Raw genomic sequence first — 72,089 nt, forward strand, 5'->3', positions numbered from 1 at the left:
CTGCATGTCATTCTCATACTGCCTTTCCACTATCAAGTAAAAGGCTTATATACTCCAAAAGGAATTAATTTAAAAATCATATTTAACAAATATTTGGTTGATGTCCATATCTGGTTGTGGACTGGGAACTTATCATTCTCCATCTTTCTCTTTCACCTCATAATAACTGAGAACATGAAATGACATTTTTTTTCCTTTTCAAAAGAAAAACTCGTAGCAGTTGGCATATATTAATCTCATTCTAATATATTGTGTTCTATAAATCGTGCTCCATTCAAACACTGAATGCCTTCAATGCTTGTTCAACAACGTTGGTTTGCAGTACTGCAGAAAAGAAGTTCCCCGCACGATTTAAGTTTGGAATTGTCACATGCGTTTGACCATTAAAGTGACCCTACGTTCTCCAGTTTGCCAAGTGAACTTGATGATGTGTTTGACAAGCTGAGTGTATCACAGAGGAGCCTTGTCCTTTTGGTTCCACATCATCTGTAAACTCCCTCTATCTCCCGTCCCGCCCTTTTCATCCCCATCCGTGCTTTATGTGACTCTGTCCGTTCCTAATCAGAATGACAGACAGACGCTCCGCAGAGAAAGACAGAGAGAATGAAAGGGAGAGCAAAGACTTTGTCACCAGAGTGTTTGTGTGTATGTGAATGATCACAGTTGGGTGGGTGTGGGTGTGATCATCCCCAGATATCTTCCCTTAGTTTATACCCACCCCCCATCATCCCCATCTCTCCTATCCTTAATGATGTTTCATCCAAAGTTTGACAGATCTGTCTCAGACTATCACAACTGATAAACAAGGGCACCGACAGTGACTCAAGAAAGTCAAACACACTTTCTTCCAGTGTAATGCCATCCATCCCTTCAGGTTCCTCTGGTCTCTGCCTCAACAACACAGATGGCTCAAGTCAGTGTAATTACCGTGGACAATGGGTGTGGTAGCTCACTAACCAGTGCCTCCACAGGCAGCACACACACACACATACATTAACAAATATTCTCTCTCTCTCTCTCTCTCTCTCTCTCTCTCTCTCTCTCACACACACACACACACACACACACACACACACTTACACACACACACACAACATCCATGTACATGCAGAACCTGATTTCAGTAACTGGCAGATGCCAGGCTGGATTATAATTCCTGGATGGGGCGTTAGAGAGCCAACAGTGGTGTAATATGTACATAGGGTAAGATGATTCATACAAACCAAACATGTTAGTGTGTGTGTGTGTGTGTGTGTGTGTGTGTGTGTGTCAAACACTTTTTCCTTTTACCTGACTTGATTTCCTGCAAATGATCTTATATAATCAACCTCAGACATTATTGTTGACGTGCATTCAAAACTGAAGCTTTGTTCAGTCCTATTCTTCATGTGGAGGGCCTTGACTGAATGAAAAAAAAGGTTTAACTTCTTGTGCGATGGTGAAAGGAGAAGGGAAGATGGGTCGCTAAAATAAAAGGCCTGGAGGGTGAGAACAGACTGGGTGAAAGCAAAAGCCGGCAGCTGAGGGGACAACAAGTGCACCAGGGTGGCGGTTAATGCCTCCCTCCACACCCACCCTCCAACCTCACCCCTTCGAAACGGCAAGAGCAAAAAAGGACGGAGGAAAAGAGAGCAAAGCTGTAGAGAATAAGGAGTGGGAGAGTAAGAGAGTCAATGGGTTCTTTGTCATCAAAGAACTTGTTTATTTTCAAGCTTGCCAGTCCAACCGTCAGGAGACACAGCCAGATATCACTCTCTCTCTCTCTCTCTCTCTCTCTCTCTCTGTCTCCCCTTTTTTCTCTCCTCACCCCTCATAGTTTGAACACTTTTAAATTGCAGGAAGACGTGCAACGTCAGTCTCTGTTTTTTTTTACTCATTCCTGTTTGAATAAATGTCTTCAATGTCCAACTGCCTAGTGGAGACCTGAGGCCTCTGCACAGTTATCCTCTGTCCACATTCTCCCTCCCGCCCTGCCTCCCTCTCCTCCCCAGCTGGTATTCACACATGAGTAATGGGATTACCACAGCGAGTGGTGTGGTGGTGGTGGTGGTGGTGGTGGTGGTAGTGGTGGAGCAGCAGAGTAAGGGGGTGGGAAGGGGAACATTGGAGGACAAGTGAGACAGAGGAAGAGGGGGATGAATGGGAAGGCAGCAAGAGATCCACCTGGAAGATGAGAAAAGTGTGAAAGTTGATAAACTTTCATCTACCTGATTCAAATTTGCACTCACAAATAACTTCTCGCTTCTTTATGACAGCTGCAAATTTATGTGAACAGATTTTTGAGATTCAGGGCCACTTAAAGAAACCCATCGTGACTTACTATTTTCATCCATGAGCCCCTAGACAGAAAAACCGCACTCTCTTTCTGTTGGATTACCATGGCAATGAGGGAGCTATTCAAGAACAAAAAGCTCCTTTTGCGGTGGGTAAAGTATGGAAAAAGCAAGCGGCCAGTGCCAATATGAAAGCAGGGTGGTGGGAGTTGGAAAGAGCGGGTAATGTGAGAGCGGGTGGAAGGCAAAGAGAGTGTGTGTTATATTAAACCAATGTCTGGCAGGGTGTCAAGCCAGTAATATATACAAAGAGCGAGGGGAGAGGGAAGGGGAGACAGCAAAGGAAGGGAGATCAGTTAATTTAGTTGTGGGGACATGACATTGATGGACGGGTCGTGGGGGTGGATCGAGGGGAGGTAAAGGAAAAACATAACCTGTTCAGATGGAAGAAGAATAAGGAAGGTGCAAGTGTCAGGCTGGGAAAGAGGGAGAGTTATGCCTGGCCGTGTGACAGTTGCTATATTGAGCACAGCGTGTGTGTTGACACTGTCTCCTGTATCTCACCGAGGAACAAACTCTTCCTATTGGCACAGCACAGTGCTTCCTCTTCCCATCTTTACTCATCCTAACCCTCCGACCAAAGTGGATGCACCCCCCTCCCCTGCACTCCACCCCATCCACTCCCTCTATTTCTGGAAAGTGGAAGACGTATTCACATCCTTTACTCAAGTAAAAGATAAAGAAATGTAGCAATATTCCAAGAGTAAAAAATCTGCATGGAAAAGTAAAAGCATTAAGCAGCGTGTTGTAGCTGCTGTAGGTGAAGCTTGTTAAACTGCAACTAATATGCAGTTTTATAGACAAAGACAGCAGATAAATCAAACGTAGTCGTAAGATGAGTGATACGAGAGGAAAGAAGAAAAAAATAAATACATCTGTTTTCAGGTCTTTAATTTTTGGTAAGATATTCTATCATTTTATTGAAAAGTAGCCATGCAGGAAGTTAGAGGGAAAAATCAATGGAGCTGCTAACAAGTCATGTGAAATGTGATCCTGTCTACACGCCTGAGAAGCCAAAAAGGCTTTGAATCCACTGTGTGTTGTATAATAACAGCTTGTTATGGTGTCCGCTGTGTGAAATCTTCCTCGCTAACAGGTAACGAGACCGGTGAAGTGTGTGTATTACTTAGAAAGCTGAAACTGTCAAATGCAAACACTCAAGTTGAACTTAAAGGCAGTAAGTGCACTTTGTACTTCGCTTTCAGCCGTCTGTACATTTGTCTCATCTTTCTTGTTCTCTGTCAGTTGAATTCAGTTGTGCCTTATTTGCATGAATGAGTGTAGAATCACTCAGAAGATAAGAGAGTTTTGCCAGAACAGCTATTCTCTCAGCTTGCCATTAATCAAAGTCACAAGAGGACTTGACGAGAAAACATAATTAGATAGATAGATAGATTGATAGATAGATGATAGATAGATAGATAGATAGATAGATAGATAGATAGATAGATAGATAGATAGATAGATAGATAGATTATTATTATTATTATTATTATTATCATTATAAATAGTACTAATTTGGGTCTGTGAATATGGCTGCATCTAAATGACCTTGTGTTGTTGTGCAAAGTTTAACTACGAGGAAACTCTGTCCCTTTTGGTGAATAAACACAATGTGGTCGAAAGTGGAAGAACTTGTACTGAAAATTTTGTCGGTTCAGAAGGAGGGTCAGTCGGTTCTAACGGACCAGAAGGGTTGATGTTATGCTCAAGACGGTATTTCAACTTTAATCTCGATATTCTGACTTTTTCTTAAAATGGTACAGTATGTGTACCATTAAATGTAGTAAATATAAAGTGTCAACAATGTAATCATGCACTTTAAAACAACAGAAAAAAAATCAGATTCATTGGGTTTAGGATTTCTGTTGCTGCGTTTTGTACCACTGTTTGATTTTTTTCAAATGCTTAACAAGTCAGATGTCAAAATAACTAAGTCGTCATTAACTGCAGTATAGGTTTTGTGTCAATGTTGAGCCTGATGACCTTTTTCCCTCTAATCAAGAGAGTGAGTCTCCCTGTTAGTCCCTCAACATCTACTGGCCATAATGTAACATTTAGCCTGAAGGTGGAGGACAGGTTTTCAACAGAATGTCAAGCATAGGTTTTGAGTTTACAGCTAACAAGTTGTGAAATTTGCTCATTTGAAAAGTGAAAATGAGTGATGGCGCCAAAGGGAAGGTCACAGTGACATGAATATAAACTGGTTTGGAGCTTAAATTTGCTAATTACATTTACTAGTTTTTCAATCTGTTACGCGGTAGAGCACAAACAGATGGAGGTAGGTCATCATCATTTCCTTCGTTCCTTGTGGGAAATTGAAAAATATTGTATGATATTTTGAGCAATAAAAAGTCCAATGATATTGTGGAACAATACAATAACAATTAACTGAACATAAATACATTTTCTTGAGATTATTCACTGAAGACATACAGGATAATGAAAAGAAAATAATTGATCTTATTTTCCTCACTTTCTGCCCTAACACTTTGTCTTTCATGTCTCATTCACGTTTCACATTGAGTCTGTGTGTGTGTGTGTGTGTGTGTGTGTGTGTGTGTGTGCGTGCGTGCGTGCGTGTTTGGCCAGATCTAGTAACAGCCTCAGCTTCTACGCACACTCCCTCATCCCCACTTACTCACTCTTTCACTGGGGAGGGTCACCCGACTCATCACCCAGAGGTGTTTGGTCACTAGACTCCCAAACCAAATGTTCATCCAGGACCAGGACTGTTGCTCCTGCAGCCACCTAACAACCAGAGGCTTGTTTCAGACATGAATGTACATGTTCAGCCTTTAATTCAACCATCTCACCGGCATATTCTGAGCAGTAACACAAGCTTGTAAACATACCCTCTCCTCACCCACTGGACAATCTGGCACAATCCGTCTCCTTGGCTGGGTGGCACCCTCAGACCCCTCCCCCCCGTCATCATTAGCTGGGCATAGAGACAGCAGGCCTGTAGGTGTTTCAGCTATGTGTCATGCATTACATGCCAGTGCAGGGGAGGAGGACTGACACAGAGCATGTGTTACACTTGCTCAGCTTGATGTGCGCTGCCCTCGCACAGGCACAACTGTGGGTGGCATAGCTATGTGTCATAATCACCATCATCCGTTGCTTTGTCGGATTTCTCCTCATACGTGTGTGTATCTGTATGTGTGATTGCTTTTGCATTTCTATATCGTAGGTCCCTTGTGGAGGAGACCATCAGTGAGCTCATTCACAGTGTGGGTGCTGCTGTTTTCCAGTGGTACTGATTCATTTTTTCTGACCCGTGTGTATCATTTGTATATTTTGTTCATGTTTTACATCATGCGAGTCCTCAACTTAGTTTTGGTGTCCTGCCTGTCACTGAGATTGACTGTGCACAGAATGTGTTTCTGGGAAAACGTTCAGACTTTTGATTATTATCATTTACAGTAAATTTAAACTGCATCTGTCTTTTGCAGTTGACATACAGAAGGACATGTTTCCTTTTCCAGAATGGGAGTTAATTTTTCACTGGTTGTTGTCGTCATTGAATAAATTGTTTTTACAATTATTTAAAATCATTGTTCTAATTCAAAATATGAGTTAAAATTTCAATTAATCAATTTAGCTTTTATCCCCTTCATTATGTCAGCCATGTTAGCAGTATGGGGCTGTTGTGCAGATGCTTTTACCCCGACGACCAGATGATGAATCGTATGGCGAACCCCTGACCTTTGTTTCAAACACCATCAGCGGGTCACCATTTGATTTCATGAATAAAAAGAAAGATATTCCCATCAGCATTAGATATTAGCATGACTGCACGTTTAATAAGCTGGAGATCATAAAGCTAAACATCACTGTTAGCAAGTTGTCACCGTGAGCTTGTTGGCATGCTGACATTGAGCTCAAGGCACCACTGTGACTAAAGCTGTAAATTCACATCTTGTTTTGTCACACTCGAGCCTGTCAGGGTCATAATATGTCAAAATGTTCCAAGTATAAAGCTGCTTGTATTTCTGTTAGTCTGCACTAAAACGGGAGGACAGAGACAACATTGTTAACTCTAAATGTCCTGCGTTCCAAGGCACTTTCTGAATAAATAATAATATCATTTTCCGGCATGTGATGTTTTATTCATGTAATCTTCAACTGGTTTAAGATTTCATCTCACCCTCGTTGGTGCTTTGTTATAGATGATACAGGATACAATCGATTGTCTAAAATCAAGCCAGTGTCACACACTTGTCATAACCAACAAGTTTTACAAGTCGTTTTCACATGTTTGGTGTTATGTAACCTCTCATGTGACAAATGAGTTGAGAGATAATTGATTGCATTTATTAAACACTTCACGTTCTTCAGCAAAAATTGATCAACCAATGAAAGGCCTTTAATGTAGCCTTGATCAGTGGAAGCTGGTACGAGAGCAGATGCATGTCTCTAACGTTTATGACGTCTGTTCTTTATACACGACAGGGATGGAAACTCAATATTTTACTCAAGTACTGCACTTACGTGCAGTGTCAAGTTATTTGTACTTAACCTGAGAATTTATAGCGTAGACAGGCTCATTTAGCCTTACGATATATAATTAATTTACTATTTCTTCTAAACACAGGCTAGTTTTTCATTGATGTACCATGACAGTTTCAGTGCCTGCCTCTGCCATCTTCATCGGAAGAATCACCAGGTGTTGGTTGGTGATGTCATCTGTCAGGTGATTTATGGTTGTCATCCCATTCCTGGGACGACAAGTTCTCCCAAGAGAATCTTGGGGTAAGGGGTGGTAAAGAAGAGAGTTTCAAGATCAGAGAACCTCTGCCTAGGCATGGTCACCTTACCAGACTTAACCAGAGGGGTTACAGAGTGCGTTAAGCGAGTCATGCGAAAACAATGCATCAGTACCACTGTCAAACCTTATGTAAAATTATGGCAAATATCAGTACACCCCAAAGATCAAATTACCCCAGAGAAAAATATGATGTCATGTATGAGATAACGTGTAAAGCTTGCAATAAGACATATGTAGAAGAGACAGACAGAGCGTTTGGCACACGCAAGAAAGAACACCAAAAAGAATGTGAGAAGGAAACATCTGGAATGCTCACAAGGGCATTGAGACAGAAGGCAACACAGGAAAATTTGAAATTGCCGATCTCAGACCACTGTAAGAAAGAGAACCACCTGATGGACTGGGACAAAGCCAGGGTCATTCATAGAGAGGACAACAGATTCCATCGGTGGATCAAGGAGGAAGTAGAGATTCAGAAGCGTGGCCCAAAGACTGTAAACCGGGATGAAGGGGCATACCAGCTCTCCCACACCTGGGATGCAGTCCTGCAAAAGCCCCCCCCCCCATGACCAACCATAAATCACCTGACAGATGACATCACCAACCAACACCTGGTGATTCTTCGGATGAAGATAGCAGAAGCAGGCATCGAAACTGTCATGGTACATCAATAAAAAACTAGCCTGTTTAGAAGAAATAGTAAATTAACTGAGTATTTATATTTTAGGGTACATTTACACCACTGCATTGAACTAAACCAGCTACTTTGAAGGAGAAGGTTTTAGAAGAGAGCAGCAGAGATGACGTGGGATTGTTACGGGGGTTTCTGGGCACTGGAGCCACGGGTGATGTGTCATTTATGGGGTCATCATCGGCATCTCAGCTGCTCCTGCTCTTTGTGTGTGTGTGTGTCTGGGTGATGTTCAGATCCCATGAAACTGTTGCGATGAAGGAAAAGCTACTTGTTCTTAATGACTGCAGCATCTTTATCTCTCACCTCTGCTCCGGTGTTAATTTCCGCGGAGCGTCTCAAATCCTGCCTTCATTCAGCCGCCTGCCGTTTTATTGACAAGGTGAAGGCAACAATGACAGAAAAAACATGAGGAGGAGGATCATAAAAAAATACACATTCAACATTATTCTAGATTAACAATGGAAGGTTCAAACACTCATCTCTCATAATGGACAGGAAGTCCGAAAAACAAACAAACAAACAAGGAAAACAACAAGTGAGTTTATCAGACAGAAACCTCTGGCAGGAGAACAGGAGAACACACACACTTCATTTTTCATTTCATGTGTTTGACGACACACCTTCGAGTGAATGAACAATGATGTCATGGCAAAACAAGGCCACGTCTTTGTTTTACCGTATCAAAGGAAGCTACATGAATGGAACTGAACTACTTCTTTTGACTCTGCTGAAGATCTTAGGTTCTTATATAGGGAAGTAGATACAATTATTCATCCTCCGTAGTCCCCCCTACAGAAAGCTGAAGAAAAGGACACTTCAAAGTTCTGTTTTGAAATGTACTTCATGCAGTTAAACTTCTAAGTAGAGGACTGAAAATACTTGACTTGAGTTCTACTGGAAAAACACTAAAATATCCATTTTTTTCAAATGAAGAATTGCTTTACTTACTAATGCTGTGAAATATACTTAATACACCCGAAATGCATAACATGTGAGAATTGACATCTTTAGAATTGAGAAATAAAGACTAAACTCTTAAATTGTTGAGCCCCAACCGCCGCCAGCATCCCCCCCCCTCTTATTCCCTACTGTCACACCAGCATGAACCAGTCTACCATCCAGTCCCCCATCAAGCTGGCTTGCTCTCCCTGCCTCCCCTTCCAGAAGCTTCCTTCTTCAACTGTTATTAACATTTCCGTGTTTCCCACATTTTGCATTGTAAACTGTTTTCTTGTCTGTAGCAACATCTACTGCACGTCTGTCCGTCCTGGGTGAGGGATCCCTCCTCTGTTGCTCACCCTGAGGTTTCTCAGATTTTTCCCTGTTAAAAGGGTTTTTCCTCAGTCGATGTGAGGGTCTAAGGGCAGAGGATGTTGTTATGATGCCATGTGAAGCCCTTTGAGACAAAGTGTTTGTGAAAACGGGCTATACAAATAAAATTGCCTTGCCTTGCCTTGACTGAATTAATCTTTCAAAAAAATAAATGTACAAAACAGGTGATTACCTCTTTTTTGTAAAAGCTCTGTAGCGACTTCTTAACTCATGTGACCGAGCAGCTGTTCCTGCTGCTGCTGTCTTGTCTGATACTCCCAAACTTTGTTGTCGTCTTCGCGCAGCGTGCAACATGACAGATACTAGCCGGCATGACAGAACAATTCCAACCTCGCCTTCTGAAAGTGATTCTTGAAGACCTCTGATGAAAACCCTGATAAAAAACATGCCTTATTCAAATTTACATGACAATTACATTGAACTGTTATGTACTTCCTGCCTCTCGAGGTGTTTCAGTCCCAACTAGGGTTGACTTACATGCAAAACCCCCCAAAACCAAAGGACGCTTCCTCTCAGTTTTCGGTAGCCAAACCAGTCATGCTGACAGGATCAACATATTGAACGCCACTGTGGGAAACGTTCAAGTTCACGTCAGTAAGCCTCCACAACTCAAAATATTTAGCGTAGGTCTCGTAAAACATTTTAATGAGGAATGATTACACATTACAAGTCTAACACATGCACATGACGTGAGAGGGCAGGGGGTCAATGGGTGAGGCAGTAGTCAGCTGACACACACACACACACACACACACACACACACACACACACACACACACACACACACACACACACACACACACACACACACCCTGCTAGTCAGGGAGGGAAACCAGATCCGTCCACTGGTACTTCAGCATTTGCACTGTGTCTAACTGGCATCAACACACACACACACACACACACACACACACAGGCACGCACGCACGCACACACACACACACACACACACACACACACACGCACACACACACTGGCAGTGATCCTGATTAAACTGACAGCTGGTCGTCTCGTACCACTGACACAGTAAAGCCTTATTCATAGCCAGTTCCACCTTTGCTGGGTTTCTTCCAAACCCAGTAGAATTGCTACTATGTTAACTGACTCCTCACCCAACTACCGCTCTCCAGTTACCAGCTTCATGCAACTGTGTGGTTTTACAGTCACGCAGAGTAACATTACAGGCGTTATTAATAAGATGATGTCAAACATTTAGTGTTCTAATCATGCCACACTTTCCCTAATTCCTTTCGAGGGACACATTTTGACTCATAGTGTTTTGTCGAAGAAAAGTACTTGAACATGAAAATGATATGTCTTTCTTCAGTTAAAGTACAAGTAATGAGTAATTTGAAGCACATCAAAGCAATAGATGATAATGATAGTGCTATAAGACATCCCAGAATTGGCTCAAACTTGGAAAGTATTACATTTCAAGGCGACAACACACTGATCTACCCAAGTCACCCTGGTGATAGGACCACATGCTTACATGTTCACTGCCGTCCGTGACTCAACGTGGAGGTGGGTGTCTGAAAGCTGTCACACTTACGCACTCCAGCATCCTACCTAATCATCCACCTACTGTGCCACACAGCAGGGGGGAGAGAGGGCGAGGGAGACAGACTGAAGGAGAGGCAGTTAACAAGAGAGGGAGTGCGATGAGCTGGGAGAAGAAGAGGAGGAGGAGGAGGAAAAGAAGAATGTGGAAGGAGACAACAATAGAGTCAGACAGACTCCTCTTCAGAATGAGGAAGGATGGTGGATGAAAGCCAAATCTACGTGGTGCTGTTTGTCAATAAGCAGATGTCCCCTGACTCAGCTGAGGGAAAATAAATGGAGGGAGGAATGTGGATGACTCCCCCCCAACAAGTCTGCTGGGTGAGAACTTATCTCCGGGGTGTGGGGACATTTTGCAGCCCTCGCCCATATGAGTTCATCACACGTAAATAAGACAAGATGAGTTCGGGTGAAATTATCATTGAGTTAACTATTCGCTTCTGAATCTGTTTCAAGCCAGGGTAACGTAAAATATGTTTAACTCAACCTCAATGTTGACCTCACGACAAAAGAATCGGCATGGAGATCAACCCTCATTCATAAACCTGTAAAACTGAACACTTCTGTTCCTCCTGCTGTAGAATTTGACAGGTATTTTTCAATTAAGTCTTTTGTCAAATGTCCTGTTTCGCTTTCATCATATTGAGTTTTCCTCATCTTGTTTTTATTCAACACTGAATATTTTGGTCTTATCTGACTCAAAGGACACCATAATCTTGTTTTGATCAATGGAAATAGACCTTGATTTCGTCTTTTTTTTGTGGTGGGACTTAATATGTCTTTGGACTGAAATGCACATTAATTTGTGTCACATTTGAGCCATTTGATCATTTTCAATTCTCGTCAACAAAATTCACACTTGAAACTATTGACCATTCCATATTTACTGTTCATAAATGTATATTCATTAATGATTTTTTTCCCCAAATCTTTGCAATCTGCACAACTACATTGGGATCCACATGCCTCAAGTGTTTATAGTACAAGTTTACAATAATGTATTTATTCTCATTTGCACACTGTTTCAGCTTTGCTGTCTGCACCATTGAATTAAATATCCTCTTGACATATATCTATATAATACAGATTGTAATTTGAAATGTTTGTCTCGCAAGCCTGTTCTTTTTGTATCTCTATTCTGTGTAAGTGGACAACAAAAGAAAAAAAAACTGTGCTGTGTCGGATTTTACCTGTAAAGAAAGACGAGCGTGTGACATTAAACCTGCAAAATGACACACAATAAAAAAAAGTCAGTGGCGTTTAAGTTTGAATGGAGGATATTGTGGGTTAGAGCTCCCTCTTGTGGTTACAAAGCAAAACGACAAACTGAAATGTAGAATAACTTCACGGAAGAGATGAAGAAACACTCAAAAAGCCAGTTGGATCGTCTGTACAGTTTTTGTCTCCTGTTTTATTTGGATGAATGAAACACTTTCAGTTACAAAAATGACTTAAAATGAACAACACTGTACAATGAACAAGCAGAGTTACTTTTCTTCGTCTTTTTTTTTTGGTTTTCAAGATAAACACACTAAAAGGCTAACTTGCTACTACAAGGGAGAAGAAGGGGGGAGACAAAAAGGGAAGCAAGGGAGAGTTGAGGAGAGGGCTGCTCACAGAATGGAAGACACAAAGGGAGGAGTGATGACACACCAGCACATACGCATGCACACACACACACACACACACACACACACACACACACACACACACACACACACACACACACTCTCTCTCTCTCTCTCTTTCACTCACACATACATTGAGGACAGAGTCTGACGTGACAAGGGGAATAATAGCAACATGGACTTGGAAGTTGCCAAACATGTTACAGTTGTGTGGGGCCTTGTTGCTGTCCAAAGAACAAGGAATCTTTTTGTCTTTTTTGCAAACTGCTGCAGCAAACCACACCCTTCCTACTTTCCAACAACCCCCACCCTGTCACGCATGCACACACACACACTGGCAGAGTTACCACAGGTGGAGATGTAATGGACTTAATCCCTCCTCTTTAACTGAAACCCCTTTCAGAGAAAATCTCCCAGGGAAACCCCTCGTCAGTGTCTTTCCTACACTCATAAATAGCACACACGCAACACACTCACACACACACACACACACACACACACACACACACACACACACACATAGGCGAAGACAAACAGCCAGGGGTCAAAGGTCAGACAGGTAGACGGTTGGGACCAAACATTAGGATAATCCAAATGAAGGGTGGGGTAGGGTGGTGGTGATGGTAGGCGGGGGTGGGGGTGGGGGTGTTTAAGCAGTACTCCGGCAGCACGAGCAAAAAGGACAAGAACTGAAGAAGGATCCGAACAGCTACAAAGATACCAAGAGAAACTTCATTATCATCATCATAATCGTCGTCATCATCATCTTCATGATCATCATAATTAAGATTATTTTTCCAATGACAAATACTTAAAAATATACATTTCATCATCTTAATTATCATTATTATTATTTCCCTTTGGATAGCTGAGGTTAATGCTTCAGAGACCGGCTCACTGGGTGACAGCAGGGCTGAGAGAGCAGACAGGAGGGATGGAGAAAGAGAGAGAGAGAGAGGAGGAGAGAGAGAGAGAGAGAGAGAAGGAGTGAAAGATGCAGTGGAGAGGTTGTATTGAAGAGAAGGTCAAGTTAGAGCTCTTTGGTTTTATTCTTTAACATCTGACTCACGTTGCTGTGTTGCTGGAGAACCTTTGGACTAAAGCTGTATTGTAGACGAGAAGAGAAAGAGGAGAGGGATGAAAGAGAAAGAAGCATGTATGCATGTGTGTGTGTGTGTGTGTGTGTGTGTGTATGAGTGGGCGGAGGGAAAAATAGCAGCTTGTTGATGTTTTCTTTGCTCTGCACGCCGTGTCTCTCGCTCTCCAATCACAATCCTTCACACCTTAATGTCCACAGTTATTTGGATGTCACGAATATTAAATTCCTTTGCCTTTTAGAAGAATAGCTATAGGTTCATTGAGTTGAATGTTAATTGAGATCGATGACACACTGCAAAATACAGCCTAGAAAAGTATATTTGTCTCATTTCTGTCAGAAAAAACTTAAATTAAGACAGAATCCAACACAGCTTATTTTACGTATTACAAGTACACAACACCCTGTGCAGATTCTTTTTGTACCCATAATAAACAAAATAATCTACATGTACTTAAGATATCTTGAAATAAGATTATTTTATGTTAAAAACAGCCACCGTATCGTACAGATTTTGTTCACTAGAAACATCCTTTTTGTCGTTATTTCAGTGTACTTTACTGTCTACTGTTAGCATGAAGGTAGAAGCAGCAGTTAGCTTCGTGTAACAATTTGAACTAGAAAATAAAATCTGCCTGCACATCAGCCTGAACATTTAATGCTCCATCAGTAACACATAATGTCATTTGTTTAATGTTGTTGCTCCAAAAGCTGGAATGTAAAAAAATAAATGCATGACGCTAGCAGCTACTAACTCATGCTTTGTACTTTCTACTCAGAGCAAGAAAGTGGATGAGAGAAAATATCCCTCAAAACTATTCCTTTAAGGCTACTTTCATGTTAAATTCTGAGTCTGTTTCATCTGTGGGGACTATAAAATCCAACATGGAAGCCATACATTTGGAGAGAAGTGGAGTTCCTGAGCACTCTGGGTGGACTTGAGGATTTTAGGGAGTGTGTAGATGGTGCTGGGTCCCATGGCAGGGCATTGACTTTGGTATCATTCACTAAGGGGGTATCCCCACCACAGAGATCTGCACTTTACACCCTGTCCATAAAACCCTGAGGTTCACTGGAGAGTTACCTGTCAGAAACACGGCAGAGTGATTCAGCTCTGCCTCCATTTCCAGAGAGACACATGCAGCAAAAACAAGAAAATGGACAGTCATGCACACCTCTCCCTCCAGCTCCCACTTTCCCACCATACACAGAAGTCGTGAGAAGTGTCTGGATGTGTCACCTAGCAACCTCGGTCTCAGCCGTTCCCCAGTTTCTAGCCACGCATTGCTCCCTGATTCACACGGACATCAACCCGGTCAGCGTGTGCTCTCATCAGGCAATAAAGACCCCAAAAGGTGAGTGAGGGCTCTGCGACCTTGGTGATAAAGCTGCTCCGAGGCATGAATCTGGAAGCTGTTTCAGTCAGGAATGGATCAAGAGGACATTTGGACAGATTTGATCCCCGATCTGTGCCGTAGAGCAGCTTTAAAGCCCATGTTTGACGGAGAGAAAGCAGTGACGGCCAGATATGAGGAGAAGGCTGTGTTCAAAGCTCAACACAGACAGCGGGGGGGGGGGGGTGTTTTCCAGGGGGACAACGTGTGTGTGTATGTGTGTGTGTGTGTGTGTGTGTGTGTCTGTGTGTGGCCTGGAGCATGAACTAGTACGGCCCTTTGACCTTAAATGGCACCTTCTGATTCTAGATAATCATTTACATCCAAGATCAAAACCTCTATTTACCTCCATTAAAACAACACTCTTTGACCTTACTGTGCCTGCTCCCAGCCACACCAGCCCACATGTACCACCCTGATCCCCACTTGAGCCCCGCATTTTAAAGCATTCATCTATTTGGTTTATCATCAAAGAATATGAGGTATATGATGAACTATCTCTCTTTTACATCCTACAAGTGGATGAACAAAAGAAGAAGGGAAACCCAACTTAGCAAAATAAACAAAAAGATACAGAGAAGTGAGGCGAGAGTGAGAAGATAAAGGGCAATTTAACAACTTGGAATTGTCCTCTTCTCTCTTTCCTCTTTCTTTTCTCTCCACCATATAAAAAATATACCCTTTGCCCCAGTTGATGTTGTGTTTTGGTTGTGTAGCAGTAAAGCTTTCAGTGTGATCTCCCTTAGGAGAAAATATAAAGAGGAGAAGCAGCACTGTGCCTCAGAGAACACCTCAAAACACCAGGCAGCACATGGATAGTACCGTTTCCTTCATTGAAAACAAGTTTCAGCTCTTATCAGGAGACAAAAAGGCATACGTATGTTAAGAAAATCTCCTAACACGCATAACATCCTTCAATTTCTTGTTTTTTGTTTTTTTGAAATCCTGCAAAGTCCTGAGAATCGCTCGGTGTTTGTCCACACAGTGCTGCCTCTCCACGCTTCCCCTCCCAGTGATGAGGCGTGAGGAAGATGGTGGCTGAACCATCCACTCAGCCACCATCTGCGATCTGGTACTATTTGGTTTTAAGAAGAAAGGGGCAAAAAAAAAAAAAAAAAAAAAAAAATTTAGAAAAAAAAAATTCTAAAAATACATCCCAGAATATGAAAAAAGCACCTCTAGAAATAAATTAACAAATAAATAGCAATACAAAAAGATATCAAGCAAATAAATCAGCCCTAACCTCAATAAATAGTACAATCAAAAGTCTAAATCATAAGGAGAAATAAAGAGAGATAGTTAAAATTTTTGGTCTAAAATCAAGTTATTATCAATGTTTTTTTAGGATCTTTTTTTTCTCAAAGACTTTTTTGTATGTTTTTTTCTTTTTAATACATTAGCGATAAGTAAGCAGTAGAACATAGATCTTTTTTTTTCTACAAAATCTATAGAAGCACTAACAGATACATTCCGTCTAAGAGTCAATGTGGAGAAAAAGTTTCACCTTTGAGGCGTAAACCCCACATCTAAAAGTCTGGTTCGTGGACGATTCTGGACTGTTGTCATGTGTGTAGATCGAACCAAATATTCTTTGAATATATTTAGTCCAACTCTCCAACCGTCAACTTGGCTGAGGCCGTGGCTGTGTGTAGAATTCTGTATCTTAAAATCATCTTTGGGGTTAATGACACGGCATCTCTGCGCACCCTTTTCTTTTTCTTTTTTTTAATACCTCCGATAAACACTTAAATACAGAAACACGCACAGTTTTTCGCCTCAGACAAATTGACTGATTCCTGTGCCCTTTTCTATGCAGGGAGGGCAGTCTGTTCCTCTCTTACTGTGTTTGGTTTGGTTCGCTATTTGGTTTTAAGGTTTTGCTATTCAACTCTTTGTTTCTGGCTTTTTGTGTGTCTTTTTTTTCTTCTGCCAAGACAGTCTGTTTCTTTATCTAATAAAAATCTGGAAGCTAAATTTTCACAGTATTTTTTCCAACCACCTGATAAAAATCTCTAGCACGACTACGAAAAAAATAAGGAGCTTTTGTAGTAAGTAAGCGAGTACGTTATTCCAAATGAGTAATAATTAAGCACTAAAGTACAGTACATAAAACGGCATCAAGAGACACAGCAGAGATAAAACAATCAGAACCAACCAACAGAAAAATAAAAACAGATTTTAGAAGATTCAGTTCAGTGAGGTCGTTTGCGTTTAGCTCCATCCAGGACCAGAGAGCTGAGCTGGAGAGAGAGGCAGAGGAGGGGAGGGGCTTCCTGTCCTCCTTGCGCCCGCCTCTCTATCTGCCTGTCTGTTCATCCCTCCACCGATGCTACACAGTTTCAGGGTGGAGCGACAGACAGACAGACAGAGAAGACACCTGCTTGTCCTCTTCCCCTCCTCCCTCCAGCCACATTTGGTTAGGGTTCTTTTTGGTTTGCTTCTGTCATTCCTTCGGTTGGTGTCTTTTTGGTTTGGGTTTATTTTTGGTATCCTCTTAGAAAAAGTGTGTTCCACCCCCCACCCCCCCACTATCCCTCCTTCACCTGTCCCAACCTCTTTGGGGGTTCAGATCAGTTCTCTACATAAAGCTCCCCCCCTTGGGTTTCTGGACAGGTCAGGTGGAGGGGATTCCACAGGGGGCTTCCAGTGGTAATGTCCTGTTCTCAGTGTATCCCCACCCCCCACCCCTCCCCACCCTCTCCCTGTGTCTTTATTGTGTTCTTGGATGAGGCTCTTTAGCCCAGCCTTGAAAATGCTTTGGTTTCCATTTTGAGAATTAATGGCAGTCTGAAGTGGAACATGACAGTGAAATGTGATTGATGGAGTGATGATGAAAACAGACAAATACCAGTAAACATGTCTAGACAGACAGGTGTCGGGACATCTGTGTTGATTGACGAGGCAGGAATGAGAGGCGGCTGTGACTAAACTTGGCTTTATTAACTTATTTAGCCCTCAGTCTCAGTGCCTATCACTTAACATCTCCAATCACAGCCCTATTTCATACTTTCTGAACAAATCAGTGTGTGTGACGTTCCAGGGCGTGTTCATTTAGCCATGGCGTCATTGATTACAGGTTTTTTTTTTTTGGGGGGTGTTTCTTTTTTTCTAAGAATGAGGGACTAAGAGCACAAATGTTAATAAATTCATTCACACCTTGAAATGATGCGCCAACTCTATTTTTGAAACCGCGGCACTTGGTGAGACACAAGCATCTCTTTGGATTTTCGTCATCTCTGTTCCTGCAAAATAGTCACATTAACACAAAATGCTTGTTGATCACACAAATGATGAAGACAATGATGATGACACTGATGATGCTTCAAACCCAGAGGCAAACACTACAAAGGCTGCAACAATAAATAGTTGGATAACACTAATAAATAATGAACGGAAGGTCAAAGTGTAAAAAAAAAAAAAAAAAAAAGGAACAACAGAGGAAAGCTGCTCTCCGCTCGTAAAAGCAGAGGTAGACTACAATGCATGAAGATGTTGCGACTGGCACAGCAACAATCTTTTACAAAATTATCCAAAATATCATGAAAACATATGAAGCGTGCACAAACAGCATGGTAGGGTGGATATGTGTGTGTGTGTGTGTGTGTGTGTGTGTGTGTGTGTGTGTGTGTGTTTAGCAGTAGCAGAGTCCTGGTCCTGGATAGCTTCAGTATTTACACGTCCTTTGAATAAAGCTTTTCTCTCCGTATTTTTGGTTTTTGGTATTTGGGATTTTGGTATGGTTGTCATTTTTTGTCATTGTGTATTCCTCCTCCGCCTCCTCCTCGGGTAAATTTTTGGTTTAAACATATCCTCCCTACTCCTCTTCCTTCAGACCCGCAGCTTTTCGAAATAATAATAATTTTTAAAAAAAAGGAAATCGTAAGCACAGTCCTCTCTATTCTGTTTGTCCTTGCCGCATTCCTTTGTCACATAGTAAAGTTATCTTTTGTCATTTTTGGTTTATGCATCTCTACCATCTCTTCTGCCTCTGTGTTAAAGAGTCATTGGTTTGTTTTCCTTCAGAGACAAAGAGCAGAGAGGCGCCATGTTGAGATCACGCTCCATTGACAGAAGGTCCCACGTTGCCTCCTCTCCGTCAGTTTGGCTAGATAAAGATTTTTGGTTTCAATCTTCCCCTTCCCCCCCTTCTCCCCTCTTTCACTTCTTTCCCTCCCTCTCTCCTCTTTCATTCTGTGTATTTTTGGCATCGAAAGACTGGGAGAGAACGAGGGAGAGAGCCATTGCGAAGAAATAACGGAAGAAGAGCGCAAGAGAGAGAAAGAGATAGCTTTGGTGTGAAAGGCGAGGTTTCCTGTTCCTCCATCATCCTCCTCCTCTCTGATTGGCCATTGGCACGATCACTCAATCTTGGCCCCACCCAGGGATGGCGGGCTGTGTGCCATTTCGCTGGAGGAGCAGGAAGAGGCGGGGCTTGAGCAGGGAGAGGGGGAGCAGGGTGTGGGGCTGATGCTGCTGGCTGAGGGGAAGGGGGAGGGCTGGGAGGCTTTGGCTACGGCAGCGCTGACCAGTCCAGCGCTGGGGTTCTGGCCCATGTGGAGGAGAGCAGGGTGGTTGAGGAAGAGCGAGGAGGCAAGGCCCCCTCCCTGGCCACCGGATGCCCCAAGCATCACCTTACTACCCCCTTCAAGACTGGAAAGAGGCAGCTGACCACCACTGGCTGCTAGGGCTGAGGGAGAGAAACAGAAATCACTTAAACACAATTTGCCACCTATGAATAATATTCATTGCTGATGTCGGTCTATTTCCTGCAGCACACATGCTGGAAAAGGCCTAAAGTTTCATAAAAGTTGCTGCCTCTTTTACTGTAAATGAAAAGCAGACCGAAATGACAAGAGGTGGTCAGAGGGCTTCTATGTGAAAAAAAAATCAAATTTCTAAATATTTGACAAAGTACACAAAGTGATCACAACATGTTCCATTCCAGATAAAAACTTGTTGTAATAGCTGAATATTATCTGCAGCAGGCTAATATCATGGGATCAGGACAGCAACAGGTATAAGTGCACTGTTGTTATGGAAACAAGGTACACGATGGTGTGTTGTTCCCCTTATAAAAAGCACTTCATGCAGTGCTCCTTTTGCACATAATATGCTACTAGCGAACACAGCCTAATAATGTCTATGATTGCATAGCAACTGCAAAACAGATTTTTTTTTTTGAGAAGAAGCATTAGGCCTCTTCTCAATTCTCAACATGTGCTATGGATGTGCTCTGTTGGGGCCCTGACGAGTGAAGTTGATGGTTTGACTTTTATTTTCTCTTATCTATTAAAGCTCACACATATTTGTGTGGATACATTAGTTGGATGAAACCAACAGAAGCCAGCTGACTGCAGGTTAACTTAGCACGACGAATGGTAGTGGAAGGGAAGTGTTAGCAGTAAAAAGTCATCCTTTTTTCCAAAACAGTCTTTGTCTGCATTATAAAAACTAAGATTGTGTATAACAATCGTTACGAAATAAATAGAAATTACATTGTGGTTTCAGAATCTCACACATCATCGATGTTTACAAATAGACTATGTGTGAGGTTTCTGCCCCCACCATAGCACAGAAACTGTTTTCATAAAAATCACTGAAGACCTTCTCAGTCCTGAGCCCGGTGTACTCACTATTTGTATCCTCTTTGATCTGTAGTCTTTGATAGCATTTCTCACACCATCCTCCTCAATAGATTATCCTCCATTGGTATCACTTGCACCCCCATTGACTGGTTTCACTCATATCTCTCAGGCCGTACTCAGTTTATCCAAGTCAAATCCTTCAGATCCCAGCCTTCACCTGTCACCTCAGGTGTATCCCAGGGCTCTGTCCCAGGGCCCCTTCTCTTCATCACCTACTTCCTTCCCCGTGGCAATATTTTCCACAAATTCAATATCTTTTTCAACTACTTTGCAGGCTCTACCTATCCAGCAAACCAAATTCAACACTCCCACCCTCCTCCCTTACCAACTGCTTATCTGAAATAAAAACCCTGGATCACCTCAAACTTCCTAAAATTAAAGTGACTGAACAGAACTCCTCCTCATTGGCACTAAATCTAAATTTATCCTCAGTTTCCCCTCCCCTCAGGTTAAGAGTCTGGGTGTCATCCTTGATAGCTAATTATCATTTTCCATCCCACATCAATAACATCACCCAGTCTGCATATTTCCATCTACCTAACATTTATCGTCCCCGCCCCTCCCTCACCCCCCATACCACTTCTGTCCTTGTCCACAACCTCGTCGTCTCCTGTATCAATAACAGTAATTCTCTCCTCTTTGATCTCCTCCATAAGCTTCAACTGGTCCAGAATTCAGCAGCTCGCATCATCACCACCCCCCTCACCTCCTCATTGCACCGCATCACCCCTGTTGCGCAGATACTCCATTTTCTCCTGGTTAAATTCAGAATAGAATTTGGATCCATCTATATGCATTCAAAAAACATTTGGAGTTGACTAGAGGAGCAACTTCTACTATCTATATTAATGTATAGATGATTGCTTCTAAACAAACCGAGACCCCTGAACCTTTCCTATTTTATGACTGCTAACACCCCCCCCCCCCCACTCATTGCGCTAAGCTAACTAGCCATCAGGTGGGCTCTTTGGGACTCAGCTCCCTTGTAAACACACAGGGGTGAAGGGGGCATCAATCCTCGTCTGACATTTAGGAGGAATGAAAATCAGAAAGAAAGAAAGTCTATTTCTTAAAAATTAATCATCAACATATTTGACCGATGCAGAGTAGGAAAGGCTCAAGATGAAGATGAACACTCACAGCCCACACATAAACACAACAATTGTCACTCACTCACAAACAGACAAAAATACATGGGATGGATTGATGGATGCTGAAGGCAACTTGTTGCATGAGAAATACATCATTCTTTGTTTCTAAATGTCTCTGTGTGTATTCATCTGTTTCTCTAATCAGCAGTCTGACACCTACCATGTGTAACTCGATGACTCATCACCAGACTTCTCTTTTTAATAAGTCCCTCTTCTCTTTCTCACCCTCACACCAAATAGACTGATTAAAAATTACCCACGCTGAGCTGGGACTGTTTGGTGGTCATCTCCGAAGGACTGTGCACCTTTCTCCAGAGCTATTATTGTACACTGTTCTCACATGTAGGATGGTGTGTGAGATGTGTTATATACAATATGTTTGAGCATTTATGTGTGTAGGAGTGTAGAAAAGAAAGTGGAGAAAGATGTGCTGCCTTTGCACTCAACATAAAGACTGTATTTTTATGTAATCTGTGACCCAAAGATTTCCTCTGACATTAAATAATTAAGTGCACCTCCACCTCAGCCTTGACCTCTAAATTATAATCTATTTTTCGCTACTGCTGATGCGAAGCTTTGTGGCTCTTTTTTTTCCCATCTTTACGGGCATAAAACCATTTGCCTTTCAATGTCTCTTTCTCGCACACACACCTTGGATAGTGGCCAGGGGATTGTTACCGAGGAGGGCTTGGTTCATCCCTGTGTTAACCCCCATCACAGTGTTCCTGTTGTGTCACAAACACAGACACACGCACATACACACACACACACACACACACACACACACACACACACACACACACACACGGACACACAACACCATACATGTGTAAGCATTTATACGAACACAAACAGGCAGAGGAGAAAAGGTGGGAAAGAAGCAAGTTTAGCGGCAAGGACAAGCGGAGGGTAAATTCATATATGTATAAAGACCAGTATAGGATGCTGAACAGATGTAAACGATAAATGCACAAAGAAATATAGCATCATAACATGAATTAAACACACCAACTACTCATTCACTGTGGAGGACTAAAATACAATCGAAACACATATTTTCTGTTGCATTTTTTTTGGACGGACTGTAACAAATTTTCTGTCGTATTCACCTCAAGTTTGCAGCAAAATCGGTGATGTAGCTAGACACGTCACCGTTCTTTTTACCCACACGCCATAAGCTGTGAACACAAGAACCACACACACATACACAGACAAACACACACAGGGTTAGAATGCACTGCTGCACAGGGGAAGCAGCGGCACCCAACAGCATGTTGGGATATCAGTGTGTGTCTGTAAAAACTGTCCGCGTGTGTGTATCGATTATTTAACTACAAACTGCAGGTGAACCGAACATTGGGGCAGCGCGGTATTGTGTAGAAGTGTGTGTTATTAAATTTCCTGCATTAACTCAGTTGTAATGGCCTCAACAAATGGAGACACTGTTTTGAAAACCAAACTATTTTTAAATACTGTATCATGATTCCAATATGCTTCGATTGAGGTTTATCTAATACTTTCAAATACATTCAATACAGTGAATGTTACTGTTTTTCTGTGGTGTTCCCAGGAGGCTTTCTCCCCAAAAAACAAACAGTTAAAATGTACCCCGACGCTGCTTTTTGAATTGAAATTTAAAAAAAAAATCTGTATCCGCTGTATTATACCACCAAAAACCCATGATTTGCTTCACTATTGTGCCATTGAAGGCTACAATATACGTTCCTGTCATTGAAATGCCTTATTTTTTTGGAAACCATAGTCCCTAAGTGCAGTGAAGTGATGGGCCGACGTGCTGCGGTTGTCTTACCCTGTGTTAAGGTTGAGTGTGCTGTGGCTGGGAGTGGCAGGGCTGGCCGTGCTGCGGGGAGGAGGAGGAGGAGTCACTGGGGAAGGTGCGGAGCTGTGAGAAGGGTGGGTTGAGCTGAGGGAGGGGTGGGTGGAGGTGAGGCTGGAGGTCAGAGGGCAGATGGAGGACATGGTGGTCACTGTTGTGCTACTGAGACTGGTCACGGCCTGCGACAACTGGCTGGACATCTGTAGGAGGAGTGAGCAAAGTGTGAGAGAGATTAGTGTGAAGATGTTCATTTGAAAGATATCTCAGAGAGGCAGAGGTTGTACCATGTGAGGGCTGTAGCAGGGGGGTTTGTGCGTTGATGGGGCTGTGGGGGGCTGGCTGGGCAGGGGAGGGGTGGCACTGCTGGGATTGATGCGTTTCTCTTTCTGCCTGCGGTTACAGAACCAGACCCGGATCACCTCCTTCTCCATGTTGAGCTGCTCGGCGATGAGCAGAATCTCCTCTGAGGTAGGCTTCTGGTTCTGTAGGAAGGGGTGGGGTCAGATCATTTTAGAGACATGATAACCCAGGTTCTGCTTTTAAACAGTACATTCAATGACTGCCATCATCTTATGAAAAGGTTAAAGATCTTACCGTCAAGAAAGCGCGCTCCAGGGCCACGCGTACATTCGTCTCAATGCTGGTTCTCTTCTTTCTGCGGCGACCAGGAACCCCATCAAAGCCCAGAGAGGGAGAGGACAATGAGCTGGGACTGGGTAGGGTACTGTCTATGGACATGGTCTCTGTTGGAGAAATTCACACACACACACACGCACGCACACAAGCGCACACACACACACACACACACACACACACACACACACACACACACACACACACAAGAAGTCAGCACTAAGCTAACTTCAGTCCATTATAACTCTTGTATGCAGTCATACAGTATTTAGATTAACTCACCTGCATCATTGAGCCACTTCTCCAGCAGTGGCTTCAGCTTACACATGTTCTTAAAGCTCAGGTTAAGGGCCTCAAAGCGGGAGATGGTGGTTTGGCTGAAGTCATTTCCATACAGCTTCCCCATGGCCAAACCGACATCTCCCTGAATGGATGAATAAAAGAAGAAAACATTGTTTAGGTCCTTCAAAACACAGCAACGACTAAGGATGCCTTCCATCTGCTTTGTTGAATTCAGTTGAATCTTGCTCTTGTTCTCTGTTCATGTTCTCCCTAACTCCAGTTCATCTGTGCTGTGAATGTAACCTGACCTCTGTACAACCAGTCTGAGTTTGAGCCGACATAACTCACAAATGGAATTCGCTGCAATTTGTGTTAAATAGAAGATAGAGGTAGAAATAGAAGTTAAATGAGAATGTATGCTAAAAAGTAGAAGAAATCCCTCCCGCCCCAGACACCACAACTTCACATGCTTGCTTGCATTTTCTCTGTGTGACAGCAAACTACACTCAAGGAGGAAACATTCCAGATTTAGATACTAATTTGGATCAGAATGTAAAGGTATTGTTAGAAACACATAAATGTAAATCATGTGCACACCTGTGTGAAGCCCAGTTTGATGCGTCTTTGTTTGAAAGTGCGGGCAAACTGTTCCAGCTCCTCCAGGTCACTGGGCTCCTCGGGGTGAGGGGTCACAGAGGGCACCGTGGTCACGCTTCCTCCACCGCTCACATCCACGCTCTTATCTCGCTGTAGTGCAAGTGAAACAGCAGGGGATCAAATGTGAAACAGAAAGAAAGACAATGAGACACATATTGTTTTCTAGATGACTGGAGACTGAATGGTGCTTTCCACTAAACTATCTTCATCATCATACCTGCACTTGCAGTCCCAGTCTAGAAGGAGCAGACAGCAGGCTCCCTTGGTTTTGCTGAGGTAGCGGAATAAGATTTGGTGTCGATAGGAGTCCTGGTACAAAGAAAACATAGACTTATTATAATTACAACAAAGCAGCATTTTTTATGTTAAGATTTATAACTTATATAACCTGCAAAACTATTCCAGTAAGCACCTTGCTGGCCCTGCTGTGCCTGTGGGAGGAGGAACTGGGCAGGAGACGGGAGCGGGTGGCCAGGCACCAACACCAGCTGCTGAAGCTGCAACAACTGCTGGATGTCCTGTTGAATGAAGTAGTGAAACATGATCACTAGTTAAAAAGTGATGGAGGACTGAGACACACACCTCCAGCTGAGCAGGAGCCACTGTGGATGTACAGAAAAACAAAGAAGTAGGAGGGAAAAGGTTGCTAACTGTGTCAGTGAAAGGAAAGGAAAATGCATGCAAGGTGGAAAGTGAATCATAAAACAGACTTGACAGAAAAAATTGTTCCGTGGCTCATTAGTGGTTCTTCAATCAAGCTGCTCATCTGGATGTGGCTTTGATTGGCGGTCAGTACCTGGGCGGTGAGCTGGATTGGCTGTGAGAGGGTTAGCTGGGGTGGAGGAGGTGGAGCGGGGACACTTGGGGCAGTCTGTTCTTGTGTGCTCTGTCCCTGTCCCTGGGACTGCGTCTGGGCATGCTGGCCTGTTTGTCCTGCCTGCTGCTGCTGCTGCTGCTGCTGCTGCTGTTGCTGCTGCTGCTGCTGCTGGGCTTGCTGATTGGCTGCCGCAGCTGCCTGAGCTTGCTGATTGGCTTGGGCAGCCGCGTGTGCTGCGTGGGCAGCGTGGGCTGCACTGGACTGCTGCACAGCTGCAGCCAAGAGCTGCGCTTGAGCCTGCTGCAGCAACAACTGCTGCTGCGCTGGCAACAGAGCTGTCAACTGGCAAGGAGAGGAGAGGAGAGGAGAGGAGGAGAGGAGAGGAGAGGAGAGGAGAGGAGAGGAGAGGAGAGGAGAGGAGAGGAGAGGAGAGGAGAAAATTGAAATAAAGAAGGAAACAAAGAGTTCAAAAAGTAGCACCAGGGAAGCAAGCAGGGTAAAAGCAAAGCAAAGTGTGTGTCTGTGTGTGTTTGCTGTATAAGGGTCTTACCCCTGCGAGCTGAGAGCCGGTCAGCATGAGCTGCGTATGTGGGAGTGCTGTCTGTGAGGGGGTCGGGCCGTGAGAGGGCGTAAGGGCTGGAGACATCTCAGCACACTCTTCCATCTTATTCTGAGAGGAACAAGAGCCCAGAGAAGGTAGAAGAACATTAATGAACACACAAGAGTCGAAGCATTAGCCTTCTAGATTTGAATCATTAATCAACTGCTAAAAAGAAAAAAAAGCTATCCTCCTTTCCAACATAAAAAGCAGCATGTACTTTTCGGTTTAAAGCGTGCTTGCGCAACAAAGACACAGGAAAAGAAATGAAGATAGAAATCTGAGTGAAAAGGGCCAATTAGAAACATCAAAAACTACACCAGCTTACCTTGTTACATAAGATTGCGATGCAATATGACAATTAGTTTTATTCTATTTATAATGTCACACACAAGCTGATCAGAAACTAGTCACAGATAGAGAATGAGTCCACTAGTCACTCCCTGGCTAGGAAAAAAAAAGATGATCCTCTCCAAAGAGAAGGCAAGTCTCAACAGGCAAAAGGAACTTCTTCCAGCTAACTGATTTGCATATCTCCTAGTATGCAAATTCAGAAGAATCTAGTTCTCAGTGGTTGCAGTATTGCTGACAAACTCAGCGGGAATTTATTAGGCTTGGGTGGAGAGTAGCACCTCAACTCTGAATGCAAAAAAAAGGGCAAGTAACTTCATAGAAATGAACGCACAGCTATAGCAGCTATACTGTCTCAAAAACTTTTTGTGTGGCAACACAAAAAATGCATCACTGGACTGTGCCAAACAAACACGAACACACACACGCGCACACACACACGCGCACACACACACACACACACACACACGCACACACACACACACGCACACACGCACACACACACACACACACACACACACACACACATACTCGCGCGCAGCGCGCACACACTGACCTTGCTGCTGCTCAGGGTTGGCGAAAGGGAAAAGGGATTGACTTTCATTGACTGAGCCTTGCAAAGGAAGAGACAGGGTGAATGAATGTAATTTTCTCAGTTGAGATTTTTTCAATAACTCAGCAAAAACTGTGTGGCTCAATTGTCACATGTATGTATTCATTTGAATTTCAAGCAAATGTCAGGATGTGCAGCTTCTCTCAAATTCTTTAAAAAAAAAATGGAATTTGCAAGAAATACTAAACATAAATTTGGTTTCCGGGATGTTATTATTAATGTAAATGATCATTGAATTAATCAGATGAGAACTGTTTTTCTAGTCAAATCATGTCATTAAAAATGCAGGATAGAGATGTACCTGGTGATTTGATTCAGGTCCATTCCGCTCTGAATCTGTGTGGGAGGGAAAGGAAAAAGTGAGAAATTGGTTTTGTGGTTAAGTAAAAGCAGCACACATGTACAACCTAACGTGCAGTGTACGTATGTGGAGGAGTGTGTTTGCTGTGGGCTCACCTGTGCTGTCCAACGGTGAATCAGCCCCTAGTTTCTCAACCTCAACTGGCTTCGACATCCTGATATCTGCAACAAGAAGACACATGGCCAAGCCAGTCAGGTTGGTTCTTAAATCTGTGTCAGATATCAAATTCAGACTATAAGTTTGACTGATGAGAATCTTGATGACTATAGGGGAAAGATAATAACCAGGGTGCCGCTCTATATCTATAGCTAGTGGGTGTTTTCAGGTCACGACGCAGGCCCACACACTGTACACCAAACAAGGATGAATCATTCACAATTTGAACCCATTCATTCTTTCCAATTGGTGGTTAAAAACAGTGTAGGTGGCCAGAGGTATTCACTTGTTCTAAATTTAACTTAAGGTGTTTATGTGGTAGCAAGTCAGCATTAAAAATGTTTCAGTGTGTGTGTCAGTCATCAAAATATCATCACTTCCTGTTTGATGTAGTTTTGGGACAGCCCCTGCAAGATTACCAACTGCAAGAAATACATTCTTATTTACCAAGGAAGGAATTAAGAATCACTTTGGCTGGGGAATGTAGACAAGAAAGACATGAATAAGGAAGATTTGAGGTGAGTCCTCTAACAACTAGCTTGACGAGTTAACAACAGTTTTCTGTCACCCATCTCACTAAAAGCCCTTTTTTTGTTTGCCTGGAACCACAAACTATATGAGAACTTTTTTTGTTGTGTCCATTTGAAACCCTTTTTCTCTCTCATGTTCTCTCCTTCACACACACACACACACACACACACACACACACACACACACACACACACACACACACACACACACACACACACACACACACAGGCAGAGCTACTTCCCTTTTGTGAAAACATGCAAATCTGCCCAACGACCAACTAATTATATCTGCCACCTGCATAATAAACTCTCGGTCTCCCTCCTCTTCTATCTCTTCCCCCTTTCACCCCTCCTCTTTTTTATTCTGCAACTCAGAGACCATCAGTTAAACGTTTGCTTCATTTTATGACACATTAATACATAAAATATGCTAATTTATAAGACTATCAGGATAAAGTTGAGACACACTTGTGAGCAAGCGCTTGAGTGTACAGTATTTCTCACCATTGGGGGGCAGCAGTGACTCAGATGAGAATCTTGCTCCACTGACCACCACTGACCTGATGTCAAGCTTAAACACTGCACCACCATAATGAAGACAAAAAGCTTATAGATCCGAAGCAGCACTCTGATCAGAGGTTGAGAAAATTCAATAGCAGAAATGTGTGTTTGTGGGATATAATTGAACATGCAGGGTTTTTAGGGGAAGGGGGAAGCTGCAAACTGCTCAGAAAGCGCCACTCAGTCGATACAGTAGTGATAACCAATGGTCAGGGCTTGTACATAAACTGACCACAGGATTTCCTTCAAATTAACCGACTTCTGCAAATTTTGGTCACACAATAAGTATGAAAACATCTGCCTGATCTATTATTAGCGTCAGTTTGTGGTCATTCCAGAATTATGGAGCTGGTTTTTTTTGCTATTACGTTACATACACATTATTGAAACTAATAAGTGTCCACTGTCTGTGTAGGTTCTCATTCATCCAGGTCATCGTAGATCGACGCGAAGTAAAATCTGGTCAACTGGACGTAAGTTTATCTTGAATAATAAGTTATAGAATATATATAGAATAATAAGTGTCCACTGTTTCTCAGTTTCTGCCCGAAACTTGCTGAATCTACAATGTTTTTCACTCAGCAATCACATATAATCCATGACAGGAACATTCATTTTTTTGTGCTCCCATCATCGGTGTGTATATATATAATACTAAACCCATCCTATAAAATGACTTTTTAGGTGATAAAAAAAGCTGTAATGGTGAAGCTCCTTAACCTGCTTTCTCTCCTGCACACTCACTGGACACATGGTGAAAGTGTGTATTGATTCATGGTTCCAAAATGGCCAACAGACAGTGGCATGGCGTATAATGTGGTCAGTAATACAGTGGTGGGACAGTAGATCAAGATGCTATGTCTTTCTCTCACTTCCCCTCCCGACTTCCCCTTGCATTCGCAGAGTGTTAAACAGAACATTTACTGTCAGAGGTTCTATTAATATTAGCCTGCTCGCTCGCACTGTCTCTGTCTCTGTGTCACCCACACTCTTACAATACACCGCTGCACACACATCTAATTCATCTGGACAAAGAACAGTTAAAAGGGTTTTGGAAGTGGCTGCATCTCTGATCACTTACCAAAAAATTTTTTGAGCATATGTTAAGAATGAAGCTGACAATTTCTGTGTGTGTGTGTGTGTGTGTGTGTTACATCAGACTCCAAGCATCTTAAACAGAGTTATATGTGTTCTGAATAATCCTGTTTCAGAAATATATGATGCAAACAGAGAGGAACAGCCAGTCTCAACTCTTTCTGTAATTCTCTTCTGGTTTAGATGAAACTCTGCAGCAACGTCTGAATTCCCCAACACCAGCACCCTTCACCCCCCCCCCCCCCCCCCATGTCCGGATGGGAACAGGACACAAGGCCAAAGGGGAGGGGGAATCTGGGAACTGCAGTCAACGCACCACCACAGGCCCCCCCACCACAACCACTATGTCTCTTTAACTACAGATGTATGGAAACCAGGCAATGCTGAGGGGTGCCGAGTCAGGGTACGAAGACAAATTTTCCATTTCAAACTTGGTGTCAGATGGAGCACATCTGGAGACTAAATGTTTTTAAAATAAATGTAAAAAAAAAAAAAAAAAGCTGAAAATGATGAATAAGAAAATTAAGAAGCACTTCAGAAGACAAAGATCTGAAGATGAAGATCTTATAATTAAAGTTGGATGCTGAGAGGAAAGCAGCTGTCACAACAGCAGGCTGAAGTACACAGCAATGAAGTTTCAGTTCATTTTGGTTGATGTAAAAATATTTGTCACTGACGCCATTTAACAAATAAATGAGATAGAATTGACCATGTAAGCATTATTCGTGAGCGATAGAGTGTAACATACGCTGACATCTTTGTTCTCAAATTTGCAAATAAGAAGCTCAAGCAGATGTGAGAATAACAATTGAAGCAACAGAATAACAAGAGATGTGGACAAGTCTGATTGCAAAATTTGTTAAAAATGTGTTGAGGAGCCACTGTGTATTCAAATAAATCCAAAAGTTAAGATTCTGCATTTATTCGCTGTATTTGTGGCATCACTTTACAAAACTGCTAAATTATTCAATCATTTGTCTCAGATTGAAACTGACTGTGAAAAAAGTCTCAAAATTTACAATCAACGCAATTTTCGATGCGTATTTAGCGGACAATTTATCAGCATGGTGAATAACGTTTCATGCACAGCGACGCAAAGTAGCGTTGAGTGAGGATGCATCACACGTTTTTTTTTTGTAAAACATGAATCATTCCTTGATGAATACAAGATACTTGTCATTTTTCAGAAATAATATCAAGATACCAAAGACACCAAGAAAAATGAGCTAAGTGGCATTTATAGTTCTGATTCGTGTGAGTCAGCTGATCTTAACGTTCTTGTCTTTGAACAGCAGAGACCGTTGGCCTCCTCTCACAGCCTGATGACGATGATGATGATGATGATGACCACCATCATCAAAATAACATGAAAGAGCAACTTCAACTTTTTTACTTCTTTGTTTTCATTTCCTTTTTAAACACTTAAATCATTTATTACCGCTATGCAAAATATGTATCTTGAGATTGACAGTCTTTGTAAAATATATCGGAAACTCTGATAAAATATTGTTTTAAAATTTACAATATTAGAATTTTATTCCTTTTTTCATTCAACCAGGAATCCCTTGAGATTAAAGCATGTTTTTCATGTTGGAACTTACTGAGATGATTGACAAGGATGATGATCATTGCAATAAAAATATAGGTCTGCACGCGCGCATGCACACACACACACACACACACACATTTGAAAAAAGTTAACGTGAGTTTAAAGTAAAACCTCAAGAACTAAATATTTATGAACACAACAGAAGTTTAACAGCCACAGTGGTTGGCAATGAGATGAAAAGGTGTTTTATGCTGCTGAATGAAAAATAATCCCAACCCTCAGTTCTTATCACCGCTATGACTCAAAGACATTTTAAAACATTCTTAACCTATTTTAACATTCATAACATTAACACTGAGCATAAACACACACACACACACACACACACACACCTGCTATGGCCTCGCAAGGTGTCTGACCTTTCCCTGTGCCTGTGACAGACGTCCACCCATCCATCTGTCCGTCCACATCTTTCTCTTCCTACCACCTCTCGCTCTTTGATGTTCTCTAATTAGCTGAGCTTGTTAGACCCAGTGGCATTAATCAGCAGCGTAGCAACGTTTCTTTCTCTCTCTCTCTCTCTCTCTCTCTCTCACACACACACACACACACACACACACACACACTGCCCTCTCTCCCCCACGTAAAGCTTAATTGGTCTTGGTAAATGAAGGCCAACAGAGAGAGAGGGCTGCACAGACAGTCACTCACCTGGCAACCACATACTGGAGAAGTCCTTTGCTGCTATCGCTGCTGTCTTGGTCATATCTGAGTCGGTGTGTGTGTGAGAGAGAGAGAGTGTGTGTGTCTCTTGCTCTCCCTCTCTCTGGCACATGCACAGATGACAGTCCACACCCCCTAAGCCCCACCTCCTCCCCACATCCTGCAATACAACAGGAAGTAAACCTCATAATAGTAGGAACTCTGAATGAGAGGAGAGAAAAATGTAACATAAGAAGAGAGGGGGGGGGGACATAAGAGATGTGAAGAGTGGGAAGAGAAAAAGAGGGGGATGACAGGTGCCAATGGAAAGCAATAGTGCGCCTGGAAACAGCTACTCACACACACACACTCTCACATGAGAACAACATGATACATTATATGTGACATACCGTATCCTCAAAACTAACAGCTCACACTTTTTCCTCAGCTACAACCTATTACTTTTTTTGTCAATCTCATGTGGTCTATCTTTATGTTATAAATGTGTCCAGAGGAGTAGGGGTGGTCTATTGAGTGTGTGTGTGTGTGTGTGTGTGTGTGTGTGTGTGTGTGTGTGTGTGTGTGTGTGTGTGTGTGTGTGTGCGTGTGTGTGGGGGGTTACACCTCCGAGAGAAGATGTGAGACACACTCAGCTTCATCTGCTCCTCTCGAACCCATGTGGAAGGAAACACTCGATATCGCTGACCATCCCACACTGACAAACCACAGAAAGCCACACACCCAGCCACCACGTGACGGATAGATGTGGTGTGAAAGTGGAAAATCACACACGGTATGAACTGAAATTACTGCCGCCCACTCTGATTAATATACTGCTTTAGAAAAAGTGAAAATATCAAGATGGGGAATGATCTTGAGGAAGAAGACCAGCATGTTTCAGCAAAAATACTGCCCAGATTTTCAAGTCTGGAGGTGTTTGTGGATAACGCTGACAGTAGGCAGCACTGACCACAAGGTGGCACTGTTGATTCTCTGATGTGATATAGAATTGGCTTCATTTGAGGAAGAGGATAGGAGGCTACTGGTCACCCCACCCCCTTCATACCGCCCCTATCGCCCCCCCCCCCCCCCCCAACACCATCCCCCATAGTCCAGTTCACTAATTCAAACTGTAACAGCAGCAGAGTTCCTAAGTTTAACCTTATAAATACTTCATGTGGTGATTTACAACAGCCCTGCTGAATCACCAATACACCGTTGTAATCTTTTTTAAAAGATCAATTTATATATAAATATACATACATACATATATATACACACATATATATATACACACACACATATATACTATATATATATATATATATATATACATATATGTACACACACACACACACACACACACACACACACACACACATATATACGAGTGTAATTAGTTTTGTGTTTTCTGTAAACACAATACAAGAAGGAAGGTTCTAATAAAATGTTAGTAAAAAAGGGTTTTTGGTAAATGCTGGCAGAAACAATTACAAGGGGAAAACTGTAACTAAATGATGTGAATAATAGTTTAAAAAAATAATTTCAACATTTTTAAGCAAAAATTAACATTATTCCTTGAGTTTCGTAATTGTGCTGTTTGTTTGTTGTAGTTATTTTTTAATCCAAAGCCATTAGATCAAAATAATTGGTTGGAACAGAAGGACTTTAAGGACAAGCCTTTCAACATTAGTGATTTTTTTTTTCATTAATCATAATGGTAATAATTGATTTTCTTTCCCAGGTCTTTAATTTTGTGATGCTAACCAAACCAGCACCAACTTTGTTGGGTGGAGGAAGCACATCAATTCCTCCAGCTTCTCTCTGAGATTTTTGGAATTTCACACTGTTTTTCCCTTTTGGCCTTCATCACATTTGTTCGTGTGTCAGTACAAGTTCAGCTGAGAGTGGAAGAGTGTTTGTGGACGTGCGTTAGAGAGAGACAGGTCCGTCCAAGGACAGTGACAGACTGCACGTGGGGAGGGGGCGTTCCTCTGGGTCAGAGGTCGTCTGGGCAGCCTGGCTTTGGCCGTGACCTTTGTTCAAACCCCAATCTATCCTCATAACTAGCAAAGTACGTGTGTGTGTGTGTGTGTGTGTGTGTGTGTGTGTGTGTGTGTGTGTGTGCATATTTGCTCGAGTATCTCCAGTATAAACAGAGTGTGACTTGTGAATCGAAGTGTACTCTGTGTGTGTGTACAGTTCATGGCCATGGAGGGCCTTCCTGCCCCGGGGAGGTCTGAGCCTTGGTTACCATGGAGACCAGACCTAGCAGCACTCCAGCTTGGCCACTTAGACGATATTGGGCCGACGGCAAATGGAGGTCAACATATTAACACATAAAGCATGTGAGCTGTGATGTTAGCAACGGGTGAAAAATTAGAGGTACACTGTTCAGTGTTTTAGTCAAAAAGTTACGTTCGTAAGGTAACACACTCTCCCTTCTTTCTCTCTCTCTCTCTCTGTCTCTCTCTCTCTCTCTCACACACACACACACACACGCACACACACACACAATCTGATCGTGGGACCCCAGGGATAAGGATGGGGGAGGCTGAGGCCTCTAGAGTGCCATCAATCACTCCACTGTCAGGGTGAGAGGGAGAGGCAGGGATGGAGGACTTGGGTATGGGGGATACTGAAACACAGAGAAGGAGGAAGAGAAGACAAGTAAACAATAATAAGAAAGGGAATGAAAGGGAAGTGAAAGACAGACACAGGAATTGGAAAAAAAGGATGGAAGCGAGGGAAGTGGGAGGAGGACGGAGAATGTGTGTATATAATGGGTCATTGCAGGGACAATTCAGAGGTCTCCAAACCTGTTCAGTATCCCTCTATGGCTCCTATTTCTAGTGCAGCCATGAGCCTGGAGCACACACTGGCTCTAATTCACATAATCCATCATATTCCTCTTCTTACAGAGGGGGCAGCGCACGGCTCGCTGATGGACCCACCAAGTCCTATAACTGCAAGACTCTATTCTACAAGGTGAGAGACTTAAAATCCAGTCTAGCAGAGGTGTGTGCAGGTGTAGCCCCGTGAGGAGCTGCAGGATTATAAACAGTGGGTCCAGCAGTGTTGACGACTAGAGAGGTGGAGGTTTTGTGTGAGAAGCAGCAGGGGCTAAAACACACTCATACCGCTGGCTACCATGGGACCTGCAACATCTCACATGCGCACACACGCCACCGACGCATTTACAACACCTATTCCCCTCCTGTCCAAATACCTCTCTGTGGCTGCTTTTCCTCTGGCCCCTCTGCACTGCCATCCTTCTCTCACACCGTTCCCCTCCTCTCTATATCATCTCCGCAGCCGATGGGGAGCCGAGCTTGTCTAGACAGACAGCGTTATCTCCCACGGCGCTACCAAGGTTGAAGCTCAAATCTTTTTCTTCGCTCCCTGTGCCCACCCCCCCTCCTTCTTTTGGAAAGCTGATGGTCTACCGGGAGGGCCTGGTGGCCTTCATCACCAGTTTGAGGAGCAACTTTACACCTGACTGCAGGTTGTTGCCTTCAATTAGGCTCCGTATTAAAAATCACACATATAGGGGAACTTTCCTTTTCCCGCACCTCTGTCCGCCCACCCATCCCATCTTTCACCTTGGCCTGCTCCTGGCCCGCTCACTTTCTCTTCCTTCAAACCCTCTCATCATCGTCATTGTCATCATCATCGTCACCATCATCAGCAACTGCCTCTTTTCTTCGCAACCTTCCTCTTTTCTTTCTCTCATTCAAACTTTCTCTTCTGTTCCTCCTCCTCCGTCTCTCTTTTCCTCTCAGACCTGCTGGTCAGCAGCAGCTGTGACATCACCGGCCACTGTTCTCTGCTCGGATTGGACATTCGGCCACGTTGCCAGGCAACAACAGTGAAAGGTCTTGGTGTGAGCGTGTGTATGTGTGTGTGTGTGTGTATGTGTGTGTGACGCACACGTGTATGTGTGTTGTTGTGTCTGTTTATAGCTACGTGAGTGAAAGGTGTGTGAGCGATTTTCCGCGCCTTGCCCTTTATCTGTGCATGAGGAATGATCCGAACAGATCTACCTCTTCGCTTTATCTCAGATCAAAGCATGTAGATGATTGGGCTGCCTTCTCCTCCACCACAGAAGAAGAAGAGAGATGTCTGCGTACTACGTTAATGAAAAAGAAAGATGGCATGAGTGTGTGTCAGTGTCTTCGCTAACCAAATAAATGTGTATGTTCGTGTCGAATACATCTGTATGTTGTGTGTGTGTGTGTGTGTCTAAATATGTGTGTGTGTAAGCCCCCGGGAGTGGGTGGTTATTGTATCTGACACAGCGGCTCTTTCTCGCGCCTCATATTTCTGGGCCGATCGATTCCTCTGACTCCCGACAAGACAATAATCGCACCTCCCTCTCTCACTCCATCACTACCATTATTACTGACCTCCCCAGGGAACGAACAGGGTGGAGGGAGGGAGAGAGGGATGAGGAAAGGAGGGAGGGTGAGGAATGAGAGGGAGACATAGAGTTGACAAAATGAGCCTATGATGATGAAAAGGCAAAAGGGGACAGTGTTGAAAGTGAGACAGGAAGAGTTGGCCTGGAAAAGGGACATCAGAGGGGTAGAAAGACTGATAGACAGAAAAAAGGCAGAGAGAGAGAGAGAGACAGGAAGTTGGGATAAAGTGATGGTGGGGAAAAAAGCACAGGAAAAAGGGATGTGGCATCCTGAGGTAATAAAGCAGGAATGACAGAAAGCATAAGCATAACAGGAAAAGGGCAGGAAGGAGGCTTGAAAAAAAAAACAGCCAACAATATACTGTAGATCACAGCTAGAAAAGAAAGGAGGACAAGAGTGAGGGAGTGGAGAGACAGAGGGCTGAACGGAGGGACAATAACGGAGAGAATTAGTGGAGGAGAGATGAAGGATTCGCACTTGTAATATAGGAGAGAGAATGAGAGACAGGGACCAGGGAGAGCGATAGAGAGAGGGAGGGCTTAGAAAGAGGTGAAAGAGGGAAAGACAGAGAAATATATACACTTTATATATATATATATATATATATATATATATATATATACACACGCACACACACAAACATACACACGCAGAGACATGCACACACATACACACACAAACAAAGCAATGGCTGAAGTGCTGTGGAGGTCAGCGCTCAAAAATATTATTAAATTGACAAGAGCACAATAGTTGATTGGCAGGCTGACTCCTGCACTGTCATTCAGTGGAGAAGAATGGAGACACACACACTCACACACACAAAAATGTATGTTTCACACATCAACACAGCATGTAGACACTCACACACTCACTATCTTTTGTCTGTGTTATGTGTCTATGGTTGCCAGTCACTGCTGCGCCTCTTTGAATCCAGATTACAATTACAGTAATTGGCTCTCAATTCAAGGGATTGCTGTTTGACCCCCTCACCTCTCTCTCTCTCTTTCTCGCTCACTCACTCATCCACATTTTGCCTGTTCCTCTCCTCCTCCCACCACCTCATCAATATTCCTACCTCTACCTGTATCGTTACATCCATCTTTCCATGGGTGCAATCCTTCTACCCCTTTCTCCTTCTCACCTTAACCCTACACTCTTTCCCCCCTCTACACACACACACACACACACACACACACACACACACACACACACACACACACACACACACACACACACAAACACAAACACACCCCCTTTATAACTATCTTCCTTCCTGTCTTCTATCCATTCTACTCCCTGGCTGCTTTTACTTCTCTGCCCTCACGTCACTTTTCCTCCCTCATTCCCCTCCTTCCTACCTTCCTCTCAGATAGTTGGGGCAACAGGGAATCTATTGTATACTTTATTCATGCTGTATTTATTATAGAGAGATAGCTGTTACGCTATAGAGTCTGGGGTATATATTGTGCATTTGGGGAAAGAGGTGAAAGAGTGATAGATAAAAAGAAGGAGGTGAGAGAGGGGGTGATGGAGGTGGTGGTGATAGTGATTGTGTGGTGGGGAGGCGGTGGTGGTGAAACGAGTGAGAAGGAGGAGGGGGTTAGGAAATTGGTCTGGCTAGCGGAACAGCTTTTCACCTCTCTCTCTCTCTCCCTCTCTCTCTTTCTCTCCCTCTTTCTCTCTCCCTCTCTCTATTCTGCTTTGTATTCTGCAGAGATGACAGGGGGAAAGCTTTATTGCTCCGAGTTTGTATCGATCGGGGCCCCTCTGAGGGGGGAGGCCAGGGGACGCACTGAACAAGCCCTTTTTCAACGACCGCAGCTCTAGCAACCTCCCCCCTTCCTTCTTCCACCACCCCCCCACCCCACCTCCTCACTCACACACACACACACACACACACACACACACACACACACACACACACACACATGCACACGTCTCCCTCCGAACCCTCCTCTTGCTCGCTAGCTTGCTCTGAAATTCAAATTCAAGGCTCTTATTCTCAAAGGTTAGGAGAGGGAGAGCACCAGCGAGCGAGGGAGAAGGAGAGAGAGAGATTGAATGAAAGAGAGATGAGGCGTCTGGCTTCTTTCCTGACCGAGGCCCTGAATGGAGCTGGGATCTGATAAGCAGAGCCCACAAACACAAACAATGGAAGAAATAGAGAAATAAAGGGCAGCAAAAAATGGCCAAGAGGAATATATCAATCCCCATCCTTTCTCTTAATTCGTCATGTCCCTCTATTGAGTTCCTATGAAAGAAAGATTTAATTAAGCCGCATTTGAGCATTTAACTTCTTAGGCTTGTGTGGATCTCACTCCAAGAGTTAAATTATTTAAATGTTTCTTTTTTAAAAAAACTCACAGTCTGGTTTACACAGTAGAAATCTCATCAAAGCATGGATGAAAATCAGGGCGTTAAAATGACAAATCATCCACCTTCAGGCGTCTTTCTGTTTGACAAGCGTTAAATGAAAAGGGGGCGAGACCCAACGCTAAAGCCAACTGACCAAACACTTGACTCATACACACAGTTGTGCACGCACGCACGCACGCACATACACACACCCTATTTATCCGTTAATGGCATGCACAGCGCTGCAGTGAGGCTCAGGAGAAGAGCAGATTGTCCATCAGGGGGTTACAGGGTTCAAGTCCATGACCAAAGGGCTAGAGGAAGGTTAGGGGGTTGTAGGTTCAACTCCCTGGGGGAGAGGAGGATCCCTGCTGTCTCCCGTCTGACCCCCCCCCCCCCCCCCCCCCCCCCAAGAAACCCCTCCTTGAGGACAATATACCCCCTCCACTGCCCCTCTTTTCTCTCTGTCCTGCTGCTGGCCCCTTTAAGCCCTGCTTAGTCTGATCACACATGTGTAAACTTGAGCCTAGCCTCGGACTCTCTCAGAGTCTCTGATGTACACATGCTGCCCTGCTCATAAACAAACACAAAAACAATCACACGGATATCACACACTCCCAGTGATGCACAAACATATTCATGAAAACACACTCGAATTCAAATACAAATGATTTTCTCTTGCTATCTTCCACTTTCCCCCTGAAATCCTTTTATTTTGACCTCTATCCTGACTGACACTAGCTGTTTCCAAATCCATCTCACTTACTCGTCTGCAGGAAAAGACACACAGCGTTGCCTCGGCTATCAGCTGCAGCAGATGTGAGTGGATATGAGATATTTGTGTAAACATTGGATACATATATACTGTCATTGATATTGCTTGTGTGGTTTATGTGCAGCTCCAGATTGAGTTGGGTGATAGAGTATACATCAGAGACAATAGTACTAGATGCTACACATCTGACTCATAGAAAAATACACACACACAGGCGTCTGCACACATGCGCACACACACACATACACGGTAGAATAACCTGCAGGCCTATAACCTGCCTTGTTGGCTGGATGGATGCATTATTAAACACATAGGATTTTATATGTAGACACAGAATATGAATGCAGTACTGGGTGCAACTGAGGAGATTCACTTGTTCTCCTGAGTCTCTGCTCTCACATTTTTTTTCTCTTCAAAGCCTTTAACTTCATTACGCTTCACTAGGTATAATATTTAGTTTATGTGCTTGATATTGTCATTCTGTTTCACAATATTGCATTTGTGTATTTCTACTATGCACCTCATGGAAAGATTGTTCACTGTAAGTTCAGAGTATATGTACTTTCTGCTATTATGTTTTTGTACTACAGCCGCGATTGTCTAAACCTGCTCTAGAAGAAGCGTCTCTCCGCTGTTGCTCTTTTTTAATCCTTTCATCACCCTTTTTGTGGAGTTATCTTTGTATTCTGTTAAAGAATGGTGGCTTAGAAGTTGTTACATGTACTGTATAGATCATAAAAACCTTTTGAGACAAATTTATGATCTGAGGCTAAAGAAATAAACCTGACTGAAAAGCTGTAATTCTTTGAAATATCCAAGCAACTGTATTTACTACAACCTGTGATGACAGTGTATTTTGGCGGGGTCATGTTAGAGGTGGGAAACATAGATTTAAAACTGAACCATGATATGTGACGGTATGTTTTGAGGAAACGACATAAATGGCGAGGATATTAATATAAAACATGTTTTTGGTCAGGCGTCTTAAAGTCATGCAAACCCAAACACACTCACAAAGTAAGATTTAAGACTTCATCTCATCAAATACGAAACTAGACAATTGAAACCGGCTACAAAAATGGAATTTTTTTTTAGACTGAATTGAAATGTTGAGTTGTAAATATAGAAAGAGAAATATGAGTAGGAGAGTGTTCATTATACTTGAGGAAAGTTCTAAAAGAGGGGAATTTATTCCTCCCAGGAGCGTATATATAAATCTGAGAGTGTAAATGGTGTTGTTGTGTAAAGTGTGTATGTTGTTTTCTCACTATTGAAATAAAGAACAAAACTTTGATACACCAATAAAAATTCGAGTAACAATGCACCCACTCTTGCAGGATTCATAATAAAAGTCCAAGATAAACACATGGAAATACTTTACCTCTGCAAGGGAGAAAATTATGTTTAAATAAAGCAAATATAATACAGGACTGAAGGAATTCCCATCATGAGGAAGATTTGTAACAATTTGTCATGGGTGAGATGTCACGGCCCCCCGTCCTGTCTCTATGAACAGCTGAAAAGATGGAAACGTCAGACCATTTGACGCCCCTTTTAAAGTATCAGTGTGTTGATGTTGCAACCAAGAGACATGAGGGATGAGTTTGGTCACAAGCCCAATGGTGAATGTATGACATCATCCTTCTCACGATCATGAGTGTGAGCCATTGTGAAAAACCGTTTTAACCGAGGAGCAAAACCTACTGTCGTTGAGTGGTCAAAGTAAACCACAACATGAGCACTTTGTATACATTTGTGTGTGTGTGTGTGTGTGTGTGTGTGTGTGTGTACGTGTGTGTTTACATCTGTAGGGCGGGCGGGCCGGGCTCCGACTCTCACGGTAATCGATGAACGAGGGAGGCAGCGGGTGAGGCAGGGATGTGTGTGAGGGGGAGGGCGGGTGGGAGAAAATCGGTAAAGAAAGCAGGTTATCTCCCGTCATTAGGGGAGGGGGAATCCCCGTCTGCAGGGGTGGGGGGGAGGGAGGATGGGCGGGTGAGGAGGGGTGAGGGAAGACTGGGGTTCATTGATAAAAAGGGAGGGAGAGGGGAGAAGGGGAGACTATGTTTGGCATCGAGAGAGAGCAGACAATTATCTGTATTGATTAGAGCGGCCCAGTACTGTGAAGACTGAGAAAACTATGACTGGATCAATAGAGAGAGAGGGAGAGAGAAAGGGAGACAGCGAGACAGAGAGAGAGAGAGAGAGAGAGAGAGAGAGAGAGAGAGATGGGGGGTTAGAGGATAGACAGACCAATAGAGAGAGAAATGACAGGGATAAAATTTACATATAATGACAAACATAAGGAGACAGACACATAGTTTATGGTGCAAAGCAAAGTTGAAGTCTCAGGGTGGCATAACGTGTACGAGGGAGGAGAGTCAATGAAAGCAGAAGGAGATCCATTACACAGCTGATGTCGTTACTCTTTATAATTGATTCGTCAGCACAACCACAGAGTTCATTCAACAAGCCCACCAGTGCCCTCCCATCACCACAACACACAACTAAGCGGCTAAACACACACTGAGTGACCGCAATCCATTGAGGATGGAGACGAACCTGGCAACCCAGAGAAAAGCGCGACTGTCAGCAGCAGGAGAGCAGAACTTGCTGCAGCCCAGGGGTGGCTGATAGGGAGAGAAATGAATGTCACAATATGGAAAATTACACGTCAGATAATCCAATCGATGTTCACCGTATTGGTCCTGCGTGTTCATGAGAAGTGTGATGCAATCAATTGAAGCTAATTTTCACCTGACATTTAAGAAATCCCTGTGTGGGTTATCTGACTTACTAGTTGCCTTGTTTTTTTTTTTAAACCACTGATTTACACAGTAGAAGCTTGTTTCACAATCTTTGATATCCAATTATATCTGCACAGCAGGTACACCAGGCACCCAAATCAGAGTGAGGATGTGCTTCTTTTCTATATTTCACGTCGCTCTAATGTCAATACCTTTGCTTTGACGACTGTATCTTCCCATTTTAGACTCTGCAATTCATAGACGTCCTACTTTCTAAAGGAAGCAAACACTTAAATTATCACCAAAGTTGTAACATTATTACAACATATTCAGTTGTTATACCAAATCACATCTTAATATACTTTCTTTCACTTGAGATTTTACAGTAATTGCTTTGCTTGTAATATAGTCCACTACATGATAACTATATGGATAATGATGCATCAGCATATTTTCAAGCTGTATGGTGTGGTGCAGTAAATATATACATAAAATTGTTAAAGTACATGCTAAGATTGTGCTGCATTCCACTGTACTTCAATAAAACGACTTTCTGCGATGTGGTCAAGTCACAAAAGCAAATTTGAATTTGGAGAGAAAGACAGAGAAAACATTCAGATCTGTGAGTGACGTTTCACTGACTCAATCCAAACTAAGTGAGAGAAAAGCTGATTGTTGGGTATTGGTAAAATATTGTTGTTGTGTTTTTTTGCATCATGAAAGTTAAAATTAGGGTGAGCAAGTTCTGGTTAGGCTAATTCTCCAGAAAATGACTGTAAGTCTTGGCAGATACCACAGAAGTGACTCACTTAAATGTGTGTGTGGGGCGTTCAGGTAGGGGAGCCTTGCTGCAGGCCTCTTTTTTGTGTTTTGTACGGGACAAAAAAAACAAAATGGTGGCATAAGACTGGAACAAAAGGCACACTGTGAGAGACAAGAGTTACAACCTGCGCTGAGTAAAAAAAAAAAACGGGAAAGAAAAAAAAAACATCTTGCTGGAACACACACGAGAGAAGGTAGAACCTCACACGCACAGGCATTAATCCCTAATCAGACTCCTGAAGAGTGTGTGTACACTCACACTGCACTTCCAGTTGCAATTTACATTTCTTGGAATCCTTGACTCCACTACCCAGGTAACCACACACACACACACACACACACACACACACACACACACACACACAGGGGACCGCATCTGTCATATCTTAGTTTATTGAGCATTACAAGATGATAGAATTCAGCCTCCCGCTCTCCTGATATCTTTTGACACCGAAGAGTAACGTATTGTCAGAAAAGGTTTATACAAAAGCAAACAAATAGATGGAAAAACATAAACTCTGAAGTGGAGGAGCCAGGCTAGATATTGAGGAAACCTTTGGTAAGGGCAGAAAATGTCAGATTTGACAAATGACCTTTTAAACATGGAGCAGATGTAGAGAGTCATGTACACTGTGGACAGAGGGCAGCTCAACTGTCTGTCTCTTAACAGCGAGTGAAAAGAAGAGCGTCACTGTTCCATGCTGTTAACATTAAACATTACTGTAACTTTACATACAAATCTATACAATCCAAAGAGGTTCCTGAATCTAAAGTGAATTTTTAAACTATTTTCTTTTTGGTTTTGTTAATAAATGGAAGAAGACGATAGAAGAAGAATTTGAGATGGGTTGGAAAATGAAGTGTAGCAACAACAAAAGGAGGAGGGAAACATTTGACAGAGAGGACAGAGGAACAAGACATGAATTACAGGTGTAGAGTTATGCATGCATGACATCACTGGACCCCTCCTCCAGCCCTTGGGAATGGGCACCTTGGAAACGGTCGCTAAGGGAACAGAGTACTGAGGGAGAGAGAGAGAAAGAGAGAAAGAGAGAGGGAAGGAGAGAGAGGGGGGTGGTGGGGGTGGGGTTCAAGGTGGTTTAAACATTTTCAAGAGGTATAAGGCAGCTAATGAAACATCAATTTCAACCTCAGTAAAAAAAAAAAAAAAAAAAAAAAGGTGGACAAAGTCATATGACAGGGGAGAAAAAAAATCCCTAACAAACCCACATTTACCTTCCTCATGTCCCAACCAGCAAATGGGCCACATAAAGGGTGAAAAAGCAAGCTCCATCAGCCAAAGCCTGCATTGTCCTCCTCCCCCATATACTGTGACCTCTCATCCACTCCAGTCATTTAGAGTGAGGAAATTTAGTGCAGCACCAATGCAGCGTGATGGTAAAACCCGCAGCGTGATAGAGAGCCCCGGCCGGCCGAGGGTCTCCGATTTATCACATCGAGAAATATTGATGGAAAAACATGTTGATGGACAAAGAGAAGCTGGTGTTGTGAAATGTTGGCTGTTAATGTACACGGGTGCATGGAGGTCATTTTTTAAATGGATTGAGAAGTTAGCACACACACTTTTGGGGCGTTACAAACACACGCACAAAGGAAGAATCTGCTGCGCTGTCTGACCTCGGCGAAATCTCCTCAGACAGAGTAACCTCCATACAGCTGCACTCTGACTACCTCTGTCTTCTCTCAGCTTGGTCAACATCCAATACAACAGCTACAAAAACAAAATTATACACACACACACACACACACACACACACACACATACATATATATATATATATATATATATATATATATATATATATATACACTTTTCATCCTAAAGAGTTAGAGAATTTATGTACATAAAACAGCTATTGTCTGCACACAGCATATTCACAAAGCAGAATCATATACATATCAAAAGCATTGTTTTGCTATGCAATATAGATTTGGTATGTATGCATAACATATGATCAATATCTTTTGCTGAATAAAACATGCTGCTGGCTTTTGACAGACCCATTTGAAATGGAGATGCTATGCTAATACAAAAGGCTTCGGTGAGATTGGCCCTGAACCCTCCACATACCAGCAGTTCACATTTAGACGCTCTCACCTGCACTCTCCATAATGCATGAGCTGCCTGAATATATATCACCCCCTGCACAGCTCACTCACACACATGTACAACAATACACCAACACACTAGTTCTTGCACGAGGACAAGAAGCACACACACATACAGAGACACACATACAAACTCACACACAATAGGCACCTACATGACACAAAACAAGAGAAACAGATGGTGAGAATCATACAGCACACGTGCAGAAAAAGACTTCTGTTGCTGGACAGAAAGGATAAAAACAGAACAAAAAACTTTGCTTTAATTTAGTAGCAACATTTGGCACCTTTAAAGGATCAATTTTCTATTTACTGTCAGAATTTAGTTGCTGGAAAAACCACATAAAAGCTTTGATCGTTATGAAGCATGAAGCCACATTCAGTGGAGAAAAAAAAACACTGTTCTTTAATCAAGTGGTGTGAGACACACACAGGCAGCACTTAATCAAAACACTGGTAAGCCATCCTGAACCTCTAGGCTTCCAGCAGCAGGAAGCAGCGTCAGGGTTACTGAACAACTCAGCGCAAACTGTGTGTGTGTGTGTGTGTGTGTGTGTGTGTGTGTGTGTGTGTGTGTGTGTGTGTGTGTGTGTGTGTCTGCTGCTTGTTTGTGGGAGACCAGTGTGTTTTGTGGGCAGCCAATTAACACACACATAGTTTGAGAAAAGTAGAGTGAGCTGAGCTGACAAATTAGAGAGCGGATATTACTGCAGAGGTAATTACAGTGAGGAAGACAATGATTTACATGACATTACATTATTATGATAGCCAGTAGTAGATATGCATTTACAGGGTAGTATGTCTGTTTTACAAGACAGCTGAATTTACTTAGTGCTTCTCTCTCTCTGTCTCACTGCCCCTGCTGGTCTTTAACCTTGGCCTCTGGTGCTTCTGCCTATTGCAATAAAGTCACCCATCCTCCACTTTACCTCTCCCTCCCTCCCTCTCTCTCTCTCTCTCTCTCTCCTTCTTCTCCTCTTACTCCTCCTTGATTCCGTCTGTCGCTCTGTCCCCCCGGCACCACTGTTGTCCACTGTTCCACTCATTCATAGTAAACACTATTGATTTTCAGCAGGGAAAATAAAAAAAAAGGCCATGAATTTTAATGCCCCTATCTGTCCCCTTCTCCATCCTTTCCTATCCCCCCTGCTTCTCCCTTCCCTTTACCCCCCCTCCTGCCTCCACCTCCTCCACCTCTTCTTTCCTGAGGGGAGGATAAAGAGATGGGGATCGTGCATGTATGTGTATGTGTGTGTGTGTGTATATGGTAGAGCGTAAGGTGGTGGTACGGTGTGAGGGGAGGGGTTGCATTTCTCATTTCCCAGCTGTGCCTCTCTCACACAACTGCTCCTCTCCACTCACCCCCTCAACACTTCTCCTTCTCCCCATCCTATCCTTCTCTCCTCCTCCGTCCTTCCTCTCGACCCTCTGTCGCTCTTCTCTACTCTTCACACCGGCTTTGACTCTGGGGAGAGGAAACAAACGGAGCCACACACACACACACACACACACACACACACACACACACACACACACACACACACACACACACACACACACACACACACACACACACACACACACACACACACACAGAGGCTGTCCCATCCGCGTACTTAAACAATCACACACACGATAAGTGATGCAACCACCCTTTGGTCAATGCATACAAGACAAACATATACATATAAATGTACTGATTAACACTTGCACACACGCACACACGCACACACACACACACACACACACACACACACACACACACACACACACACACACACACAAATGACACAAGCCATTCCCCATCAGCAGCGGCAGGATTTAAATTTCCTTGCACTGAGTTCCATCTCTATCTTTCTCCCCTGTCTTGTTGTATGTATCTGCCTTCTAATATCCCCCTCTCCTCTTCTTTCCTCCACCATCCCTCGCCCCTCGCTTCTCTCTCTTCTACTCTGTGTATTGATTTTGCTATAAGCGGTGTCCCGGTTGCGACAGGTTAGCACAGACAGACAAAGGCAGACTTCATCAAGCAGCGTTAAACACGGGAGCCACGTCCTCAATAATCACTCCATCACACAAAAGATGATGAAAGAGAGAGAGAAAGAGAGAGAGAAAGAAAGAAAGAGAGAAAGAGAGAGAGAGAGAGCGAGAGCATGAGGAGAATATTGACAAATTGCCAGGAGTAGAAAAGTAGTGGAAAAAGGTGTTCAAGGTTGTATTTCCTTTAAGTACAAATCGCAGAGATATTCCAGGATTTAAACCGAGGAGTTTCATGCTTGATAACATTTTTCATTTGAGATGTTTGATGTATCTTCCTGTTTGTGACTTATGTATGAACACATTGTTACTTAGAAACATAATCTGTCTTCACACATGATGGACATTTAATGTTCAGTGGAACACTAGCTTTAATTAGTCTCTTTCTATATAAACTGCTGGAGTTAAAGGAGGAATTTTCCTCTTCTCACCTCATTATAACAGCGAGTATGAGTGTGTGGACTTTACTGGTCTTTCGTTTTTAAACAATTTGAATTTAGGGGTGTGTGTGTGTGTGTGTGTGTGTGTGTGTGTGTGTGTGTGTGTGTGTGTGTGTGTGTGTGTGTGTGCTCGTTTGTGAGTGCGTGTGTGCATGTGTGTGTGTGTTCGCATCTGTGCATGTGCATGCAGACAGATTTCATCTCCACTTAATCTCCAGCTCCTAATTCAGAGTGTACATTGAGCCGCCTAATAGGATGTGACTGGAGAGCCTGCTGCAGCGCTAGCTAGCTAGCCGCTAATGAGAGGACCGCCACAGCCGGAGAATCAAAGCGCTTCATCAGCACTCCTAATTACTGTAAACCTCATTAGCTGGTCCAAGAGCTAACATCTGCTCTGGCTAACAAAGTACACCCAAATATAACACGGGCCTGGCCTCATGTGCTCATGTGCTGCTACCACACCCCGTGATTTCATTGTTCTAGACTGTGCTGCAATTGTAATGACAGCAGGGGAGGTTTGCAGCTATTCAGGTCGGAAAGCTACAAGGACGAGTTCAATGTAGATTCTAATGACAGTTCATTTGTGTTGTTCTGTGCTTCACTGCAGTCTGAGGGTGCTAATGTTGCCCATCTATGAAGCAGCAGGTGTGTGGACAGCAGGTTTCCATGTAGCTCTGTCTGTTAGCCCGCTCACCCCCTCTCTAACTCTGATCAAAGCACTTCCTTTCAAACCCCCCAACACCACCACCACCTTCTGCTATTCCTCTCTCCCCTCACCTCCCACCTCTTCCCCCTTCATAATTTGACTGATGATTATACTTGTCACTCAAGGCAGCATGTGGCCAATTAGGATGAGAAGTGACAGAGAGGGGAGGGGTGAGCAGGTTGTGATGAAGGGGTGGTGGGGGCAGGAAATTTGGGTTACAACTTTGTGTTGCCTGTTTCACTCAGGTAGCCTTTTTTAACTCTAAGTGGTGAAGGGAGAGAAATATATTTGTTTCTGTTCAATTTTCTTTAAGAGACTAGAGAGACACCTTTCTGACGTACTGGCCTTGTCTCACACTCTCTTGGCCACTTCAGCGTGTCTCCATGTTCCAGGGTAATCACAGGCTCATTTAAAGTCACTTTTGTACACTACCTCTGACTGGTGGTTAAGAGTGCGACCACAAACTAGGCTTTTATGGGCCTTAATGTGTCCTACAGACACTTTGGCAACCAGACTGCTGCCACCGAAGATGCAAGGCAAGGGAGAGAGATGAGGTAGAGAGAGAGGTAGAGAGAGAGGTAGAGAGAGAGAGAGAGAGAGAGAGAGAGAGAGAGAGAGAGAGAGAGAGAGAGAGAGAGAGCGAGAGATCCAGACATGTGAGGCCAACAGCCATGGCGACTTAACCAGGCTGAAAAAAGGGGGAACGAAATAGGATGAAAGAGGAGGGAGGGGGCGGGACGTGCACAACAAAATGGACAGAACATGGGAGTGTCAAAAGAAAGGGGAGAGAGAGGTCACTTAGTCATTCCTTTGGCACCCCGACTCTGCGCCTCCCCCCTTGTCCCCTTTACAAGCAGACAAAGGGACAGAGGGGTGCAGCCCTTGTACAGGGAAGGGAGGGGTATATACTTCCCTCTGTCACACCCCCCCTTTCTCCTTGCCCCTACAGACAATCAGTTAATATGTTGGTTTGGAGATGCAAGTAAAAAAGAAGTGCAAGAAGGATAACTTAAGACAGACAAAAAAAAATTACCTGTTTTTTTTTCATACAGAAAATTCTCTCTCAGTCCCAAGCATTTTTTAAAATATTCTGGCACTTACTTTTAAAAGCATTGAGAACAGTGGGACTATGCACATATAAAAGAATAGAGGAGAAAGAGAGATTGCACAAGAGAATTAGAGGGAAAGAAGGTGGTCGAGTACAACAGATTAATTTCAGAACAGAGCACTCCCGCCGAAAGCAGGATGGAGAACAGGAAGGATAGAGAGGATCAAGAAAAGGGAGAAGGCTGAGAAGAGAAAGAGAGGAGGGAGATTAAACATGTATTCATCTCTCTCAAAGGGCCTGAGCTGCTTTTGGAAAGTCTCTGTTATGTGTTTGAGCTGCTTGTGTGTGTGTGTGTGTGTGTGTGTGTGTGTGTGTGTGTGTGTGTGAGTGTTGGGCCGATGGGACACTGCTTGTATCAGACATGTTGGCTGCTCTCGCCTGGAAACCTGATCGCTAAGCGCTCCCATCCACCTCTGTTCTGAAGGACAGCGGTGGAACCCCAAAGGTTAATATGATCCCTTCATTACCATAAATCTTATCAGCTAAAAAAGAAAATGTAAAGAACGACCCCTGATTTAGTCATCCCCTCTGCTGGGTTAAGGGGAGACACCCAATCAACCCCCTGAGTTTTATTGGCCTTTTTTATTATCTAAATGTACTTGCACATGAGCGAAGTGGCAGAGGTGACAGCCTGCAGCGATCAACAACAACAAAAGACAGGAGATGGAGAAATCACATTGTTGGCCTGTTTATGAGACCACAGTCACCTCAGCAAACATCTTTTGCTGGGCAAGGGTGGATAAAGTTCTGGTTCCTCTCTCTGGGGGAATGCAAAGCTGCCGAGTTTTTGCACTGATGTTTGAATAAATCACACAATCTTGGAGTGAAAAATAGCACCAGTTTATCAACTGTAAACCATAATCAGCAGGAATTCACAGGCTTGTTTTGACTGTGGTGTTCAATATCTGTGATTGGCGACGTGTGGCGAAACCCACTCCAACCATGATCACCGCCAGGCTACCACTGGCCGAGTGAGTACAACAGGATGTCACCCCGTGTGGAGGTCAAGCACACTCAAGTTCTCCGTATGTGCATCATCTGTATGTTATTGGAGGAGAGAGAGGGAGATGTGACAAGAAACACAGAAAGAAAAGCTGTAAATCAATACCCACAAAGGAGACAAGTGGCTTGTGTGTGTTTATTCCCACTGATGTGTTGATTAACTGTCTGCACACACAACCACATATGCTCACACACTCCAATTTATCCCTCTCTGCATGTGTTCTTCAGGTCTGATTAAGTGGCCTGCTCACCCGGCCACTGATGAGGACTAATGCTGGGCTGTGTGTCACTGGACATGGCTACCCACTGAAAAAATGACATGGTGTGTGTTCGAGTGACCACTATATCACACTCTTCGGATGAGGAAGTCCATGTGATGTTGAGTCGCATGCATGTGTTCTGTGTCTGTCTTAGTGTAATGTATTTGTGTAAAGGTCACTGATTGTGTGTGGAAATGCTTATTAATATACTAGCGGTGTGGTGTGGTGTGTGTGTGTATGTGTGTGTGTGTGTGTGTGTGCGTGCATGCATGTGTGTGTGTTTGTGTGTGTCCTGATTTGTCCTGTTCCCTGGGAGAAACTCAATACCACTCACTGCTGCTAATGAGCTGTGGGACCTCATCAGCATTAATACTGCATTAGTCTTAACCAACACACACATCACCAGACACATACATACATACACACACACACACATATACGTACACACACACACACACACACACACACACACATATATAAATACAAGCTAATGGTGCATATGCACACCTGTGCAAATCTATAAAAAGGTAAACAGTTAATAGGATTAAGAGGAATTTTAAAACCATACTGTGACAAAACACATAGAGCAGTATGAGGGTATTACGACAAACATATATTACTGGACATGTCTGGATTCGTTCCTGTGGGTGTAAACTTGCCATTGGATGACTCTCAGCATTCTCCTCCCCTTCAGCTTTCGGCATTTTAAAATTCGATGAAGATTTGGGTTGTGCAATGAGGGACGGCCTGCTCTGTTCTTTGGATAAATAGTTATCAAGATATAAAACAAATTTGGGACGGCACGGTGGTTCCGTGGTTAGCCCTGTCGCCTCACAGCAAGAAGGTTCCAGGTTCAAGCTCGGGCACGGGATCTTTCTGTGTGGAGTCTTCATGTTCTCCCTGTGCCTGTGTGGGTTCTCTCTGGTACTCCAGCTTCCTCCCACAGTCCAAAGACATCAAGAGGGGATGAGGCTGATTGATACTCTAAATTGACTGTAAGTGTGACTGTGAGTGTGAATGCTTGTCTGTCTCTATGTGTTGGCCCTGTGATGGACTGGTGACCTGTCCAGGGTGAACCTCGCCTCACGCCTGAAAGCTGCTGAGATAGGCTCCAACCCCCCACCCCCTGCAACCAACAAACTGGAAAACAAATTTGTTTACAACATTTGCTCTAAAACTGAGACATTATCACATTCTTGTTTGCCCACCAGTTACAAAAATGTTTTTCAAGTTGCCCTGTCATGGTGGTTTTGTCAGGGCATCATGGCTGCACCGCCCATGATGACTACTGCTGGTGTACTGAAACACAGCTTTTTTCCAACTGTATTAGAATGATATCAGGTTGCACCAGACATTTCTCAGCACAATGAGGAGATTAATATTTGGATTCATCAACATAAGACAACAGCATAACTCTCCAAAGCAGTTTGCTGACAATGACTACGAAGGAGCTGAAGACTTGTATGTGTTTTTTTAAGATCAAATCAAAGTTTGTGGATTATTGAACATATGGCTGAATATAGATGGCTTGGATTATGCTGGACAATGTGCTGGGGGGTTTGTAAACTGGCATTTTGGACATTTTTGCTGTTGTTCCTGGTTGCCCTCCTTTTGCTTCAACCTAATAAAATGCTGTGTTTGAATTTTAGGAGTCACCAAAAGGGAATGCAGGGGGAAAACACTTTTTGGGTTCAAGACACATTAAAGTGAATCACTGAAAAGCAAAGCACAATTTTTGGTGAAACACAGTTTAATTCCCTCATGCTATGTGTCAATTTTGAGTAAAATCGGAATAACAACAAGAACAAGGTGATTACTTGCTCAGAAATGAGGTTTTTTTGTCATAAATATGCCGTCCCTGTTGCTAGACCTTCCCATAGCTCAGGTCTCTGTTGCAGGTTTTCATATGTTAGTCTTGCTACATAAAAGCATCAGTTAAATATAGAACGTCACTGCTGCGGCTCCTCTGGGCCTCATCACATTGTCAAACTCCTGATATACGTAAATAGCTGAAGCGATAGCCCATTAGCCCCCGCAGCATCCCGGCATCAGCCTGCTGCATTCAGAACCCTGTAGCTGGCTCATATATGGCAATCTAATTCTACTACCACAGGGAGAGGAGAGAGAGAACTGTACTGTGACGGAGAGCACGAGGGAGTGGGAGGGAAAGAGAAAAGAAGAGGAGAGAGAGAGTGCTATGGAGAAGGAGAGAGGTAGCTTAATGCAATAAAGCATGTAGTATTGACATCTTTCTCGCGTCTATTGATTCCCCATTATGTTGCTAACAAACCCAGGTTGACATTTTGTCATTTGCAATCATGTTAACACTGCGACTTGCATGCTCCCCTCCACAAACCGATCCATACCTACACACACACGGGTTTGCACATGCGCCCATGCTTGTGCACACTTTTACTCACACACATCAAATGGGTAAGCACATGCGTGGCCTCACAACATGTAGAAATCGAACACATGTGCTAGCACCCTGTACACATGTAGACCTGTCTCAGCTGGGGAACACACAGCTGTGCACTGGGTAATGAATATATATCAGGGCTGACTATTTAATCAGAATGGACTATATGAAATAGACACATCCATTATCAGCAGATGTGTCTGGGAACACATGCAGTACATGTAAAGAGGGAAATGAAGCACATATGAGTGTAAGATCTGAGGTGTGTGTGAGGGATTGTGAGAGAGGGTAGGAGATGGTGGTTAATGGTGTGTGACAAAAGGTGCATATCTAACATGAACTGAATATTGTTTTGTGTGTGTTTGCGTGTGTGTGTGTGTGTGTGTGTGTGTGTGTGTGTGTGTGTGTGGTGACGAAGAGGGAGAGAGAAAGAGAGAGAGAGAAAGAGAGAGAGGAACCAAAAAAGAGAGGAGAAATCAGTCTCAGTGATGTCCCATCATATCATCTCAAGCCCTGCACTGTGTGGGAAACCTGCTGTTTCTCCTCCATGTCCCATTAAACTTTCATACACCAGTTAATGCTGATGGCTCCACAAACCACTTTACTACGCGCACACACACACACACACACACACACACACACACACACACACACACACAGATAGTTCACATAGCGGTGGCTCTGACCCTCACAGACACAATGCTATTAAAAATAGAACAAAATGAGGATCAGTTAGAGCAGCTCGCTATCCAGGTAGAAAACAATCCAACATGCTTGTTTTATGCTATGTGATGGTCAGTTTCTTTCATGACAATGTGTGAGTGTGTGTGTCTGACATGTGCGTGAGCCCCCACAGGGGCTGTGCACAAGTGCTTGAAGCCCATTGTAACATGAAAGAGAATGAAAACACAGGGGGCAAAGAAGGGTCAGGTGGGGCTGAGTCAAACACTCCTGCTGTGACCTCTGACCCCGTACAAAGCTGCGACTCAAAGGAGTCAAGGAGCTGCCACCAGTCAGATGTAAGTTAACTGAGTGCTCAAGAAGTCAAGAGCTGAGGAAATGCGTTTGTGCGTGCATGTGTGTGTGTGTGTGTGTGTGTGCGTGTGTGTTTGTGTGTGTGAGCGAGAGTATAGGTTGGGAAAGCACAGATTAAGGCTCAAGGACACTCCATATTTCTGCAAATAAAAACTTTCACGTGACGCTTTTTCTTTCAGTCCTGAGAAACAGAAGTGACCCCTTTTAAACGTCAAAGCCACTGAGTTTGAAAAGGACAGTGACCTGTTCTGTGTTATCACCCCCCCCCCCCCCCCCCCAAATCTAAGGAGTCCACCCGAGTCCACATCCCATCAGTGTGCCTGCTTATTCAGATGCTGGCCCTGGCCCGGGACACTGCAACATAATGGCTCATCCGTGGTTTACTCTCACCTCTCAAGCTCAAACTGGGTTTTCCTTTCCCTCCTCGTTTTTCACTCTGTCATCTACTCTTACTTTCACTTGTTTCTCTTCCTCTCTCTCTCTCCCGCTCTCTCTTTCCACGTTTTTTATCTCATTCTGACATTCGCAATTTTTCAATGTGCGGAGCTCGAAAACTCCTCCTCCTGCTTCTCCCTGGTCCCCGCTCTTTCGCCTCATCCTCCCTCCATCCCTCTCTCCTCTCTAGTGTGAGTGTGTGTGTATCTCTCCAGATATGGTACGTCCCCCATCATCCCTGGTTTTCTCTCCCCCTCTCTCACCTATCCCTTCACTGTCACATGCTGTGCACTGCTGACAGAGTGTGTGGAGTAAGGGTGAAACCTGGTGTCTCTGAAATGAAAGAGGCTAGAACTGATTTGGAAATGAGAGGTGAACTGAGCATTGCGAGGTGTCTGGCCCTTTAAGAGTCCATCCACCGGCAAGGGTGCACAACAGCCACGTTCATGTACCATTACCCACTGATAGGAAAGGTACTGCATTTCTACTGACTAACATTAATACATTAATATCCCTCTCCTCCTCTTCCTTACTCATTAATAGGTCCAACTCACACCTCATCACACTCTTTCATTGAACATATATTAGTTCTCCAAAGATTGAGGGAGGGGGGGGGAAGGGGGTTGAACAGCTGTTGCATTTCTGAGAAAGAGTCAAAGCTGAGCCGGAGATCTCTCATGACGGTAGTCAGTACCACACTGAAGCCGGCCTGGCTGCTCCCACCACGCGTCCCTTTATTCCGCTCCAGCGCAGATGAAACGCAAACAGTGCCCCAGCCGGCTCCCTCCCCCTCCCTGACTCCCTCTGCTCTCAGCCGTGCAGCAGGCGAGGAGCAGCGGGAAGGAGAGACGTGGAAGCCCGTTTCGAGCGGTGTTTCTAAAGCTGTTAGCCTGGTTCCACAGTCGGAACCGCAGCAGCCATTGAGTCAAATCAGACCGGTTCTGCGAGCTTAAAGTGGAGTCACTAACAGAGTGTTTGGATGAGCAAATCAAAAACCAGAAATATGAAATGAGAATAGTGTTTTGTCTCTCCTTCTCTTCTCCGGTACGCTCCTACTCGGTGTAGATACTCTCTCCTTCTATCTCCCCCTCTCCCTGCTTCCACCGGCTCAAGAATCGATCTCCGCAGGATCGATAAGTTGGCATGAATATTCCCTGCCTGCCGAGAGTCTAGTTGGGGAGAGACGGAGGCTGAGGCTCAGGCGCAGGCAGTGGAGGAGAGGGGAAGGACGTGGGAGAAAAATACCCGGAGAAGGGAACATATGGGCGGCGTGGGAATAAACTAACACGCGGTTGGAAAGGTGGCGCATCGTTCCACCAAACGGACAACAACTCAAGGACATTTTACGCAATTAATTTTTCGGGAATCCAGGAATGCTTCTTTTATTTTAGCAGCACACGCGTAAAGGACTTGTTTAAGCCTTCAATTGGGGATGGAGTGTGCGTGTGAGCGTGTGTGCGCCCCGCAGCTCTCCCGGCTGCAAGTGCATCGGCACCAAGCAAGGCGGGGCGGGTCTGCATGTCTGGCCAACGTGGAGGAGGTGTAAGATGGAAAGGAGAAAAATGTCTTACCGGAGTTGGAGCGCAGAGCCAGAGGGGACTTGAGACGCCAGGCGTTGAGGTCAGGGGCAGTTCTCTGAAACACGAACGGCACCGGCAAGGGGACAAACATGATCTTCCTCCGGCTTCTTGTTTTGATGCAAATAATCTGACAGAGTAACGAGCTCGGTCCTCCTCAGAATCTTCGGTATCTTCGCCCGTCTTCTTGGTAGACAGCTTTGGGAGAATATTTGGTGTGGAGAGCTCACAACATTCGCCGTTAGGTGCGTACACATGTAGCCCAGCAGCGCACTTTTATTTACATGAGTGGATGTCGACTGGTGGCCGGCATTAGATTTGGTGTAAATGTGCATAGAACATATATGTAGGATGGTCCATCGAGTGCAGCAGTTCGAGTCCAGACTAACACACAGACGGATAGAGGAGATCAAACCTCACTTTTACAGGCAACAGGAAAAGTTGTGGTACAATTACGGGCCAGCGTCTTTCTGCTAAAACGTTCTCTTTGAGTAAACATAGAGGCCCGGAGCTTATTTTATCCTCTCACTTCTCACCGGTCATGTTTCCTAGAGGTGTGTAAGGGCTTGAGAACAGTCGCTAGCCTGCTCCTGCAGCATCGCCGGCCGGGGGTTAGCTTTGGTTCGGGCTTTTTACGCCACAATAAATGACCATTACGTAGAAACACGCGGCGTAAAAGGCCGGCGGAGTTAGAAAGTCTTATTTGGATCAGTGTGGTCCTATTTGGTTTGATATGTCGGATTTGGTCTCCGTAGCTGCACGCGCTCCCTCTTCTACATTCGTCCGCACGCGCGTGAAAAACGGCTTCATTTAAAAAGGCAACAAATAAATAAACAAAACAAGCCGCACGGACACAAACAACGTGCGCACTTGGACCTGACGCTCCTCCTCCCTCGCTCTCTTGTCACACGGCAGTAATTAAAACGCAATCAATCGATAAATTAATAAATAAATAAATACAGCGATTAAATAAATAATTGGAACAAACACAAGCCTAGAGATTCCCGTGATGGTATCGCGTTTTACCGGAACACTTGCCTATCTCCGTCCATCCGTCTGTGTGTCTTTTTGTCTGTCTGTTTGTCCCCGTTATTATCTGGGAACCCCAATAGCTCATTCGACCCGGCTCCCTCCAGGATTGTAGCGATCTGCCACTAGGCTGGCCGCAACATTGAGGCGAGAGCGGACCCGCTACTCACACATCACCACCACCCCACCCCCGCACCTCCCTCCCCATCCATCCACCATCCCTCGCTCCCTCCTCTCCTCTCCTCTCCTCCCACCCACCCACCACCCCTCATCTCCCTCGTTTTCACTACCGCTGCAAAAGGTATCCTGTATTGATTTCTGGATTTTACCCCCTCTTAATAATACTGGCTATAATGATGCCAATGGTGATCAGTGCATTACTGCCGGCCTGCTTTGGAAGGGATGAGGACTCGACAAGCGAATCCATGGATACCTATCGGTGCTTCACGCTAATACCTACCAGGATACCCAGCATGAACACAATTAAGTTATCTCATCACTGCTGCTTTTAATAAGCCTCCTCAGCGCTCGGGGTATATCATTAGGTTATTCACTATATAGAAAAGAAAAAAAAGACAAGAGCGACCACTGCTGTTCTGAGCATGAGAGATGATCATGCTGGTTTGCAGCATGAAAATATACTTGAAGACTCCTGGAGATGAGTGCAAATGACTCCACAGATCATTGTGGACTGGGAAATTATGGGCCCGTACCGATGCTGATGTTGAAAATATTTAATGAATCATTAACAATGGGGTTTTTTGTGTGTGTGTGTTTTATTTTGTTTAAATTGTTGTTCCTGTTTAGCTTTCTAACTACTTTTGTGTCAGCGAAACAAAAAAGCATCATCATCATTATAAAAAAAAGCCTATAACCCTGTATATTTCTGAAAGAAATAATTGTTATAAACCTTTCACATCCAAAGATAAACATTAGCTACTGCTGCCTGATTGGTCGATGGTACTCAATAAAGCAAATAACGTCTGATAGAACTGTGAATGAGGGCCAATGTGTCAGGGGGTGAGACCCTCAACAGAGGTGGTGGTGGTGGGGGGGGGGGCAACAAGAGCCAGTGCCCCTGTAAGACTGAGCTTGGACCCCCCCGTGGCTCCCCTCGGTCTACAATAATAATACATTTAGGCTGTGTGGCAACATTCCAGTCGCACCCCTTGAGTATAAGCTGAGAGCAATTCAAAACAACCCAGCAGCAACCACCAGCGGGTTAAACATGGAGACTGAAATAAATAATGGTGATCATATAATTTATGTGTTTTTTGTGCATTTTTACAGTATATTGAACTACAACATGTTAGTAGATTGATTTTTGTCTACTCTAACCTGGGTCAAATGTGCCCCTCTGACAAAACAGCTGGCGCTGGCCTGGCACCCCTGTAAAACTGGTCTAGAACCGCCACTGTGTACTCCCTCCTGGTCCAGCAGCGAACAGAGGGAGAGACAGTCGTTCAGCCTCCCTAACACGCTTCTCCTCCTCACCTCCTCTCCTCTCTCTCTCTCTCCTCGGCACCGACATGCTGTCAATTACAGGCCAGCATCAGTCAACGCCGGACGCTTACACACCAGATTATTGTCCATATAGATTTTTAAATAGAAAAATCTATACCTTAAACATCGCAGTCAATACGGGCGAATCAATAGGAATGAGCAGGCTCTTGCTCCTGTAGGGCCTGGGAGCCTCATCCTGCAGGTCTCTCTCTCACTTAATCGTCGGGGTGATTAAGCCTGTTTTAATGTTAATTAAAAAGTAAAGATAAAAAATCGGATCCTCCTCTCATTACTGTATTTTCTCATTCATCAACAACAGTCAAGTAATGTGAGCTGCACACTAAATTGGTAAGTTCTTAATTAAGAAAAATGTGTCATCTCCTGACGTAGACAACCAGGTTTTATTGTCCTTCTCCCTCAGCTTCATGTATGACAGATGACATCCGCAGGTCCACTGGGGAAGAGGATAGGATGGGAGGAAAAGGAGGAGAGAGAAGTGATGCGGAGAAGAGAGATGGAGAGAGGGGAGAGGGGTGAGCAGGATTTGGAAAGGTGGAGAGGCTCAAAGAAAGACAAGGAGGTAGGTGAGGCAAAAAAAAGGAGAGCAGAGAAAGAAGGAGGGAAGGTAGAAGTGACGAGTTGTCCTTCAAAGACCCCCTTCTCTCAGTAGAGGGAGCCATGCGCGCCCCCTTTCCCTCCTCCCTACTCTCCTTCCAGACAAAAGCAATTATTTCTTGTAGAATGTAGTGTGGTTGTGCGTGTGTGGAAGAGAGGGATGGAGGGAGGGTGTGTGAGATTGAAGGAGGGGAAAATAAGATGGTGTTGGAGGGGTAGAGGAGGATGGGGAGGCGAGGAGGAGGGATGCTAACACCTACAGCGTCCATCCCTTCGTCCTCAACGTGCTCTCCTGACCAAACTCTTACACCTGGTCTGTCTGACAGGACGGCAAAGACAACAACCAAGAAAACCATCAGCTGGGAATTCACATAAAATCACAGGTAATAACACACCAGCGCATGAATGATCAATGCTGTTATCCTCCAAAAACATGAAAACTTGAAAACGCTCACATGAGTATAAAGTGCTGAGTTTTCACTTCTTTTTAAAAAAAACATGTTTTGTATTCTCATGTTCCACAAAGGTTTACAAGTAAAATATAGATTTAAACACAAAATGCAAAGACCTGGTGATATGTCTGTCCTGTCTTTGATTCCGTCTGTCTTGAGTTCGGCCAGCTGCCCTCCCTCACTGTCTTTCTTGGTGCCTATAGGGCCCCTGCAGCGAGTTGGCCTCCACAGTTTCACTCCCCAGGGAACCAGGGAGACCCACAGGCCCAGTGAGGGAGGGTGGGGGAGAAGGAGAGGGACACAGAGAGAGAGAGAGAGAGAGAGAGAGAGAGAGAGAGAGAGAGAGAGAGAGAGAGAGAGAGAGAGAGAGAGAGAGAGAGAGAGCTCTCCCCTGGGAAGGATGCTCCAACCAATAACCCCTGCTGGACCACTCTCATCAGGGGCCCACAGGGTCCTGATTGTCCAGCTCCCTCCCTATCAAGCCTCCCAATCCACACAGAGCTGCTTGCATTGTTTTCCTACCCATGTCTTGTTCTTGTAATGAAAATGTTCTTCTAAAATGCTCTCTCTTTGCCTCTGTTTTTTTTTTTTTTAACAGTTAAAGGAGTGACATTCATGTCGTATTGAATGCTGGATTAGGATGTATTAAGGGATGAAGGATGATTATTTTATATCAAATTATCACAGAGATCTGTGCGATGCTCTTTAATAAATCTGTATTCTAAGAATGGTCGCACCCTTGAAATTATAAATATGAGAATGAAAGGTAATATTTCTAGTTTTTTCTACCTATATATTAATAATTTTTACCTTTTACTGCACATCATAACCTCTCAAATCCAACACTCATACTCTAATCCTAAATTACCTTGACGACTGTATTACAAACTAATAAGAATATTTGAAGTGTTTAAATGAAATCCATCAAGAGCCGGGTGTACTGTCTCCAAATGCCGCTTCATTTCGGAAGGTTGTGGTGCCTCATTGGAGAGTGTCCTCACACTCTACACGCTGGGCTTCGGGCTGTGCGTCATCACCTCCATTCACTAAACCATATTTAATGTAATCCGGATTAGATTTATACACAAAATAATACTTTTTGATGAAATAGTAATTCTGTTGTTTTTGCTATTATTTGCATCGCCAGTTTGTATCTCAAATTGATGACATTATTTGAAAATGGATTTAATGGAATCTTTTATCATCGTAATATTCTTCAATAAACCTTTATATCGTTTAACAATACAATTTAAACCACATTTTTAGAATAAGATTCTACTTTACAAAAAAAAAATTTCCTCAACCAAAAAGTGAGCTTCAACCTGACACGGTTTGTGGACCACTAGAGGGCGCTCACAGCCCATTCGTGGACCACGGGCCAGTGGTTGGGAAACACTTCTATACACCCATAAGGGTATGAATTGTAGGCTGCTGTAAAAAAAATTTTAAAAATGTGTTGATAAATGTGCCAATAAAACCTGTAAATCACCACAGATGTATTCCAATTATTTCATCAAATTATATAAATTGTAATTCTTGAACAAAAAAATTGATGTTTTGCTTTTCAGTGGAAAGGTGGCATGCGTGCGATGAGCTGTGACTCACCAGTGATCAGATCTAACTGGGCTTAATTTCAAGAGAAAATACGATACAAGACACGTACATTTAAATTTGGCTTACTAAAATTAATAAGTTATGTTCTCAAACTCTAAATATTCCCTCTCCTACACTGGTGACAAACAAATATATTCATAGGGAGCAATTTGTTCAATTTCTCGCCACAAGCTGGCCATGTCATACGCTGTAGGTCAGGATGTGGCATGAAATATTTATCCAATCAGAAAGCCCGTGTAACCTTAGGCTATACATTAGTCATAACACAGGTCATGCATTAGTCATACCGTTTATTGCACTCTTGGTAATTGTCTGATATTCATTTCAAATGATTGATTGGACTGGTTGAAAACACATATGTTAGAACACAATTATTTTTACTATAAATGATGCAGAAGAACAGCGAGCGCTCACTGGAAAAGCCTTTTTTTTGTCGCCGTGGAACGGCGTGTATCTATCAGACTACATAAGCCTCTGTGGAAACTACGCAGTTGTTTCCTATGTGTGTGTGTATGTGTTTTTATGCGTGTGAGTGTGGGTGCGTGAGTGTGTGACCTAGCTCATCCATGGGTGTTCGCATCCGTGTCATGGCTGTAGTTAAATGGTGATGTCATGTTGACAAACGAGCTAGTTGAATTAAATTCTCACTCATCAATAACGGCGTCGCTCGTGAATCAATAGCAGCCAACAGTGGTGTTACTGGCTGTGTCGGGGGCCTAACAAGGCCCTATTAGAATGGACAACACTCTCTCACTGTCGCCCCGTCCCACCAACACACTCTTCTCATATCCTCTCTACACACACACACACACACACACACACACACACACACACACACACACACACACACCAATAACACAGAGAAAAATGCAATATTCACATCAAGCCACACTCTGACATGATGTATAGATTTGTCAAGATAATATGGATATGATGCATGGGTTTTTATGAAGTTTATTTGTTGGCGGCCTTGGTGGTGTATGTGTGTGTGTGGGTGAGTGGGTAAATATTGTTTGTGCATCTTGGTTGGTTCCAGTGTGTGGGAAGGCACAAGGTTGTGCAGGCTTTGGATCCACACCACAGAGTTCAGATCCACCAAGATTCAATCAATTCAAGACGTCACACATGCAGGAGAAGAAGGAGTGAGCGGCGTGTTCACATGTGTGCATTTGATGTCAGCACAAAAATCACACAGAAAAAAGTCCCACACTGAAAGAGATCAAATGCAGAAGCTTGCATACACACACACACACACACACACATACACACACACACACACAAAAACACACTCCACTATCTCCATCTTTTCACTTCCTGCCTCGTCCCTTTTCTCTTTCCTTAAACGTACAAGCAGCTGATCCAGCTAAAGCCCTTGTTCGTTTTTGTATTCCTTGTCTTTTTTATTAGTTTTTATTAACTTTGCCTCCCTCTCTCTGTCAGCACTCTCAATAATCAATGCTGATATATTGCCAATATCCAGCTCAGTCCCCCGTGCCATCTTTCACTGAGGCTCCGTTATTGGGGTAGTTTGGCCCAATAATAATGATATTTATTATAGATATTTATTATCTGGGTTTGTGGCAGGGCTGCAGACGTACCCTGCTGAAGACTTACATGCCAGCAAACTCACTGTGCAGGCACATAAACGTAAATACACACACACACACACACACACACACACACACACACACACACACACACACACAGTCTCTCTGGGGTTCTTTAATTTACACTGGTAATATCAGGCGATTATTCCCCATACAGATAGTGTAGGGTTATCAGCACACAGTGGCTGTAACCGTCTGTGTATTCACTCAACATTATAGAGTCCACTTTGTGTGTGCGTGTGTGTGTGTGTGTGTGTGTAGAGCTGATGGTTCACCTATGGCAGCCTACCGGCACTGAGCAGTGTTTAGAAGCCAAGGAGAGGTTGATGGGAGGGGTCAAGACTCAAACAGCGCTTGGTCAGGGGAGGGGATGCAGGAGAGACGGGACTGGACAATCTGGCCTCTCACCCTCCACACATCTTCTCCTCCACCCTCATCCTCCACACACACACACACACACACACACACACACACACACACACACACACACACACACACACACACACACACACACCCGCCCCCAGGCCTCATCTACACTCCCTCTATCTCCCTCCATCCCTCCAGTAGCCAGGGCCCCAGACGGTAATCCACCCCAGTGCTCCTCATCCTTTCATGTATTGATTTCCTCTCCTGTGCCACGGTTACATGTCGCACCCACGTCATTGGGTCCCGACTGCTTCTGCTACCAACCCCTCCCCACTCTGCCTCACCCGTCCACCCACCCTTACCCCCACCACCACCATTCTCAACAACAACAACTAAAATGGGAGGGGGGGGGGGTCGCACTGCCAACGATCCAGGAGAGACAGAGAGGGAAAGAAAAAGAGGGCGACAAAAGGGAGGAAAAAGTGGGCAGATAAAGCACTGCAGTATTTCAGCAAAGCAACCAGCATTTTACAAGGATGGAAACAAACAGCAGAGGATGGAGAGAGAAATAAGAGGACAAAAAAAAGAGAAATCTGCCCCTGGGGGTTGCAGAGGATATTGTGGAAATTATCAGAGTGCGACACACGCTGGAAGTCCATGGCGAAAGATTTATTTTGAATTTGTCTTTGACATAGAAATTCATCATTGAGTAGGCCTGCATCCACTCTGATTTTATAGACACATTTAGTTGACTACAAGGAGGCACAGTTCAATTTTGTGAGGAAAAAAAAAATCTGAAATTGGATGTATATTTAATCTGTCGCAGTCAAGGTACCACCTGTTCATCCTCTCGATCCTCATAACATGTACATTGAAACGACGCACTCTTTTTCAACATTTGTGTAGTCAGTGTGAAAGTGTATCTCAAGGTGGGTGACATCCCTGAAGGGAATGAATGAGACTGCAGGTCGAGTTTATGCGTTGTGTGCTCGTCTTGAACAAAGTGTGTCCATCTATGTGAGAGATGCATCTTGTATGTCTTATGTGTCCATTGCATAAGCGAGGACGGACATATGTGTGTTTGTGTGTGTGTGCTGAGTCTGCAGGTTCCTTCCACTCATTTAAAACAACGGTCCCTAAAAGTCACCATAAGGTAGTTTGAGCATCACTGTCTGCAATCGCTTGCTCTCAGTTAAGAGTCTCATTTGTCCACCTATTTTCAAATGCATGTTTGTGTGTATGTTTGCATGCATGCGTGTGTGTGTGTGTGTGTGTGTGTGTGTGTGTGTATGTGCATGTGCGCGTGTGTGCTGTAAGGCCATTCCCATCACCAGAGCAAACACGGGCCTCATCTCTTCAAGGCAAACAGCAGCTCAGCCCAGTGAATGCATTTTGAGCACTGACGCTCTGATCAACACAACATCCTCCTGTGAAATAATATACATTTCTGCAGATGCAAACTCTTGGCAGACAATAGGAGGGCAGCTTTAAGCGAAACAGCTTCCTCTGCCAGTGTCATCATCACTGTCATTGCAGGCTTCACCATCATCATAATGCGATTATTAAAGAGCACTCTTCTAAACATCACACAATTCATGTCAATGCAGCAGGAGCATTATATCATCTCTGACAATGGCAGGGAAGTGTTTTCTATCCACATTGCTGACAATAGTTGCTTGTCCATGTTTGCCATTTGAAAGCACTCATCTTAAGTGGGTCTGTAGAGAGCAAATTGTGATTGCAACACAATAATGCTACATATGGGCCATATAGTGTGTGTTGTGTCAGGCACTCAGCTGCATGCTGAGACAGAAAAGCAGAAAATTACTTTAGAAAAGGTTAGCACAATTTGGCCAAGTATAAAAAGAAAATGAATGTCTGAATTTGAGCCTCAACACTTAAGATAAGGTCAAATAAACACACATAGACAGACAGACAGTCACACACACACGGATACAAACAGATGTAAAAACACATACGTGTTCTTTTGTGCACAAAATGAGACAGTTGCAGGCAGTTCAGCTCACACAGCACATGCATGAATGTATACAGACACACACACACACACACACACACACACACACACACACACACGGATACAGCCAATTAGGTCTACCACCTTCAGAGAAACACCAGTGGGCATGTAAGATTTGGAGTCCAGCGGGCCTCAAATGCCTAACACAGTCATAAGCCAGAAATAACACACACACACACGCATGCACACACACACACACGCGCACACACACACACGCGCACACACACACGCGCGCACGCACGCACATACACACACACACACACACACACACACACACAGAGTTCTACAGCCTATGTGAAATAACAAGGCAAAGACAAAACACTCCACTCCATCTCTGACATTTCCAATATCTGTCTATCCCTCATAAACCTCTGTTCACCCATAAAGTGACTCATTCTCCACAGATGAACATGTTCCACCAGGGCAACTACAAGGCCGACAACTCGCTGCCAGCAGCTCCTGATGCTTGTTATAATTACAAAATTATTGATTCTCTTTACATTTCACAGCTTTTTAGCTGGGCGTTCAGCCAGACGTGTTAAAGATTGAAAGCTTTAAATCATAATAATATATTGCAGATTTGGTCTAAACGTGTTTGAGAGGCTTTTTTCAGCCACCACCCTCTCACAGCTCAGGACTCCTCTTCTTCTTCTTCCTCTCTCTCTCTCTCTCTCTCTGTTAATTCACTGGACTGTCACTGGTCAGTGTATTTACCTAACACCAATCTCCCTCTGTTTCCCACTTCCTCTCAATCCTTTCCTCCATCTCTACCCCTGTGAACAGTGAGACTGTGTTGAGTGAGTGTGCGGGAGATTTAGAGCGGGGATCAATAAGAAATTTAAAAATCAATGCACTTAGCGCCAGGAAATCAATGGGCCTAATCGGGATGCCAATCGGACCAGTCAAAACAATTAAGAGGGAAGAAAAATGTTTAACAACCTCCTCTTTCTTGCCCTGGATAGACACGGGGGAGAGAGAGGAAGACGGAGGCCTAAAGAGGAATATCAGAGGCAGACAGAGAGGGATGAGATGGAGTGATATATGGGAAGGAACGGCTCAGGAGAGACAGCTCGAAGCTTAGACCGAAGGAAAGAGGGATTGGAGGGAGGGGCGGAAAGAGGCAAGGAGAGGGGGACAGGAATTGAGATAAAGGACAGTAAAAAAGGAAGAATATGATGCAGTGGCAGCCATGAAGGGCAACAGAGGAGAAAAAGAAAAGTTGCACCGCAGAACAGCCAGATTTCTCATCCTCTGCTTTTTATGAATATTCTGGATAACAGCTTGAGGTTACAAATAAGGTTACGGTTTGTGATCAGAAACAAATACTCCCTCTGAAAGTGGTGGTTCATCAAAGGCATGGAAACCAGCTGCTCCCTGTGGTCACACACAATCCACTGACAGCAGAATCACAAACGCATCCAAAAAAAAAAAAATTGAATTTCTTCTCCCAATCAAAGCACCCAATCCTTCCAAATGTTTGTCAGCTTGGGCACCCAATGAAGATGCTGCAGCTGAGTGCAGGAACAAGGGAACAGGTTGGTGGGTGGTGGTGGGGGGGCTAATTTGGGGTCAATCAATAGATCTCCCCTCTCTCTATCTTCTGCCTGCTCACCACGCTAAAATCAATGGGAAAGCCAATAGTTCCCCGCCCCAGTGTGGATTAGTGAACACACAACTAATCAGCCAGTCACTGAAACTGACATCTCAGCTATTAACCTATTGATACGAGAGACACGTGTTGAACACACACACACACACACACACTCACACAGAGCTGCATTCCGATACAAACATCTGCACTGCTGTAATGATGAGGGAAGCTCACGCAAAAAAGCACTTGAAGGTTTTTGAAGATTGTGCTTTTTCAGTAGCAGAAATGTTCATTTTCACCACGCCAAGTTTGTATTGTTTACAAAATACATGACCTTTTATGCTCTTTCTGCTCCATCCCTTCGAACAGCAACATTAGGGTGTAAAAATTAGTCTGACTATGTCACGGACAGGAGCCATTTTGATTTTTTTTTTCAGCCTTTCCCCCCCCCTCTCTCTCTCTCTATCCCTCTCTCTTTCTCTATTTCCTCACATCACATGGCTCATCTTTTCTGCTGGACCCTGGCTTTAAGGGTCAAAGGGGAGACTCAAGATGAGTCTGTGCGGATGCCAGCTTCACTCTAATTCAGGTTTCAGTCACTGGCCAAGCAGCACCAGCCACCATTAAGGACAGAGCGAGAGAGAAAGGCTGGGTGTTTGCCTGTAACATGGTGGCTGATTCAGAATGAAGTTGATATAAGGGAGAGTTTTTGAATAAGCGGTTGTCCAGATAAAGTCAAACATAAAAATTTCATATGGTACCTTTTATTATAATGCTCATCGCCAACTGGAGAGGTACTTCAGAGAAGCACAGATGAAAATATAGCTGTCAAAAATCACATTAAAGACAATCCATTGTGCAACTTAAGAGAGACCATTGCTGATTTTTTTTTGTGTGTGCCAAAACACCTCGCTGAGTCTCCTCAGGAAGATAAAATAATATGTACCTGGCTCTTAAGAGGAGCACAACACAAGGATCATTTTTCAAAAATAACAGCCTGACTAGCTTTCATCCCTTACTTTTGAAAGCCCTCTTGTTTTCTGAGATTGCCTCTCCTTCCTCTGTCCCTCCTCCCCTTCCCTCCCCTCTCTGTCATGTTTTAGTTTTCATATGTTGGTTTTGTTCTTCCTCATTTTCCCCTTGTGTAAAAAATGAAAGGCTGAAAATAGGATGAGTGAGAGAGGGGGGGGAAAAAGGCAGGAGACAAAAGCAGCAACTGTACATCAGTGAAATCGCTGTCTGCAGTGCTGAGACTGGTCTCTTCTCTGCACTGACAGTTACGGACTACAATGCAGCCTCAAACCCCATCCATATACATCACATTCTGCAAACTTATCAACAGGCGATGCAAAATGTTGCCTATGCCCAGTGGCAAAATCCTGATATTCTTACAGCATGACAAGAGGAACGGCCCTGATGAGCCACGGGCGACTGTGTAAAAACACCCTTTAAATCGCATTCAGCACTACAAGCTATTTGAAAAGCTAAACCCAGCCCATGCATGTTTTTTGAATTAGTTATCAACCACGCACATTGTAGTGTGACAAGCGCAGCAAAGCAAGGATAACTGTCTGTCTTCTCCCTTCCCTTTCCCTCATGCTTCTTGCCATCCTTTCAGCAATCCTTTTTCACACATTAAACGCAAAAAGAGAATGGAAGTGAGAGGCGTACGAAGTGGGTTTTTTGTCATTGTTGTTGTTGTATTTTTTGCCTCCCTTCTCTTCACACATTTTATTTCCATGGTGGACCCCAGGATGAGGGGCAAGCAGTCATGGCTTGGTCGTCATGATTCTACATTTAGGCCTAATCCACACTTCTCCCTCCACCCTGTCGTGGCTATGATGGAGATGGAGAGCGAGAAACTTATTAAGAGAGAATGGAGTGAGAGAGAAAGAGCGAAAAGTGTGAAGTGATATTGTTGAGATGTCCAGGCAAGCCCAGATGCATTGGTTCCGTATAACATTCCTATTCCACTCCAACAGACAGATGCTGCCATTCTGAGAGAACGCAATCCTGATTTCTCGCTTGAGACCCAATATCTGCACCATACAAATAGGAGGATATGGAGGAAATGCGATACAGGCCAGGAATATGGCTCTTTCTTCTTATCCTGCTCAGCCATATTGATGTTTTTGAGCCTTTCATTGCTCAGCCAAAATGAAGTCTTTCAGGGTCAGAGCCATTGACAGATTAAGAAAACATATCCCATTTTGTAGAACACAACAGAAGACTCTCTTGTTATCTGAATAATATGAGGGCTGCTGAGGTGGCACAGAAACACTATTTGTTAAACATTGTGTGGTTAAACTCAGAGGTGAAATTACAGCCTGTAACCCCCGTGGAAAAAGTTGAGCCATGAAAGTAGAACCCTTTTTTTCTTAAATGTATTAATCTGCTTTACTTAAACTTCAGTTTCTTTTCGTGTATTATTTTTGCTAGAAAAAGAGGCTATAAAACCAATTATTTTGTCTTTGATTGTTGATAAATTACAAAAACCTTCATATTCCATGTTCAGTTAAAAAAAAAGAAGTATATTTTGAACCATCTATGTGGCATCACCGCTGAAGCCTCACACAAGAGAAGGGCTGAGGCCAAATCACAGAAAATTGATCACATCCAACAAAATGGCCGCAGTGACTTAAACTGGTGTGAGCTGCTCGAGCTTAGGAGAAAAAAAAAATCTCGAGGAGGCACATGGTGACAAACCAACAGATCTTACAAAGAAGAAATTAGTTTGTAATGAATATAGTTAATCACTGGGGCAACATTAGTGAGATTTGGTGGACTGAAAGCATCGTAATGGCAAGAGACGCTGGTCAGAGTAGATGTGTGGATGAGTCGGGGGGGGGGAGAAGACAACAGGGCGAAAAAGACTAGAAAAGGGTTCAGGAGTTGAAGGAGGGAAAATGAGGTGTGCTGCTGTCATCTGGAGTGTGTAAAAGGGTTATGCTGAGAGGTGGCATGTTCAGATGCGATAGACAGAAATGAGAAGATGGAGGAGGTGGGTAACAGAGAGGTACAGTGAGAACAACTGAGCGAAAAGGGCTGGTAGAGAGGGGAGGAAGAGATTTAGGATTAAGGAATGAGTGTGGGGTAAAAGGAGGAGGATTAGAGGTTTCGGTGAGGGAAGGACAAAGTGAGAGGCGGATGGGAGAGAGAAGGAGGAAACAGTAAAAGACAGAAACTGTACAGGGCTTTTTGACGGAGAGAGCAGGGATAAAAAGATGTATTTTTTCTGCTTCCTCTGTTGTCCTCCCTCTCCTCTGGGCAACTTCCCGCTGCTCTCCCCCTCGCTGCTGCCTTCCTCCTCTGTCTGACACAGTGGGAAGATAGGTAGGTAACCTAATCGAGCCAGACACACCGGCTGCTCTCTGCTGACACTCACAGGTGGAGAGAAGCCACTGCACATGCTGCTGACCAGCCCTGCCTGCACCTATCGGCCGGAGAGGCTATCAATCCAGCTCAATAGCCTGGGGGAGGCTGAGGAAGATGGGACGGGGATGTGGTCCTGCGATGCTCAATGGCTATCGCACGCCACTGACACCATCAAGAATTAAAGGTTTGATTCCAGCTGGGCTGGAGAGGAAAATGAACGGGTGCACTGGGTGCCGGTGACACCAAAAACGTAGAGAATCCTCTGAAAACTGGTCATATTAATTGAAAACGGCTAAAATGATAAATTGCACATATTGTTGGTGGTTGCATGTATTTTCCATAATAGGTTCCTTATAGCACAATATTAATGAACCACTTAATTGATCTGTCATCGCGACAAAATTGGTTCAAGTTCATAAGATTATTGGAAGTATTTTTAGTTATTTAAACTATGTAACACAGTCAACATGACTTGCTGGTTCCAGCTGGATGAACGTGACAGTTGAATAATTTATCATGATTATTAGAATATGTAGCAAAATGTAACATTGTGATGGTCATTATTATCAGCGTTTGCTGTTTTATACAGGCAACTAGTTATCCTTTAAACATTAAATATCACAAAATAATAAAAATAAGCATTAGCTGCCAGTTCACAATGATGGCAGTGTAGATGAATTAAATGGTTTTGGAGCACGGAGGCAGATTTGCTGTGACACTGAAACTCGTAACTCGAGTGGTGTGTTAGGACATTTCAGACACACGGGTAATTTACGCAGTAATTCTTTCACAGAGACTGCATTCCTTAAACATCCGTTCATTTGTTTCTACAATTAATATATCCTTGCTTTTTGCAGCTGTGACACAATCACAGCCTGCATCCCTGCGGAAGCCTCGGCCCCTCCATCACCCTTACTGCTGTGCGACTAACACTCAGGGTTTGCACAATTACAATATGTCTGAGGTCAGAATCATATTTTAAAGTAGGGATGCTATCAAGAGTCTTGGCCTCCTCCAACATAAAAAAAACCCACCAGGAAAAGTATAATTTAACCAGCCCACTCATCAACCTGCATAGGCACACTTGTGATGTAGTTCACTTTTTTAATTTTAAAGGTGGCACATTGTTAAAAGTTGAGCTGTAAAATGGTTTGGCTGAAAGTTTAGAGTGCCAGTGTGAGGGCACGTCCGGGTCCAAAGCTGTGGTGGCGGGGCAGACCACATCCTGCAGTTAAAATGAATAAGGGTCAGGGTTGGCGGGGACCTCCATGGTCATTGTGTGTGTG

The 72,089-nt window shown here is 43.7% G+C and overlaps 1 protein-coding gene across 3 annotated transcripts; it reads right to left on the reverse strand.

Annotated features, from left to right (window-relative positions):
• Positions 1 to 17,530: 17,530 nt before the first annotated feature.
• Positions 17,531 to 57,763, reverse strand: pou2f2b (POU class 2 homeobox 2b). 3 transcript variants are annotated; one of them, XM_086218154.1, is made up of 16 exons: positions 56,611 to 57,763; positions 27,849 to 27,914; positions 27,694 to 27,728; positions 27,336 to 27,392; positions 26,381 to 26,500; positions 25,810 to 26,172; positions 25,426 to 25,531; positions 25,231 to 25,322; positions 24,954 to 25,103; positions 24,357 to 24,498; positions 24,036 to 24,184; positions 23,726 to 23,923; positions 23,415 to 23,641; positions 22,714 to 22,782; positions 22,256 to 22,329; positions 17,531 to 19,495 (listed from the first exon to the last, which is right to left on the reverse strand). In XM_086218154.1, exons 1-16 carry the CDS (start codon positions 56,708 to 56,710, stop codon positions 19,167 to 19,169), a joined length of 2,277 nt encoding a protein of 758 aa, XP_086074280.1. In that variant the 5' UTR covers positions 56,711 to 57,763; the 3' UTR covers positions 17,531 to 19,166. The 3 variants fall into 3 exon arrangements, with proteins under 3 accessions (XP_086074280.1, XP_086074278.1, XP_086074279.1); XM_086218152.1 differs by lacking the exon at positions 25,810 to 26,172; XM_086218153.1 differs by lacking the exons at positions 25,810 to 26,172; positions 56,611 to 57,763 and adding an exon at positions 32,357 to 32,411.
• Positions 57,764 to 72,089: the final 14,326 nt, after the last annotated feature.

This window comes from Aulostomus chinensis, chromosome 11 (assembly GCF_037954235.1).
Source record: "Aulostomus chinensis isolate RoL2024-O1b breed Wild chromosome 11, RoL_Achi_v1.0, whole genome shotgun sequence".
NCBI classification, from domain to species: domain Eukaryota; kingdom Metazoa; phylum Chordata; class Actinopteri; order Syngnathiformes; family Aulostomidae; genus Aulostomus; species Aulostomus chinensis.

Coding starts and splice junctions, on each gene's coding strand:
- pou2f2b (XM_086218154.1), bottom strand. CDS start 56,710: ATGTTTGTCCCCTTGCCGGTGCCGTTCGTGTTTCAGAGAACTGCCCCT. Junction 27,393..27,693: donor GACCTGAATCAAATCACCAG/GTACATCTCTAT, acceptor TTCCTTTGCAAG/GCTCAGTCAATGAAAGTCAA. Junction 25,532..25,809: donor CAATCCAGCTCACCGCCCAG/GTACTGACCGCC, acceptor TTCATTCAACAG/GACATCCAGCAGTTGTTGCA.